The sequence below is a fragment of the Diadema antillarum genome, unplaced genomic scaffold, assembly GCF_040938485.1.
Source record: "Diadema antillarum isolate AM-2024a unplaced genomic scaffold, OU_Dant_1.0 seq00001523_RagTag, whole genome shotgun sequence".
Classification (NCBI taxonomy): Eukaryota; Metazoa; Echinodermata; class Echinoidea; order Diadematoida; family Diadematidae; genus Diadema; species Diadema antillarum.
This window is the reverse complement of record NW_027272255.1, coordinates 544,730-598,137: the sequence shown is the minus strand read 5'-3', so window position 1 is coordinate 598,137 and position 53,408 is coordinate 544,730. Positions and strand designations below refer to the sequence as shown.

General features: G+C 38.2%; 1 protein-coding gene across 1 annotated transcript; it reads right to left on the bottom strand.

Annotated features, from left to right (window-relative positions):
- Positions 1–9,327: 9,327 nt before the first annotated feature.
- On the bottom strand, positions 9,328–53,141 carry LOC139710348 (RNA polymerase I-specific transcription initiation factor RRN3-like). The gene is made up of 15 exons (XM_071622272.1): positions 53,133–53,141; positions 52,578–52,667; positions 51,213–51,360; positions 50,059–50,164; positions 49,459–49,528; positions 48,619–48,717; positions 46,693–46,776; positions 44,929–45,070; positions 44,210–44,340; positions 41,825–41,955; positions 40,887–41,016; positions 22,005–22,168; positions 13,579–13,734; positions 12,701–12,764; positions 9,328–9,465 (listed from the first exon to the last, which is right to left on the bottom strand). Exons 1-15 carry the CDS (start codon positions 53,139–53,141, stop codon positions 9,328–9,330), a joined length of 1,662 nt encoding a protein of 553 aa, XP_071478373.1.
- Between the last annotated feature and the right edge of the window lie 267 nt (positions 53,142–53,408).

Genomic DNA, 53,408 nt, shown 5'->3' with positions numbered 1-53,408 from the left:
GTGAAGGGGGAGGGGCGCCTTAACAAAATGAAAGGGGGCGCACGCGCCCCTCAAATTTTTCATTTTTATTTCTTTTATCTTAAGCAAGAATAAAAGGGGGCGCCCCCTGGATCCGCCTCTCCCAAAAAATAATGCAACATTGCCCAGCTACAGACTTGGGGATTTAGAATCGAACCCGGGTCACTACGAGTATTGGGAGGCAAACCTGCTATACCGACTGTGCCAAATTACAGCACTGATCGTAAATGCTAAAATAAGGGGGAATGGAAACACTGTGTTGGACAGGATTTACTTTATTTCCGCATGGGTAATGTCATTGGCAAACTATGTGTATATAAAGAACGGTTTACGGAATAGCATTTCAATACTGCCTATAATTTGGCAACACAATTCTATCCTGGAAAAACTGTTTCTTTATCCATTTGTAAATCATATAGCAGAATTAAAGTTTGACATTTTGTCATTAGCCCACCCCCCCCCCCCAAAAAAAAAAAAAACAACACACTTTACCACCACAACGATACAATTAATGTCCTCAAGTCTGGAGTTCCTATAATTGGTTCATAAGCATGTGCATGACGTTTAAAATGGAAGGGAAGCTGAAGTGATAAGAAGGGCTTGATGTGTTACGCATTCCCATCAAAGCAAAACTTGCAGGGCCTTTTCTATGGGAGGTAAGTGATTTGACTTAAAAGATCAAAAAGAAAGAGCTGGTTCTCAATAGTAATCACTTCTTCCAAAAATAAGAAAAAAAGAAGAAGAAAGAGTTACATCAGCTGTTTCCAAAATCATTTTGACCCAGATGAACCGCGTCATTACATGTAATTGTAGTAATGCTCCTAAATACAATGTCAACGTTGATGTCGTTATACACAAACACCCCGCATAAACCGCTGTATCATGATTTGCGTGAGAGATCTAAGTGCGTTTGTGTGCGTGTGTGTGTGTGACTGTGACTGAATCAGCTTGGATTCGTGATCTTTTCAATAGCACAACATAATCACAAAGGATATGATATGTTTCTCGAAAGGATTTGATTTTGTTGTAATCTCACGCACACCGCCGATATGTTGAGAGTGTTGTTATAGACACGGCTGCTATAAAAAAAAAAAAAAAAGCGAGTCTAATCATAGGCGTCCCCTTAGGGGCCTTAAAATACCCAAACGACACCCGAATGAGATTACATCTCTCCAAATAATTCGATCTCGATGATACCTTTTTTTTTTAAATCTCCCTTGAGAGAAATTCTCAATTTACTGTAGTAGTTACTTGCAACGACTACACATAAAGGGTCCTATACGCAAGGCAATGTAATACAGAAAACTTCATCGGTTGGAAGTGATCATAATAGCATAGGCCAAGCTTTCGTCCCCCTGTGGATTTTCTCTATAAGCCAAGTGATAGTTACATCGCAACACTCCATCATTCGGCTCCAGCCGAACACACCCTTAACACAGTACATAACATTGGCCAGGATTATGCCATGATACTAGCCATTGAAAGGAATTTAACGATTGGTCTAAAAAGATGAAAGAGTCCTTCTTGATAAAGAGGATTAATCATCGCACTCTTAAGTCACTCATTCTCGGTTCAGTGAACACACGATATTTAAACATCAAGGAGAAACGACGTGACTATCATTTGGTTTTGAGAAACTCCATACGAGTGGTCGAAAACTTGGTCAAAATATCGTTCAAGGTTGGTAGAATCCTAACTTCCAGTATACAGTTAAGTTCACCTGTAGATATAGACAGGATCTACATAAAGAGGGTGGTTGATAGGTGTCTTCCAAAAGGTAGCAGTGAAAATGAAATCTATGTTCGTAAAGGGTTCAATCCGGCGACGGTTATTCTAAAGGACGCCATACTCGGCTAAAAAGCGCCAATTTGGGGAAGCTATTTAAACAGTAAAGAGGTATAAAAGGAGACTCTACACATTAGTCATTTTCCAATTCCAACAATCGTTATCTAATTACACGACTCAGCATCAGGACTACTCTATTCAATCGCCATTCAAGCCCTAATAGGCAACGTTAAAGTATGGCATTTTTCAAATCATGAATTACTATGACAGCGCAGTCCACTCCATGTTTTGTGGTTAGTTGTATCAATGAGAAATATCTGGCGTTCCAGTAACACACATGTATTGCACGAAGCAATTATTATACTACAAAATACTACATACTACAGAATATGGGTTTATCTCGTCTGCTTTCCAGATGCATTTGTGACAAATATTACTAGAACTTTGAAAAAAATGTAGAACTTTCACATTCCATCTCCTCAGTCACGTCCGATTTTAACCCGTTGAGACCCGTTGAGACTTTCAGCATTCTGTTAAACCTTTTTCTTGCACTCAAATGATAAACACAAAATGGTTTTTCCTTTTTAAATAGGGGTCCGTAAAAATCGTCCTGACTCGCAGTTGCATCATTTTTTTTTTTTTTTTTTTTGGGGGGTTGTTTTTTGCTACTTGTATGTTTAAAAAAGTACCACTTCTTATTTTTCATTTCACTTTATTATTGTAAATGTTATCATTTTTTTTTTTTTTTGGGGGGGGGGGGGGTTGTCATTAAGATGTTTTCAAGCTTCGTTGTCGCTGGAGCATGACACAGAGATTGATAACAATGATAACAAATATGCGATGAATTTCTTGCATGGTCGTTGAAAGCGTGTCGACAACAAAAAATGGAAGGATGTTTTTTGGTTGCTTGACCACGCAGAACCTTTGTACAGCATTGGCGTAATTTTTTTTTCCTCTGCGAAGTACCGAAATACAATCTGCACCTTCAAATTTCACCCTATTTATCATTGTTTGCGCACATTAGCTGAATGGGCTAGTCATTAACTTTTTTCCCCTTCTCTCCTCATTAGAGATAGATATGTAAGCTAACTTCGAGGATGAGCTCATAGTTAAAGGGACTGCACAGTACTGATTGAGGTGGAGATTCAAGTTTATAACATTCCTAAGGGAGATAATGAGAAACCTCTTATGAAATATGAAAGAGCATGTAATTCTAAGAAGGATTCAACATTTGATGAAAATTGGTTTTCAAATGGCTGAGATATCCAAAAAAATGATACTTGTAATAATAAAAGGCGACAAGCCACGCCTTTTATTAGGATCTCTTTGTTTCTCGGCCATTTCAAAACTGATTTTCATCAAATAAACTTTTGATACCCCTTAGGGTTGCATGCTCTTGGACATCTCATAGAGTGGTTTCTGAATATCTTGCAAAACGTTAAAAGCTAAATCTTCACCTCAACCAGACATGAACAGTCCCTTTAAGTATGGGGTGCCAAGTGTCGCATGGTCTCTTTCATTGCGAATTCAGTTATTTCGTGATTTTTTTTTTGTTGAAAAAAAAAACAATGCCAAATTCGTCTGACGAAATGGTCAATGAAATTGTCATTTCATTGACAAAATTGCTATTTCATTGACAAAATGTTCATTTTGTGATAAAATTGATGTTTTCACTTGCCAACGATAAAACAATTTTGCTACGAAAGACGAAATGACCAATTTTGCATCGAAAGAGACCATGCAACACTTGGCGCCCCATACTCAACTATGAGCTTATCCTCGCAGTTGAGGATCACCGTCCAAACATAAGGATTGAAAGTCATGATGTATAGAATAACAAACCCAAAAATAACAAGGTAGAATGTAGAAACCTACACAAATTAGAATACAGGTACATGAACCCTAATGACTGATGTTACATGTTTTTATGCACTTATGCTAAGACGGATTGTCCTTTTCATTTAAAAAAAAAAAAAAAAAAAAAATTGCCACTATTTCCGGACTACTTGCACAGTGAAAATGTGTTTTACAAAGTCCATATAACACCACATACTTACCAGAGCAAATTTGTTACACTTTGGTTCCAGGTGGCACAATTAATTCCTGTTGATTGTCCTGTCTTTGGCTAAATGTATAGTATGAAGAGTTTCTTTCCAAAATGTGCTGTATCTATTTTTCATCACATTTTTAGTAATCCCATACAGTAACCTCTTCAGAGTATCAATACTCTTGTGATAACTGTTAACGCTGATTTTGTTAATGTTATTGTGTTTTATAATCTATTTGTATGAGTAGCAAAGTGCGCTTAGAAACGTCAGTATGAAGCGCCATATAAATGCAATTATTATTATTATTATTATTATTATAAAATGGAGAAATCAGGCTATGAAAACTGAATTTTGTTCAAAATTTTGCTAAATTAATTTCCACTTTGTTCCAAAACGTGCTGTATACAGCAAGATCCAATCAGAAGCTTATATGCATGCTTGACCGCACTTTGACCCCAAGAGTAAGGTAAAGCTGGCTAGCTTTCTTGCCTCTGTACCTTTCTAGATGAACTGTTGTGAAATGTTTCATTTCTATATACACAAATATTCGTTGGATAGATTGAGGGGACGGGAGGAGAATGTGTAGAAATACCAAATCATCCCAGAAAAAGACACACAGTAACAGAAATTAGTCACTGAAACAATATTCATGCGCTGTAATTCACCGTGCTATAATACTTTTTCCAAAAGGTGCTGAATCCACAAAATGCAAATAATATATATACATATATATATATATATTTTTTTTTTTTTAATTGTTCTCTCAGTATCAACACTTGACAAAGAGCGAATTGCTTGAAAATTTGTGTGCCGAAATAAACTGTTGGTGAATATAGCATGAACTTGGTTTCAGTTTTGTTTTTGATATTATCACGCCAACATGTGGACAACTTACTCAATATATATATATATATATATATATATATATATATATATATATATACATTGTGTGTGTGTGTATATATATATATATATATATATATATATATATATATATATATATATATATACATATATACGTACACACACAAAAACATATAAATAACTCCTTAAAATCAGTGTAGAGATATAGATTTTCTGAGACACATTTACCCCATTATGGGATACTTTTATGGGACAAGAAGTTTACTGCATGGAAACACTGAAGAAGCATGTGTATTAAAAATTCTAGTTTTTCTTGTTACCATCAATATAGTGACTTTGGCACCCTTTTGGAAAGGAACTCTTCACATACATAACAACACACTTCATAAATTATCTGAATAACCCTGTTCCAAGGGCATATTTATTCCACATCTCCTGTGTATTACAGTGTCTTCTCCCAACACTCACTTCAGGATGACGTTGCCCTGTGTTTCAAGCCTCTTACAACACTCTTTGCTGATTGTATGGCTCCATGCTGCAAAATAGTATAGCTTTCACTGTCTAAATAAAGTTGGAGAAGCAAAATATATGAAATATATACTGGCATTCTTTCAGTGACATTGCACACGCAAATTTTCTCTGCACATACATGAATATGTTTACATATTTTTTTAACCATCTTAATTAGCTTCAATCTACTATCAAGAGCACATAAGCATCACCTTGCATCAGTTTGAGCACAACATACCAATTAGTAAAAGGAGTGCTCATAATATTAAGTAGTCAAACAGACAACTCTCAAACACATATGATCTCGTAAATAGATGAATGGGTCTACACATTTGTTATCCCCTCAAATACTCTTGATTGACAAATTTAAAAGGCTCTCCATGGCAGTATGATTTTACATTGTGTGCTCTCTGAAGTTCAACTCATCTGTAAGAGATGTACTGTACTTAACAATAAATAAATAAATAAATAAATAAAAAATAAATAAATAAATAAATAAATAAATAAATAAATAAATAAATAAATAAATAAATAAATGAATAAATAAATAAATAAATAAATAAATAAGAGTAATTGCCAGAGAACATGTCTCACAATAAGTCACAGGAATACAAGTCCTTGTGGTTCACACATATGCCCATCAAGAAAATAAGTATACATTGTATGTGCCTTCCCATACATTTCATTACCATTTACTCATGTATGGCAAGCCTCAGAGCTAGTCTATGACTCATTAGCTAGTTCAGCAGGTATTTACCAATAACAATATTAAAGGCAAATCTAAACTTAGCAGAAATCAATTGACTTCTGTGAAATGCCCATATGGCCTTACAGTTACACAGAAAGAAAATATACATTACGTGTAATTACTAAATATATAGTTCCTCAAAATAATAAACATAAAATAAGTTGTACATTAAATAATGATGATGATGTTGATGATAATAATATTAAATAATAAAGATTAAAAAAAATGATAATACATTTTAATTACAATGATAATGTTAATAATTCATAATATTCATAAAGAACTTATCACATAGAAATTCTCTATGCGCAAGATGAAAAGTACTACAATTTCTGTTTCATGAAGCATCATATTCAGCAACATATACACATATGTACATCATATGTACATACGGATGCAACGTAACATGATCCTGAAGTTACGATTACATAGTAGTATTCGGAGGAAATCACCCGTAAAAATATGTATGTGACATCGTGCAAGAAATACATGTATCACTACAGCACAGAATCTCCTCTTAAATTTCCATGACTTTCGTATCTCACAAACAAAAATAAATGATGCATGCTGGCTTCAATCACTGTGCACAGATGCGGGGGAAAATCATTAAAAAACTTAAAGAGCTCAATAGGTTGAGGGGCCAACACACCTACGCTTTATCTTTCGATTTATTTGCATTGCCTGATGGAGCAAACTTGAGTTTTTAAAATGTTGCAGATTTTAAAGCGTAAATACAAACCACCTGCACGCAATATTCTGCTTAAAGTCAACCAGTATAAGTACAACACGAGACACTTGCATGCTGGAATGCTTTGTTGTCAATCTTTGAATCGTAGAAATTGGGCACACTACACTCAAGACTATTTTATTTGGGGGAAAAAAAAGATCAGATGGACTGAACTTTGCACACGGATGATCTCTTTGAATGTTTTAAATTTGCTTAATACCCGTAACCCATTCAATTTGTAGATGCCATCATTCCAGTGGTCCATTCAGGCATAAATGCAGTGTGCATCTTTCAATACATGTTTCAGAGTCACTGCTGGTCAATATCCCCGACAGGTAAAAATACAAAAGAACAAACAAACAAACTAAAAATGTCAGTCTAGTGACTGCTATGCCTCCACTACAGCGCATTTTTCTCACATGAGGTCTACAGAACAGCTTGCCAATGAGCGTGTTTCTGTTGGACACCTCACTTCACCGCTAATTTTTCATACCTTTGAAATTACTCAGTATATACACTTATTCAAATTGGTATATTTATTATCTACTACAAAAGTGGATTTTTTTGTGTCTAATTTATTGCGCTCAGGTGGGAAAGAAAAGTTTCGCGTGTCTGTAAGTCCGCGAAATCAGGACATCAACTACTGCAATACATGGCAAGCAAAAATATTTGCGGGCTTTTATTTTCGCTCTGGTTTCTGGTCGAGTGAAATGCGCAAAAATTTCAACAATGTTTGAAAGTGTCCACTTTTACAGTTATTTCAAAGATATGGAGAAAATAGTGTGATTTCAACATTAATAGTGTAATTTAACCATTACAACCAGACCTTTGACCCCTGACCTCATGACCAAAACCCTGCAAGGAGAATCAATGCCAGGAAATACATGTATATGTATTAAGTTTCTTGAAGATACCTTGAGCCATTCTGAGACATGGAGGACAAAAGAGAAATTTTAGCTTTGACCCTTGAACTCATCACCCAAACCCTCCCAGCAGAATCAATGCCATGAAATACATGTTTTAAATTTCATGAAGATCACTTGAGCCATTGCTGAGACATGGAGGACAAAAGTGAAATTTTAGCAGAATAACCTGACCTTTGACCCTCGACCTCATGACAGAAACCTTCCCAGGAGAATCAATGCTAGAAAATACATGTATATGCAAAGTTTTATTAAGTTACTTTGAGCCATTTCCGACACATGGACTTCAGTGAAGTTTTAGCATTTTAACTTTGACCTTTGATCCCAGTGCTCAAAGCTTTCACTCAAGAATTTTCATTTGGTGATACATGTGTACAGTTTCTAGACATAACCGTCTTGCACTGTAGAGGTATAGGGGGATAAAGTGAAATTTTACAATTTGCCCTCAACATACGGCCACTGTGGCATGCACACCTACAAGTTAATAGCTGCAGCTTCATCCACTCATATATGCATATGCCAAATTTCCTTTAGATACCTCAAACGGTTGTTACATTTAATACGCTGTGCATAAAATTGATTATGGATGGATGGACAGACAACTCAAAAACATAAGACTAACATATGGCTTCTGGAAACACTCCTGGCTGAGGCATGAAAATACCATCCCATAAACAGGCAGAAAACATTCATGAAAGGAGAACATAGTGGTCACTGAAACATGGGCCACATGACTTCAACACAATTCATTATGATAGCACAAACGGCGCAGTTCCATCAGCAGATGTGCTATCAACATGCCCCTACATAGGGCTGCCTCTCGACAACTCCATCATGATGACCAAAAAACTTCCAAACTCTGAGTTTTCAATAACCACTAGCCTATCTGCCTGTGATAAAAAGACAGAGGAAAAAGAAAGAGAATGGTATATTGGTTAAAGTAATACTCTCTGGGGGATCTCTTAACACCTCAAAGTCCTTGTTGATGGAGTCCACACTTGCCTGATGCTACATCTCATTTTGATGCAACATCGCAAGTCCATGGTCTCACATATCAATCTCCTGCTCCTCTTCTTCAACCCTCCTCTTCCTTGTTCTCCACTCTTCTCTTGTTTGGCCACCATCATCATCATCATCATCATCCTCCTCCTGCTCTTTCTCTTCCTCCCTTTCACACACGTCCTGCTGAGTTTTTTCATTCTTTTTTTTTTTTTGTTCTTCATTTGCTTATCTTTCACTCCTTCCTCCAAAGTGCTTGTTCTTTCTATGTCTCCTTTTGCATGTCCTCCTCTGCCTCCTCCTCCTGTTGCCTTATCCTCCTCCTTCTCCTTCTGTTATTTCATCCTCCTTCCATTATTTCATCTTCCTTCCATCTTCCCTTTTCCTCTTCCAACTGCTTGTTCCTCCTCCATCTGCTCTTGTGTCTCTCCTCTGCCTCCTCCTCCTGTTGCCTTATCCTCCTCCTTCTCCTTCCGTTATTTCATCCTCTTCCTCCTCCCATTATTTCATCTTCCATCTTCCCTTTTCCTCCTCCTCCTCCAACTGTTTGCTCTTCCTCCATCTCCTCTTGCATATCTCTCCTCCCCTTCTCTCCTCCTCCTCTTTCCATTATTTCATCCTCCTTCCAATCTACCCTTTTCCTCCTCCTCGTCCTCCTCTATCTGCCATCTTATCCTCCTTCTCTTCTTCTGGTATCCACCATCATCACCTGCCGTAGGATGATGGGGATCGGAAGCCGGGGGAGACACACGCGATGCCAGTCGGGGTGAGGCCAAGGGGGAGGTCACGCTCCACTGACTCGTACTGCATGAACTCATCCTCCTCTTCTTCCACACCACCATCCTACATGTGACAGAGAGAAACATGATATATTGTACAGTATGTCCTAGAAAAATTACAATCGGATCTTCGCACTGCTAACTTCCAATATGATTTAACCGTCTAAATGCTACTTCAGGGTCCTAAAATATAACATGTCAGGGGTGTATCCAGGATTTTTTTCTGGGGGGGTTGTAACCAAAATTTTTGGACCTTTACCTTTGCGAGGGAGCGGAGCGACCGAGCGGGGGGAGGGTGTGGGAGGGGGGTGTCCCCCCTTCCACGGTAGGGAGTTTTTGAATTCTATATCTTAAAATGGGGCAATTTGGTGCATACAAAAGTGACTTTTTCGGCATGGCAGTGCAGCTTAGAAATAAGGTAAATTATGGCATACTAAAATTAAGTTACGAAATTTACGAGGTTTTTGACAATTTGCTGGAACACCACCTGGTCACTTTTTTTTTCCTGTTGTAGGCCTATATAGAGTAAAAAGCCCTCAAAAAAAAAATGTCTTTTACAAAAAGTGGACCTCTTGAAAATTTGGGGGGGGGGGGGTCGTACGACCCTCCCGACCCCCCCTTGCATACACCCATGCATGTTAGCTATATCATGCAGAAAACCCCATTCGATTTGGCTGAGTGGTCACAGAGATATGTGGATCATTGTAATGCATGTCATCTTCATAATAGGCACTTGGATGCTCTTGGAACTGCAAAGTGTGTAAACACAATGGACAGAACTTGGAGGGAAGGGATTCCTAACATGCTCTACAAAACTCCTCATTTCTCTTTGACTACTGAAGCAAATCAGATGGGGTTTCCTGTAAGATGTGGGTAATAAGTTACAGTTTGATATCCTGAAATTGTATTTAGATTGATTCACTATTTTTAGAGTTATCATTGTGGAGGGTCCCGTTGTAATTTCTTTGAGGACATACAGTATATGATATGCCATATCTTTCATGCTTTTTAAATTTCGTAAGTTGGGTGCTATTTCCCAAATTTCACAACGGACTAAAACATTGACTATGATCTCGACATGAATGTAACATGAAATCTTTGAAGGCTTCCGTGGCGGTAGAACATTGGGTGGTAAAAGGCTTAACGGTGCACCACGTATTCTTTCTTGGGCATGAATGTGGCCCTGATAATGAATACATGAGTTTATGAATTCGAATGAATGAATGAATGAATGAATCTGTTTCTTTTCTTTTTATGAATGGCAGTGGCATCAGTTTGAAGTTAAGAGAGCACAGTTGAGTGAATATGCATGAAATAGCCTCCAGCACCAACAGCTTATAAACTGCACTACTAAGCGACCGGCTGATATGGGTTCACTGATGACAGATTTGCATTTGCACGGCAAGGTATTTGCAGAACAGTCACGACTGACCGCAACCTTGAGTCTTTCCTAGGACCTGGGTGTCCTCAATTGTCCTTGGACTTGACTCACTCAGTGGAAACCATCTTTTGCCTATTTCCGGGTGGTTTCACTAGAAAAATCGCTAAACTTTCAACCATGATTGCACAAGCTACTAGTTCACAATGGAAGAAGCTACCATGTGTGCAGAAATGCATCCTCAGCTCACAGATACTACACTCATACTATCTAAAAGTCTATCCAGCTTTTCTTGTTTTTTTTTTTATCGGTGTGACTTTATATCCCATAACTCTACTCCAACACAGCCCCTACTTTTCTGACACCTGACAAATACTACACAGATCAGGCTGAGCACACTCAACTGTTCTCTGCACACTAACTTCTATCACTACTGGACATTTTAGCTCAAGAAATGGCTTGAAATGACAGCTTTTGGCAAGAACACAGTGATCTCTGCCACTGGTCTTTGACCTTTTGCTACCATCATTCCATGCTGATATCAGCCTCATTATTCCTATCTCTCTTACCAAATCATACTATTACTGTATGTTCCTGGATTAAGTTACAGCTAAAATATTGCATTGTGACCTTTGACCTTCTCAAATATTGCCCCCAAATCAAATCAGTACATGTATGCCTCTGCCAAGAAGCAAGAAAATTCATGTAGTTTTTCTTTTTTCCTCAATCACAACAAGATTCTGATATAGAAAGGATATAGAGATGGACAACCCGAAAACACAATGCCTCCAAAATGCTTCCGGCTCCCCCACAAGGGCAAGGGCATGGGCATAAAGTTGTGAACTTGAATCTCATACAAAGACCATAAGAAATATGAGGCGTTCTATCATCTTTCATTAATGCTCTCCAGTCTGAAGAGGCACTTTTGGTGTACACTTACACCACTCCAAAGCTGCAGTGCTAATTCTGCTGGCATCGTTCAATATAATGCTTGGCCACACTCTCCCTTGATTTCACAACTTGACTTGTGTGTAGCTATTAAGAATCACACAGATTCTGTGCTCAAAAGCGTTCAGGGCCATAACCCTTGATGCCGCTGGTTTGCTCTATTGTTTTAAGAGTTATAATCCTCCCATTTTATCACTGGAAAAAAGGATGATAGCAAGAATTGTTTCTGCCCACGCCCATCCTCCAGAATTTTGTTTCAGCTGCCTTGCAACATTTGTTGTTTTCGCAATCATCTTTGATGTCTTTTTCATTTTGTGATGTTTTCTTACATTTTGTGGGGTCAGACGTACGGTTCGAGTGTCAGATCAAAATATCCAATCACTTTTCTGTTAAACCATGCGTGTCAGACATCTGCTTGTCTGTTATCTTGTTGCAAGGCAAGGCACATTTCCCTAAATCAATAAGTCCTACCATTTTATTGATTATTTACATTTTCACTAATATCAATGACTCATACTGTATTTGGCTGGTATCAAAAGCACAGTAATATACTGCATTTATAATAGATATGCATTATATAGCACAGAATACATAATTGAACATTACATACATAAATGACATTTACACAGTAAGAGTATAAACAACAACAACAACAAAACCTGATATCTACACTTACTGCAAAATCAAAAGCTGTCTTTATCACAATGTCTTTATGTCTTCAAACACATAATATCACAACACATCAAGACTTTGCAGCATCATAAAAGTTGAGATCAGACAGAAGTTAGAAAAAAATTAAACGCAAGTCTCTAAATATTCAATTCTGATTGGCCGATTACGTGACTTAAGTTTGATCACATCTTTTTATGCAGCAAGGCCTAGCTTTCACAAGCAATAGCACAAGTTCTCACATATACTCAGACATCCAATCCACATAGCAGCATCTGTGCATAGTACGTACCGTCTGGGTGACGTCTTGCGTGTCCTGTGTAAAGCCTTCCCAGTGTCGGTACAGCTTCTCAATGGCTTCTCCAGACCTTAAAGATCCACCACACATCGGGGGAAATTAAAAAACAAACAGGGAAATAATGTCAAAATCTCTCACCTTGAGGTACATGTTGCCTCTTTTCTTCTCCTTTCATTCACTTTTATGATCTGCCTTTAGTTATTGAACATTCTAAAATGATCAAAGACATCAAAAGGAATCTCCACAGAAGGTATGTTAAAAATGAAAAAGTGTCATCGTGTCATCGCACCTGTCCCATATATAAGGTATTTTCTACGACAGTTGTTTCAATCTGCCATAGGGTTGACATTTAATTCCTTCGCTTACCTTTTGTCGTTCAGACAATAAGTCTACGTTGCATGCAAATTTACCTTAACATTAACACCTCATGTATGCGCTCATTCACCCGCAACAGAGTGCAACATTCCACGCATGACGCCATCAAAGCTGAGTGCCCCGTGCATGACTTTCTGGCAAATTGGCAAACGACAATTGTTTCTGCCTTTTGAGCACGGCGTATTGTGTCATAAATGTACATGTGACTGACCTCATTGTTGACACTGTCCTGCTTAATGATTTTTATTTGTCGCTTAACCCTCTAAGTGCCAGGGACTTTGGACAGTGTGTAAAACACTATGGAGTTTTCTGTGCCAATCAGCACTCAATGTACACAACGGGTTAAGATTTATTGTCAGAATACAAACAAAGTTGCACATTCCTCAGAGCATTTGATACATCCACTTCATGGACTGATGCAAAAAATTTGTCTTGCTAAAGCTGTAGAGTCGCAAATTTGCCCCAAAGTGGACGACTGGTCTGAAAAAGTGTCACGGATGTTTGCTCACCTTGGCAGCATGTAGGGGTCGAAGGGAAAGAAAGAGTCCAGCGGGTTGCTACTGGTTACAGCAGGAGCAGACCCCGAATCGTTCAGGCCCAACACAGGGAGCATGGACCGTGAATTGTGCTCCATCACAGTGTAGCAATAGGCAACTTGGAACTTTCTGAAGATGAGGAAGATATGAAAGACACAAGAAGAAATATTACGATCTGGTATTGATAAGCAGAGAGGGAACACAAGTTAAAGATAAAAGACACTTTTCCTCTTCTCCTTGATTAAGGAAAAAAAAAAACTCCAGATCAGTAAGAAGAAGAAAAAGTCATTCTAGCAAAGCATAAGCCACGGCATATGGGGGTGCTTGATATATTAGAATTCACAGAGCAGTAAACCAAGTACCAACTGTCTTTGAAAGCAAATGAATAAATAAAAACAATATCTGTCTGAAAACAGTGTTAAGCCTTCAAGACTAGGGTAATCTTGCTCCTGAAATTATATCATCCTTTGCCCATTAGATTGGCTACTCTGAAATTTACTGCAAAGCATGAAAAAGCAACAGCAACTCCTAGAATGTGTTGCCAATTGAAGAATCACACACAGATTTAGCAATAAAAAGGCTTTTGAAAAATTGTGCAACCAAAGCAACCAATTACATATGAACAACAAGTGACTAAAAAGAAAGAGTTTCTTTTCTTTACCTTATAAAACAATAACAGTAAAAACCTAGAAATAAAAGATACCACCAAACTACATAAATGTGCAAAAGAAATTGGGCTTCTGCCAACCTCCAGCATTTTGTGGGCAAGCTTTCGTCCTCTCCTGTGGACATGCTTACATAATGTGGATACCAAGCATTGACCACAGACAAAGGCAAAGAGCAAAGGACAGATTATAAGAAGAACAAAGACCCACAAAAGGATAAAACAAAACCCAACATCTGGGTTGTTTTTTACTTCTGTTGACAGTTTAGCCTCTTGCTTGAAAGAAACATTCCCGACGAGGCTATTAGTGTAGCCTTCATGAGTCTAATTAAAGCACACTTACAAAAGCAGGTTGGTTAATCCAACAAAAACAGTTGAAAGGCATTGCGAACAAGGTATTACATGCACAGACTGTTCCGACTGATCTATTGGGGAAACAGGCAGAACTCTCAATGATCAACTTAATCCTTGGAGGCATTATTTACCTTTTTCAGATGAAACAAAAACCCAGCTTTAGAGCTTCAGGGACACACACATACCCTAGAAAGAATACGGGGTACACCGTTAAGCCTTCTACCACCCAACGTTCTACCGCCACGGAAGCCTTCAAAGATTTTAGAGCTTCAAGATACATGTAGGTCCAAAATATGAGTTACAGATAGAAACAATCAATATAAAAATTTTAATCAATTTAATCAATAGTATTGTTAAATATACCAAATGTGCACAATAGTAATAACAAAATTGTATCTAGAATAAACTGTCTATTGTTATGTTTATCTTTTTTTTTATAGTGATATCTCCTAAATATTTTAGGCTGTATTCTATTTTTATATGGTAAGATGTTTTGTGAGACAACTGACCAACACATATACTTTTAATATAAATAACTCAAACATTTTTATATCACTGCTCCCAATGGTAAAAAGTACCGGTACCTTTACAAACTCTGTAATGAGGAGCAGACAAATTTGGTATCAAAAATTGAGCAAAACTCTAGAGAAAAAAGTAATTAAACTACAAGGCAAAATCTTTGAGCATCACAAAATAGTAATCACAGGCTATGTCAAAGGGGGTTCCAGTCTTTTTAGGGTTAAGGAGCACAACAGAGCCCTTACATTTAATGATTAATTCTTTTTAGCTTTAGCCAGACACACTCTAGACACAGGACGTAACACCTGGATGGCGACACAAAGCTTTGAAAGGAATTATTGGGCAAGAATGGTGAAAGAGTCTATCTAGATAAGCAGGATTAATCCTTTCCTCAACAGGGACTAGGGTTAAAGGAATGGTACAGTATTGGTGGAGATGAGAATTGGGCAGTCAACTTTTGTGAGATACCAAGAAAACACTGATGAAAAAGTACAGGGCATACCTTTTAAAGAGGAATTCAAAGTTTATTTGATGAAAATCGGGTTTGGAATGACCGAAACATCTAAAAACAAAGTTAAACACAGCAATTGTAATAAAATGCTTTATTAGAATCGCTCTGTTTTGAATATCTCAGCCATTTCAAAACCAATTTTCATCAAATAAACGTTCATTTCCACATGGAATTACATGCTCTTTCATATTTCATAAGAGGTTTCTCATTTTCTCACCAAAAAAAGTTAGAAACCGGAAATTAGGTCTCAACCAAAACTATACGATCCCTTTAAGGCTTTTGTCAACTGCCAACTGCATTCGGTCTAGTGAGCGCAAAACCAAGCAGACGGCAACAGAGACATGGCACGACCATTTCTTGCTTTGAGAAAGTCCACAGGAGTGGATGAAAGTTTGCCCACAAACTTTGAAAGTGTACCAACACCCTGAGAATTATGTTTGCTATATTTGTAGAATATACTTGAGGTATGCCCTCTGCAAGATACATATATATATATATATATATATATACTTTTTTTTTTGGGGGGGGGAGGGGGGGGGGTCTCTCCAATTTTTATCTACTGGAGTTAAATGTAAATTTTATATACAAAAACATAAATGACTTGAAATAGACTAGTTAATCACCTGATTCTTTCACTCAAACAATCACACTAGCGATATCTCATTCCAAATATGTCTAGAATGATAGTGATATGCAATGTGCATGTACTTTGAATGATACATGCACCTCGCTAAATGGTCGACATGAAATCTCTATATTACTTGTAAAAATGAACCTGTATAGCTACATTATAGAATGGGTAGCGAGAATGCTGCGATCTGATTGGTCGAGAGCTGTGTGTTCATTTTTACTGGCCGCACGCTGAGTCACAGTGGTAAACATGTTATCGCGCACTTAGCAAGAGTACGCGTACTTGTAACAAAGGTTCGCGCACTAAAGCAAGCGTTCGCGCACTCGGCTTGGCCATGCATCCAGTAAAAACTTATGCATGGCTGGCCATGCATCCAGTAAAAACGGTAAGTACGGGTATGCATGCCCTTTACGGAAAGCCAAAAGGAAATGCATCCAGTAATTTTGTCATCGGGTAACACGATAGAAAACTGGGTTTTTGACAAGAAAATTACCCATTCTATAAATCAAATGACGCACATGTCTTTTCGTGCGTCAGTCGGAATATATTGTGCATGCGGTAACTATGGAATTTAGCCTAAACCCACTCGGCTTCGCCTCGTGGGTTAAGCATTCCATAGTTACCTTATGCACACAATTCCGACTGACGCACTCAGACCTGTGCGTCATTTGTATATTGTAGATCATGCATATAGTGTACATCAGTACCGACGCTCATGGAGCAGAACTGAAACACGTGGAGCACAAGTGCCAAATTATTATAGAGATACAGTCAAACCTGTCTATAGCGGCCACCCAAGGGAGACGGAAAAAGTGGCCGTTATAGACAGGTGGCCGCTATAGACAGGTAATCCAACTTTGTGTGCATTGCTTACATGTACATGTATCATCGGTGTATCCTTACATGTTCATGTATGTGTGTACGTATGCACACACTGTGTGTTTCGTGCATTCAACCATGCCGGTGTATATGAAATTGTTACACAGTAGTATGTGTATTGTCGTGAAGAAAGCTTAACACCAGTGCATTATTATGACTGAATGGGGGATGAATGCAGCGGTGGCGGTCACTGAACGTTGCCTGCACGGCTACAAAACAGAAAAACACCCTGAATTATCGGCTCGGCTGCGGCTCCATTGGGTTTTTTGCCGCTATACACAGGTTAAAATCTACCAAGGGAAACAAAATTTGTGGCCGCTGACCGCGTTAGACAGGTGGCCGCTATACACAGGGTCTTTAACAGGGCTTTTCTCTCGGGGGGATTTTTCAGTGGCCGCAATAGACAGGTGGCCGCTAAGGCAGGTTTGACTGTATATGATTTATTGAAATATGCATGCTTTCAGGGGCTAACACAGGTGAACTGTGGCTGATTATTGTGTATTCTTGCTGTACACAAATTTGATTTCTAGGGTGTTGGTACACTTTTAAGGTTGGTAGAAGCCTAAATTCTTTTGTGCATGATTCCCCCAAACTAGAGAAAGTTTCTGTATATGTTGTGTATGTGACTATGCATCACAAAACCAACAAAAAGTTGCACCCCTTGATTTTACATGAGGACTCAAAAAAGGTGAAATGGGTCAACCAAGTCAATCCTGAGTTTTTTGTGTTTTCTGAATGAGCTATTCTTCTACATTACCCCAAAGTTTTGAGATCATGAAATGAATTAGAAAGTGTGTTTTCAGCAGTTTTTCTACAACCCTTTTTTATGCAGAGTAATGTGATCAGGCATGTCTTACACATCCCTTTTCATTTCTTGAAAATCCTTTGCACACGCTTCACTTTCAACTCTAATAACTTTTGAACGGATAACGATACTGCTTTGAAAGTTGACAGTAATCATGGATAGAATGTGTTGATAGAGCATACTTAATTTTCATTTAAACTGATAATCCCTTCATTGTTATTGCTCCAATGGTTTACATCTTTTCTTCTTTTTTTTTTCTATTCATCGCACAGCCAGAATGGCTCGGCAAAGATTAAGTGCTTGAATAAACTCATCACTTTGGAGCCTCTTTTCGCAGTTCACACTTTTCCAGAGTATGTGCTTTCTTTCCGATATTTAGATAGGCTAGGAGAGTCCATTTGAATTGAGTTATACATCATTTCAAAGCTTATACTCCACTCTTTCAGAATTCGTCCTTGACTAAAAATCAATGTCTGCTGACTTTTTGTTGGTTTTTGTGATGCAGGGTCACACATGAAGAAATGCGGTTTCTAGGACCATGATGGATTTAAATGACCCTGTAGTTTTGGGAGACCATGTGATACCAAGCTGGCTCGACTTCAGTTTATTCAGAAATCCCTGTAACAATCTGTGAACAGGTTTATCACTGATCCCCACATAAGTGCACATACAGAATCTCAACTGGAGTCCACCATTACAGATGAGCTTCTTTTTTTTTTCACCTCCGCCAAGGGGGGAGGTAATGTTTTCGTTACCGTTGGTTTGTTAGTTAGTTAGTTAGTTAGTTAGTTAGTTAGTTAATTAGTTAATTAGTTTGTCCGTGTGCAAAATAACTAAAAAAGTAGTTAACGGATTGGGATGAAACTTGCAGGAAAGGTTGAGAATGACACAAGTAACAAATGATTAACTTTTGGTAGTGATCCGAAAATTTTGGGGGAATTTATGAAGGATTTGTTTATATTTTGGCAGGTAGGGTCAATGAACTTGGGAGTTCAGGCTGCGCGTATTTGAGGTTTGCATGTGCGCACTAAAGTGCGTGCTCTAGTTTCTGCTAGGGCGAGGCGCGCCGTGCAGCTGAGGGTTTATGACGTAACAAAGGCTTCTATAATGGGAAATCGGGCTACTTTCAGCACACTATAAACACTTTCAGCATGGTAGTTGGGCAGATATGTGAAAAAGATGCTCACATCCGGCGGAAAGTATGAAATTTTGCATATAGGGGTATTTTGAGGCGCTGATTTCAAAAATTGCCGGATCCAAGAGATCTGATCACGGGGTCGGCGGCCATTTTGAATTCCAATATGGCCACCGTCAAAGATCCCTATCTTCAGTTCTGAATGACATTAGCCATTGGAATTTGATATATAAAAGCATGAAGATATGATGACTTCAATAACAGACTTATTTGATGTGTCTGACAAGCTGCACGGCAGCCAATTTGAATTTAATACATATTTGCCATGTTGGAGTGTTGAAAATCTCTATCTCGGGTTTGTAAATTAGGCTACCTGATTGAGCGCGCGTTTGTAACTGATAGAGTGCGCGCTGATGTATTTACATTGTGACGTCAGTGAAAGATGCATTATGCTTCCTTTTTGCTGCACTTTTTGACATGCCCGTGAATGTTAGTCGTGATGTTTGTCTTCGTAGCCACATTGGAATTCAAAATAGCAAGCATTGCGTTTGTCAGACATATCACATCAGTTAATATTTTAACTCAGTATATTAAAATACTTGTTTACACCTAATTTCAGGGTCACTCACCACTTAGAAATCGAGATAGGGATTTTGAATATTTCGTCGAGGCGACCATATTGGAATTCAAAATGGCGGCCATTCGATGTTTGTCAGACACTCCGAATCAATCTGTCATCAAATTCAATGTGTCAAAACGCTCATGTGTACCAAATTTTGGTACCACAGGTCATTCAGAACTGAAGATAGGGATCTTTGAATTTGTTTTGTGATGGCGGCCATATTGGAATTCAAAATGGCGGCCGACCCCGTGGTCAGATCTCTTGGATCCGGCAATATTTGAAATCAGTGCCCCAAAATAACCCTATATGCAAAATTTCATACTTTCCGCCGGATGTGAACATTTCGACCAATTTTTGTTACATATCTGCCCTACTATGGTGCCTAAGGACGTATTGGTGGAAATCACTGATATCTCTATGGAAGAACAAGATCAGTGGTGAAAATGAGCAGCATGCTTGGCGGAGGTCTGCGCTCTCAGAGTGCTTCTCTAGTATTTTAATGCACCCAGTGGCAGCAAATGAGGATGAATTCAATCAAGCAAACCTTCTATCTGCAAGCTATATACTGCATGTCCCCCCAAAAAATTACAACAGGACCCTTTGCGATGATAACTTTAAAAATAGTGAATCAATCCAAACAAGGAAAAGTAGAAATTACGCGGTGCGTAACATATGTCCCCGCCGGAAGTAGCATTTTGTAACAAAATGTGCAATATAGGTAAAAAATCAAGGTCAAAGGTCAAAGAAGTCAAAGGTTAAAATTCTGTGTAGAAGTTTTGAAGCCCTCACCTAGTGCCATCACATAAAGCAAATGGAATCGAAATTGGGTTAGAAATGGCGAAGGAGTAGCATTTTGTAGCCAATGTACAATATAGGTCAAAAATCAAGGTCAAAGGTCAACGAAGACAAAGGTCAAAATTCTGTGTAGAAGTTTTGAAGCCCTCACCTAGTGCTATCACATAAAGCAAACGGAATCGAAATCGGGTTAGAAATGGCGAAGGAGTAGCATTTTGTAGCAAAATGCACAATATAGGTCAAAAATCAAGGTCAAAGGTCAAAGAAGTCAAAGGTCAAAATTCTGTGTAGAAGTTTTGAAGCCCTCACCTAGTGCCATCACATAAAGCAAACGGAATCGAAATCGGGTTAGAAATGGCGAAGGAGTAGCATTTTGTAGCAAAATGTACAATATAGGTCAAAAAATCAAGGTCAAAGGTCAAAGAAGTCAAAGGTCAAAATTCTGTGTAGAAGTTTTGAAGCCCTCACCTAGTGCCATCACATAAAGCAAACGGAATCGAAATCGGGTTAGAAATGGCGAAGGAGTAGCATTTTGTAGCAAAATGTACAATATAGGTCAAAGGTCAAGGTCAAAGGTCATGACTGAAATTCTGTGTAGAAGTTTCAAAGCTCCCATGTAGTGCTATCATATAAAGCAAACAGAATCAAAATTGGCTCATAAATGACAGAGAAGTAGCAAATTGAAGATTTTGATCACACACGGACGCACACACGGACACACGGACACACGGACGGACGGACGGACACACGGACACACACACGTACGGAGCCCGTTTCATAGTCCCCTGCTCGAACTCGTTCGGCGGGGACAATAAAATTTCAGGGTATGAAACTACAACTTATTACCCACATCTTAAAATAAACCCCATCCAATTTGCTTCAGTGGTCAAAGAGAAATAGGAGCTTTGTAGAGCGTGTCATGAATCCCTTCCCTCCAAGTTCTGTCCATTGTGTTCACACATAAATGCAGTTCCAAGAGCATCCAAGTGCTAAACTTGGACGAATAAGACGCATGACATGCTTCAGAACGATTCACATTTCTCTGTGACCACTTGGTCAAATTGAATGGGCTTTTCTGCACAACATAGCTAAGATGTTATATTTTAAGACCTTAAAGTAGCATACAGACAGTTTAATCATATTGCTATCAATGCGAAAATCCGGTTGTAATTTTTTATTTATTTATTTATTTATTTATTATTATTATTTTTTTTTTTTTTTGGGGGGGGGGGCACACTGTACAGTGCATCTTTAAGGAGGGTGTTATCGGAGCAAGAGAGGTATGGCTTTTGAATGCCACAGTAAATTTTAATGAGGGTATTCCTTCTGGGGGAGGGGGAGTGGGCTGGGGATAGGCCAGGCAAGCCGGTGAGGTGTGAGCAAGCAAAGCAAGAGGTAAAGTTAGGTGGGGCAGGGGGCACCTCCGGCCGCAAACTGACCACGCCTCTAGAGAGCCCCTGCAGGGTCAACCAAGAGTCCCCTACCTGGCGAGAGTCGCAAAGATGTTGACGATGGACGGGAGACAGACTCTGAGGGGGTTGAGACGGCAGGTCACGATCCTCTCCAGGTTCAGACCCATGACGTAGTGTAAGCCCTTGTTGTTCTCAAACAGCTGCTGGTGCCGATACACAAAGATGTAGAACACAGCCTGGGTTGAGGCAGAAAGTGAAGAGAGTGAGGTACACAGTTAGGTATATTGCCACTTGGTCTAAAATCAGATGGTCTACTTCCCAGTACATTGAACACCATTATGGCAACATTCATTTGGTCTACTATCAATTTCGTCTAATGCCCGTTTGGTCTAATCCTTACTTGGTCTAATGCCCAGTTTGGCTAATTATCGTTTCTTCTAATGACCAGATGGTCTTATTGCAATTTTGTGTCCTTGGATATTTTCCCTCTTTGCCTAATGAACTGTGGGTAGGAGACGAAATGGACATAACCCATCTTGAATAGACGAATTGGTAATGAGACTCTATGTAAGTGGTCATTGGACTAAATGGCCATTAGATGATCTGGTTGCAGACGAAACGGGATTAGACCATGTGGGTTGAGACTGAATGGCTATCAGACGAAGTGGGAGTAGTCGAGTGATAGATCTCCAACAGTTAAACATTTGAGTGTTCCTTTCGCAACCCTGAAAATGAGATTCCTTTCATAAGCTGGTACACTGTATAGGTCATACATTTCACAGGGTTTTTATTTTCACAAATTTTGCTAGTTTGGTGCTATTTGTGAATTGGTGCCGTATCTTTTTATTGTGATGATTAATCTTTGTATTATGATTTCTAATGTTCATTGTTTCATAATGCAGAGCAGGAAAAAATCTTTTAATCATAAGCCTCTAGTTGTTTATACATAACTATGTTTCAGTTTCAGACATTTCAATTGCTAAATCAATAATTGATTTGTAAAATTGGCAACACACTTTAGAAGATTACATTCCTGCAGCTCACTGAAAATGGCATTTACTCATTAATTTTCTATCTGATTTAGTGCAGATTTAACGATATTAACTGGTTCCTTCAAATCTTTCTCCGATATCAGATATGACATGAAATTCAGCATTGCCATTTTAACAATGATAAGACAATAATTTCTGCAACAGAGTTTTACCTGGGACTTAATTGGTTAACATATGCAGACCTCCCAACCTTTCTGCATGAAAAACAGGGATGATTTGGCTCAAAAGTAGGAAAGAAGAAACAGCAGTTGTCATAGGAGTGCATAATAAAAGTCATCAAGAAAAAACAGGAAACTCCTCTTGTAACAAAGAGCTGGGAATGGTCAAAATTCAGATTCTTCAAAATTCAGAGTGGTTGGGAGGTCCGGGAATGGTACATAAAATATGGAAGAAAATTCTTATCCCTTCATAAGCATAACAAGAGAATAACAGCAATGATAAAAACAATAATTCTAATGATAGAGAGAAAGGGACAAAGAGACAAAGAGACAGACAAGGCAGACAGACAGACAGACAGACAGAGACAATTCAAGGTAAACTCACTGAAATACATCCACAATAGTGTGGGTACAATTATTTTGTCTTTACAACCCATTTCCAAGATGGAGACTGTATCCTTTTTACCTCCGCAAAGGAAGGAGGTAATGTTTTCATGACCGTTGGTTTGTTAGTTAGTTAGTTAGTTAGTTCGTTAGTTTGTCTGTGTGCAAAATAACTCAAAAAGTAGTTAACGGATTGGAATGAAACTTGCAGGAAAGGTTGAGAATGACACAAGTAACAAACAATTAACTTTTGGTAGTGATCCGAGAATTTTTTGGGAATTTATGAAGGATTTTTGATATTTTGGCAGGTAGGGTCAATGAACTTGGGAGTTCAGGCTGCGCGTATTTGAGGTTTGCATGCGCGCACTAAAGTGCGTGCTCTAGTTTCTGCTAGGGCAAGGTGCGTCGTGCAGCTGAGGGTTTATGACGTAACAAAGGCTTCTATATTGGGAAATCGGGCAATTTTTCAGCATGTAGACCTATGGGTGGAAATCACTGATCTCTATATAAGAGCCCAAAAAGCTTTTCCCCAGTGGTAGAGAGGAGAAAAAATATCTTTGGGAAGAGCAAGATCATGGGTGGAAAGTAACTGCTTGGCAGAGGTCTGCGCTCTCAGAGTGCTTTTCTAGTCTTATGAAAGCATCATTTCATATACTCACAAGGATCTCATAAAAAGATAAATGAGCTGCTTGCACATTATGTATATATTTTTTTCCAACCTCAATACAACGTATGTGTCAAGGTATTACCATTATTATTTTTTTTTTACCGGTATCAAAGATGGAAACTGTATCCTTTGCCCTTGAAAGCATCATTTTATATTCCCACAAGCATTTCATAAAATGATGAGCTGTTTGCACATTCAGTATATATATATTTTTCCCATCCCCCCCCCCCCAAACCCAAGCATGTGTCGGAGAGTATTTCTACTGGTATCACTGGTATTGTCTTATGTTGCGTTTGCCCCTTTAAAGTGAAAACATAGTTCTGGTAAGGGTTTGAGAACCCGTCTGGCACCATTTCATATTTACTTGCAATATATCGAAAGTGTCTGCCAAGAAACTTGTGTGGCTGACGCGATTTGCCAGGATAATGAGTTGTTTCGGAGTATTTTGAGATCAAAAGTAAAAGTCAGTATACTGACTTTCATTCCAGAAGGATCCAGGTTAACTTGGCCCTACATTTGTATTTCTGACAATTTATACGCAGTTTGTGATCGCCATATTCTATAGACCGATTCGGGTTCGTTGAGGGCAGCAGACAATTTGTGGCACTGGGTGCAGCCATAAGCTCATTTTGCGGTGTCCCAGCCTACCCCCCCTCTCCCCCACCCCACGGGCAACATGTTTATCGCGCACTTGTAACAAAAGTTCGCGCACTCAGTACGAGACACCCATTGGCTAAAACAACCATGCATCAGTTTTTCATTCCGTGCGCGTGAGAGGGGTGGGGAGAGAGGAGGGGGGGTCAGCTGAGACACCGCAGTAATGGCGCTGCCCATGCCAAAAATACACATAGCGCGTCACAGAATCAGTCTATACATAGGCACTTGATAGGCGTTCATTAATTTTGCATGCGCGCCAAAGAGGTTCTTTGATGTGCGCATTGTTTCAACTCGGCAAATAACTGTGACCATCCAGAATGAGAAGCGCTCCCATAGTACAACACTGTATAATCCAGAAGGACAACTTGGCCCCGCCGTCAAAACGAGGCCGAGCTGTCCGCGAGTCCCGAGTTAGCCTGACCCCTATCGGGGAAGTTCTGAGATGCGAACATTTTTGGTAATATTTCGCATTTTAGTCGTTACCCAACGAATATCTTGCCATTAGAGTGTTATTCCACACATTTCTTAGGTATACATTTGGGGGCGAAATTTGACAATTTTGCAGGCGTACTGAACTATGTTTTGGCTTTAGGTATCCCTACTGTAGATAGAACTGGGAATTAAGTGAATGCACACAATCAGTCACACACATGAGTGTTATTTTTCAATTTTTTGATTCAAAAGCTATGATCAAAAGTATTGGCTGAATTCATATGGGCCACAACCTCCTGATGGGCACTCAACCAAAGTTTGTGATGCCAGCATAGTACAGTATGTCCCCCCCCCCCCAAAAAAAAAAAAAAAAAAAAAAAAAAAAATCAGATTTTTGCATTGATAACACCCAATATGATTACACTCTGACTAAATGCTACTTCAGAGTCTTGAAATATAACATTTTAGCTCTATTTTGCAGAAAACCCCATTTGATTTGGTTGAGCGGTCACAGAGAAATGTGGATTGTTGTAAAGCATGTCATGAGTCTGATTCTTCCAAGTTTAGCACTTCGATGCTCTTGTGTGTGAATACAATAGACAGAACTTGGAGGGAAGAGATTCCCGACATCCACTACAAAATTCCTCATTTCTCTTTGACCACTGAAGCAAATCGAACGGGGTTTTCTGTAAGACGTAGGCAATGAGTTATGGTTTCATACACTGAATTTGTATTTAGATTGATTTAATATTTTTAAAGATATCAGTGTGGAGGGTCCCATTGTAATTTTTTTGGGGGATCACGGTACAGCGACATCAAGGAATTCTTACAAGACTTTCTCAACGTTTATAAGTTGGCATGAAAAACAAACGTCCACATTACTTGTTCCTACGCGTACATCAAAGTTACAAAATAATTTTACACACTTTCTGAAGGAGCAAAGCCAAATTGCATTCTGTGAAATTCTTTACTTCATCCAGTTCAGACCAAATAATCTTTGACTGAGAATTTTCACAATACAATAAATCTTGTTAAAATGGATGCACATAGGTTGCGACACAAATACACACAGGTAGGACTACAAACTGTCACTACATATTAAGTCTCAATTGCAGATGAGATCTTCCTCTTTTTGGAAAATGTTTGTGCAAGAGAGTGTATTATAGAATGGGTAGCGAGAATCCTGCGATCTGATTGGTCGAGAGCTATGTGTTCATTTTTACTGGCCGCACGCTGAGTCACAGTGGTAAACATGTTATCGCGCACTTAGCAAGAGTACGCGTACTTGTAACAAAGGTTCGCGCACTAAAGCAAGCGTTCGCGCACTCAGCTTGGCCATGCATCCAGTAAAAACTTATGCATGGCTGGCCATGCATCCAGTAAAAACGGTAAGTACGGGTATGCATGCCCTTTACGGAAAGCCAAAAGGAAATGCATCCAGTAATTTTGTCATCGGGTAACACGATAGAAAACTGGGTTTTTGACATGAAAATTACCCATTCTATAAATCAAATGACGCACATGTCTTTTCGTGCGTCAGTCGGAATATAGTGTGCATGCGGTAACTATGGAATTTAGCCTAAACCCACTCGGCTTCGCCTCGTGGGTTAAGCATTCCATAGTTACCTTATGCACACAATTCCGACTGACGCACTCAGAACTGTGCGTCATTTGTATACTGAATAGTGATTCTGTAAACAGCCACATCTGTTTATATGGTACTTGTATATCTATCCTCATTTTGTTTTTATTATAAATATTCGGATTACTTGTGGGTTTACAAGTGTAAACATCTCTTGGAGAACTATTTGCATTTCAACCATCTTTTTTGTTTTATCATAGATATTCAAATTACTTGTGGGTTTACACATGTAAACTTTGCATTTCTACCCTCCTTTTGTTTTTATCATAAATATTCAATCTACTTGTGGGTTTACAAGTGTAAACATCTCTCCGGAGAGATACACTTTGCATTTCTACCACCCTTTTTAAAAAAAGTCATAAATATTCAATTTACTTGTGAGTTTACAAGTGTAAACATCTTGCGGAGAGGGAAAGCATTCTGCTCACTTTTTAGGGAAAGACAGACCAACTGACATGTAGCACAACAACTGAAGACAAAGCAACATTAACCCTAAAAAGGCCAGGGGGGGGGGGGGGGGGGGGGGGTTGAATACCCCCCTCGACATTTTTCGTGACTATTCCTCCGCACGAAATTTTTTGACCGCGCCGTTCGCTGACTTTTTACTTTTAAGTATCGCGCATCTTTTGACACCATTTTCGTGAAAATCGCGCATACTGTTAAGACGCTGCACGACCTTTTATACATGCCTGTCAGATCGAAAATGGCTCAAAAACGTGATTCTGTGTGTAAAGTCTATGCAAATGAAGTTTCCTCACCTTATTCATAAAGATGTGATTATTTTCAATTTCATAGGCTGAAATCAATTAATTTTAGCATAATTATGCTTGGAAAGGTTCTGTCATAAATTTTGCAAATAAAAAAAATGATAAAACAAAAGTTCGAAAAACAAAGAAATACATAAGAAATTCATAACACTGTAAAATACATAAAAAATTAAGTTTGATACCGGATTTTTTTTTTCCAGTACATTCTTAGGAATGCTACAAAGAATGATATCACCAAAAATTAGGATTCTAGGAGCTTTACTTTCTGATTTGGAGTAAAATGTATGATTACATAGCATAATTACTTAGCATAATGAAAATTTCCATTTCTTTTTGTATAATTTAGTAGATTACGCCACAGGTAATGCATGTGCCAATTTTCATGGCGATTGCGCGATCGACGACCGAGATCTGGGGGGGGGGGGTTTGAATCAGCCCCCCCTCAGCCACAGAACACCCCAAAAAGCCCGGCCTGGATAGGGTTAAAGAGAGAAGAGAGAGAAAGACAGAAAACAGAGAAAGAAGGGGGTGGAGGGGGGAGACAGTGAGACACTTGAAGGGATGGTACCAGGTATATTTTTGGTTGAGATGGGGCTTCAAGTTTCCTACTTTTTTTTTTTGTGTGAGATAATGAGAAATCAATTATGAAATATGGAAGAGCATACAATTCTAAGAGGAATTAAAAGTTTCTTTGATGAAAATTGGTTCTGAAAGGCTGAGATACCCCAAAACAAAGAGGTCCCAATAAAAACTAGGACCAACCTTTTATTAGGATCACTCTGCTTTACCCTGTGGATATCTCAACCATTTCAGAACTGCTTTTCATTAAAAAAAAAAAAAAAAAAAAAAAAAAAAAAAAAAAAAAAAAAAAAAAAAAAAAAACATCAACAACTTAAATTCCTCTTGGAATTGTATACTCTTTCATATTTCATGTAAGTGGTTTCTAATAATCTAGTAAATAGTTAATGTCTGAATAAGTGAATCCCTCATCTCAACCAAAACTACACCATCCCTTTAAAGTAATAGACTGATGATGAACTGTCAGACACACACTTGATATTAGCCAGATAAACACAGACAAAGACCCTACATCCCTCTAGCTACAATTTATGAAAATACGATATACACGTGGAAATAAGTACACAAATGAAAATTGAAATACATGAAGGACTGCTACCATTCTACACTACTGCTACTATCATATAGCATCTGTAATTGAAAATGGAGGGCCCATTCAAAGATTTCACATACATACAGTGTATATAGTTTGAGTGGACAACTCCTTCTTTTTGCAGAATATAGAAGTGTGCATGTGTCTGTGTCTGTGTGTGTGCGTGTGTGTGTGTGTGTGTGTTTAACTTGATTATAGACATGAACACACTAATATTTTTGCTTTTTGTGAATCAAATCAAATGCATGTCTAATTTGAATCATTACATTTTAAATTGTGACCCTGCACCATAACACTTACAGTCACCAGACATGTATTTTTAGTTAAAGGACAAGTCCACCTTCATATACATAAGGATTGAGAGAATGCAGCAATATTAGTAGAACACATCAGTGAAAGTTTGAGGAAAATTGGACAATCCGTTCAAAAGTTACGAATATTTTAAGTATCTGCGCAGTCACTGCTGGATGAGAAGACTACTACTGTGCAGTGCATGATGTCACATGCGTACAACTATACAAGGAAAATAAAAAGAGAATTTCACAAAACTTTACTTTTTGAATAAAGTGCACATTTCTTCGACTTGCTACTGATGTATGTTAAGGGTAATATTATTCCCCCTGCCTTCTGAAAGAGAGAAGTCGAGTGTTCTTTCGTTATGCGAGAAAAATGGAAATATGTTGAATTTTCTTTATTCTTTCTTTATATCGTTGTACTCATGTGACATCACAAGCTATAGTAGTCTTTTCATCCAGCCGAGACTGAGAAGAAACTTAAAAAAATCATAACTTTTTAACGGATTGTCCGATTTTGCTCAAACTCTCACTGATGTGTTCCACTAATATTGCTGCATTCACTCAACCCACATGTCTATGAAGGTGAACTTGTCCTTTAAGGACAACTTGTCCTTTAAGGACAGACTCTGAAAGAGCAGACTATAAGCTTTAAAATGATGTATAACCCAATTCAAATGGACTCCCCTTACCTTATAAAGTCTCTAAATAATGGAAAGAAAGTACACACTCTAGAAGAGTGTTTACTGAGAAATGAGGCCCTAAAGTAGGGCCTACTCAAGTGCCTAATCTTTATACCAAGCTGTGCATGCAGTGCAATGAACGGGACAAAAAACAGGATGTGAACCTCCCCAGCATACACAATGAAGGGATTATGAATCAGATTAAGCTGAAATTGATCATGCTTTATGAACACATTCTATCCATGACTAATTCAAACTTTCAAAGCAGTAGCACTATCATTTCAAAAGTTATTGGAGTTGAAAATGAAGAAAGTGTATTTACTAGGGTTTTTTTTTAAAGTAATGAAAGGGGGACTCTAAGACTCCCCTAATCACATTTTTCTAAGGATACAAAAAAAAAAAAATTCCAGAAAAAAAAAAACTGCTAAAAACACACTCTCCCATTTGTTTGAAGAAATGGAAAGAAGACTCTCAAGCCCGAGACTCACCTACGCACACTATTCTACATAAAAGAAGGTGTTCTAGAAAAACTGCCAACAATACAATTTCCCATTTGTTTTATGATCCCAAACTTTACCACCATGAAGATGAAGTTTGTTCTTCCAAAAATATGAAAAACTTAAGATTTACTAGCTTGATCCATCTCATATACTTTGAGTACTGACACAAAATCAATGTGTGTAGCATTTTGTGGGTTTTGTGATGCACACTCACAATTGTTGAAAAAATGACAAGAGTATGATTTGAATTACTACTACTACTACTACTACAACTACTACTACTAATACTACTACTACTACTAAATTACTACAACTACTAACTACTACTACTACTACCACTACTACTACTACTACACCACTATTACCACTACTACTACTACTACCACTACTACTAATACTACCACCACCACTACTACTACTACTACTACTACTACTATTACTACTACTACTGCTGCTGCTGCTACTACTACTACGACTAACACTACTTCTACCACAACAGTTACTATTACTGCCATAATGTCTTTGAAATTGATAAAGAACAGAGAGAAATGATACAGTCCTGACATGACACTTAACAAACTAGAAATGTCGCTATGGCGACTGATGCCTCCGCCATAATGCATGATTCTCCCAATAGGTGTATGGTACAATGTCTTCACAATGTGTGATGACTGGCAAAATATTCAAATGACAGGTTTGTCAGAAATATCTTGAATGTTTAAGAGTGCAGGTACATGTATTTGGGGAATTGAGGACTTTTACTTGACTTCTGACTGACCCTTTTAAAAGTTTCTGCATTGAGTAATTTTCAAGGTATGAAGAAAGAGTGTAATTACAGTATACAATAGATTTTTTTTTTTTTTTTTTTTTTTTTTGCATTTAAACCTGGCCTTTGACCTTTAACCTTTGACTTTCTGGCTGGAAATTTCCTAGAGAATCTCCATTAGGTAATACACATATATATCAAGTTTAAAAAATAATAATGCAAGCATTGCATATATACTAGTATATGAGGGAAATAGTAATTTTTTTGAGGAGTTGACCTTGACCTTTGACCCCCTGACTATTGACCCATGACCACTACATTCCCTAGATAATCCCTGCTAGTCAGTACATGCATATGTACCAACTTCCATGAAGATATATTGAACCATTTGCAAGAAAGTGAAATTGTAACATTTTCACCTACCTTTGACCTTTGACCTTTGGACATGAAACTCTCTCTGGAGAATCTTTATGCAGTAGTACATGTCTACACTAAGTTTCAAGAAAATACTTTTGGACATTGCATGGATATGGGGAAATAGCAACATTTTTGGCATTTGACCTTGACATTTTGACCTTTGACCTCTTGCTAATGTCATTAAAATTTACTCAACTAATTGCCCCATCATACATCATCCTTGGACCAAGTTTGGGGAAAGCTGCTTCATCCAGTTTTGAGTTATCACATTAACAGATAAATTTTAGGATTTGACCTTGATCTTTGACCTTTGACCTCTGTCCAATTTCACTCAAAAACGAATCAAGTAATTGTCCCATCATACAGCATCCTTGGACAAAGTTTGGTGAAATTTGTTTCATCCAGTCATGAGTTATCGCGTAAACAGATACAATTTCATGATTTGACCTTGACACTTGACCTTTGACCTTTAGCCAATTTCACCCAAAATCTGATCAAGTAATTGCCCCATCACACTTTATACTTGGACCAAGTTTGGTAAAATTTCAGTGGATATTACTCAAGTTATCGTGTAAAGCGGACAGACGTACAGACGGACAACCCGAAAAACATAATGCCTCCGGCACCACTTCGTGGCGGAGGCATAAAAAAAGGGGGCAGCAATGAGATCACCCCAGAAGTGATATGATACAGAGACATAGGACAACAATGGTCTCTGCCATGTATCAACCTTCTCTCCTGGATAATTTTTCATCTTTTATGACGAAAACTATAATTCAACTACCAGCAGGAAGGGAAGGATTACCTGGACAGTTTTAAGAGTTCTTGGTGTGGCTGCTTTCACAGGGATATCACTGACAACTGCCGCAACATCAAACTGAAGTCCTCATTTGTAGTTTCCTGATTACTCCTTTTTCATTTTATTCTTTACAGTAGTTTGTTACTAACTCACCTGGTGTGAATTTCTCCTTTCATAAAGTGGCCAAGGACATACCAAAATGAGCAAATGTATACATGTATGCATGCATGTATGTATGTATACACATACACACACATACACATACACATACACATACACATACACATACACATACACTACTAACTTCAGTCTGCCTGTTGGTATTGTTGTTGTTGTTGTTATTATTATCATTATCATTATTATTATCTTTATTATTATCATTATTATTATTATTATTATTATCATCATCATCATCATCATTATCATTATTATTATCATTATCATTATTACTATTACTAATTTTAATTCTCATTAATCTAATAAAATACAGGCGGCCATAAAGTACAAACAGAAAATCATATTACATGATATCAAGATTGTGATGATTCTAAGTGCATATACTTTAGTATATATATATATATATATGTAAGAAACAATTAACAGAACTTTGGAATACTTCTACATCTGTGATTGCATGCAGTTACATTCTCTTGGATGCAGATGGCGCACCAATAAGAGTTCTGCTCAAAATGTCATCACAAAATTTCCGCGACTCGACCTACTATGGAAGAACTTGCGGTGAGGAGATATACCCGGTATTTATGTCTGACACGGCATACAGAGTATACCCAAAGCAGCGTGGGCATACGTGGATATACCATGGCAGTTATTGATATCTGTGCCGTACACAAAGTTTGGGTCGTGGGTGAGCAGCGACACCAAACCAAATACCAGCACATTTCACATCTTTTACAAGGGCAAAACAGAGCATCTACAGTGGACAGGGGAATGGTTACAGTCATTGAGAGTTCATAATGCAACTGAAAAAAAAAGAAAGAAAAGAAAGTGAGGCAAAGGATATCCAAGCTGCAGCTGGTTAATGGACCGGAAATTATGCTCGCATCAAGGTGAATAGCTGTCACGTTCATAAGTAAGCCATCAGTTCAGAATGCATACATACCATTGTCTTTAAAGTTCAAACTACCAGTCTCTGCTCTATCTCTCGCACAACTTCACATAATCATCCCTCACTGACAACACATTCATCTTCTGAAATGTTCCATGATAAGATAAATACCCCTCAAAATAAGTTCTGCAATTCAAGTTTGATATACAGTCAAACCTGCCTTAGCGGCCACCTGTCTATAGCCGGCACCTGTCTATAGCAGCCACTGAAAAATCCCCTCTGAGATAAAAGCCCTGTTAAAGACCCTGTGTATAGCGGCCACCTGTCTAACGCGGCCAGCGGCCACAAATTTTGTTTCCTGCGGTAGATTTTAACCTGTCTATAGCGGCCACATAGCTGGTAATTCAGCGTGTTTTTCTGATTTGTGGCCGTGCCAGTCATTATTCATGGGCAACGTTAAGTGATCGCCACCGCTGCATTCATCACTTATTCAGTCATAGTAATGCCCTAGTGTTAAGCTTTCTTCACGACTGTACAACATGTTACAGTGCAACAATTTCATAAACACATGTATTGTTCAATGCATGAAACACACGTGTGCATACCTACGCATGGACATGTACACTTAGTACTTATAGATGTATACAACGATGATACATGTACGTGTACATGTATTGACCGATTCAGGTTCGTTGAGGGCAGCAGACAATTTGTGGCACTGGGCGCAGCCATGAGTTCATTTTGCGGTGTCCCAGCCGACCCCCCCTCTTCTCCCCCACCCCCCAGGCAACATGTTTATCATGCACTTGTAACAAAGGTTCACGTACTAAGCAAGCATTCGCGCACTCAGTACGACACGCCCATTGGCTAAAACAACCATGCATCAGTTTTTCATTCCGTGCAAGGAAGGGGGTGGGGGAGAGGGGGGGGGGGGGGTCGCCTGAGACACCGCGTAATGGCGCTGCCCATGCCAAAAATACACATAGCGCGTCACAGAATCGGTCAATAGGCAATTCACACATGTTGTTGGATAACCTGTCTATAGTGGCCACCTGTCTATAACGGTCACTTTTTTCGTTTCCCTTGGATGGCCGCTACAGACAGGTTTGACTGTATCATGTCTCTCTTACACCTGCATTATCTTCATTAAATATGACATCATATGAAAGTCAGATTAATCATCTTTTAAATGACACCTCACTTGCTATGATTCTATGTTCCTGGAATGTGCAAAACAGCCAAGTATGGGGACAGTTCAAAAGTGAGAAGTCATAACAATTCTGCTATTGATATTAAATGTACAGTTTCAATGAAAAAAAAAGGCCACTGCAATAAGCAATGCTGAAATGTGAAATTACACGATTGTTTGGTCAACCCTAATATCTAATTTTAATCTGCTGATACTACTGCAGTTTTCAATTCATGGATGAAGCCTGGAATCTATTGATAATCTCACAATACATTCTTTTCAAGCACAAATACCTTCCCTGAAAAGACAAAACAATTGGGAATTATACTGTTTGACATACACGTTTGCTTCATTTTGCAATACAACCCTGGCATCTCCAGAATATTGTAACAATTCACATACTTGAAGATCTACCACCCCACGGCTGTGTTCTCTAACCTTGGCCGAGTGGCGACATTCCAATACTGTTACAGTGGACATTTTCACGTGAGTAATTTTTCACGCTCGGTCTGGTACGGCAAATTTCTCATGTTTTTAATTCTGTGGAATAGCGCAACTATACTAAAAATCAAATCAATTTTTTTTTTCGCACTAGTTTCATGTGTGGGGATTAGAAGAATATATACGAATATGTGACAATACATCAAAAACAACAGCAAATGTCTCCATGTGCAAGGGTAATAGTACATTTATGTTAGCATCAGCATCAATTCGTGAAAACATCTTGCAAAAATGTTATGACCTCCTCATTCACGGAGATATCTGTACGCGAAAATAATAGCGTAAACAGTATGGCAAGTTGTGAGGGGATGACATCAACACTTCATTATTTGTATAATTGACTGTTCAAGAACTGTTTCATGGAAAAAATAGTGAAACTTCAAAATGTCATAACTTCCTTATTTTTCAGAGGATTTTGATCAAATTTTCATGGTTGTATTTTGTCAGATTTTACTTTTTCTTATCACACTAACTTTAAAAGCTGGACTGAAATTCCCCTAGGGACTGTTTACCATTACGAGCAGTGATTTAAAAAATGTTTTGAGTAATCACATTTGATGCATATAATCTGTAGGTCAGTTGCATCACAAAACATGCTACCATATAAAATTTTTGCAATAAAGCCTAAAATATCAAGAGATATCACTTATTTTCATACTCAATAAACTCTAACTGTAGGCGGTTTAATCTAAAAACAATCTAATAACTATTGTTCACATTTTGTATATCTAATGATACTTACCATTGATTATACTGATTAACATTTTTACATTGATTGTTTGGGGGCTTGCCGATCATGTGATTACCATCTGCTTGTTTCTTTTGCAATTACTACAGAGCCAGAGTGGCTTGGACAAAGGCTAAACAAAGATTTGAAACAAAAGCAGGGGCCCCAGAAGAGCTTGCCATAGATCCTCACAGTACAAGCATACATGCGATGCAATCTTATATTCCCTGAGGGGTATTAACTCAATCTGTAAGGGCAAAACTCTGTGTCAGGTGACTCAATAAACGTTATGAGAACCTGGATCTCTCACATGCATTGTCCAAACAAACCGAGAAGACTGGTATCACAAAATGCATGAAATAACAAGTTATTTGTTTTTGTAACCCAAATTTGAAGGCTGGAGGCTATCAAATGAGGTACGTATTAACTGGCGACAAGTTTACATGCTGGTAGAAAATTTTCAGTAGTGTGCGAGAAGAGCATTTGATAACAATTGAGTAAAGAGAGTCAACCATCAAGTTTATGAAACAACTTTTGAAACATAATATTATATCCCGAGGTGTCTTGTGGGGAGAGTGGTCATATTTGTTCATGTTTACTGCCCCATGGGGGAAAATGGTTGTAAAACAAGATAAACCTTAAGAAAAGAAAATATCAATGGACAATATCATTAAATACCAATCTTCATAGCAATGAACTGCTTTTGGGTCTCTTGTGAGCAATAAATGTAGGTTAAGGCAGGGCGTTCCCGATGTTTACATGAACTCTGCATGACTGGCGGGGGGGGGGGGGGGGGGGGGGGGGGGGTGTATCTCTGTGCTCATTAATCCTTTCTGTGCTGCAGACTTTGCACAGTATGTACAATACTACAGGGATTTCTGAGCCAACTTGCACTTAGAGCACACACAGGGTTAAAGGGAAGCAGTCCTGAGATTTTCACTGTACTGATAATTAAGAAGAGTAAAAAATATAAACTTTCACCAATTTATACGCTTGGACATCAAAAATTGTCTCCGTACGCGATTTTTGAAAAATAATTCCTGCAAGCGATCGTGAAAGAGCCGGCAAAAAGATGCTACGTAGTGCATGCCCTACTCACAAAGTTGACAGCCGTGCCTCTAAAAACCAATTTAAGTGTTCAAATGATTAGTTGCAATTTTATCATATAATGTGAAAGTTTGTGGTTTTATAATTTCAAACAAAATATTTCAAGCTTAGATACATATAATTTACGAAAAATTAATATTGTAAACATAAATTTATATGTATTTTTAAACCAAATATACCATGAACTTGACATCAAATAGGCACGGTCGTTTTCTAGCTTCCGTCCGTGTTGCATACTTCTTAGCGTAGAAACCACTCTCGCGCGCAAATCCTTACCATACCAATGTGTATACATGCACAGTACACTCGACTCCGTCCAGTCGATTTTGGCATTCAAACCGAAGATAACCTGTGCATGAGAGAGTCGAATACTTCAAAGAAAATATTGTTTGCATCTCAATATTTCTGTAAGTAGTCAGATAATCGCCTTTCCTCGAAAAAAAAAATATGACGTGAGCCGGGAAGGGTAAACACAGGGGGTCGTAGGGATATGATTTCGCTCCACTTTGCCGTGCATGTCCAGTCGGCACTGGCAGCAGCTAGCTCAGTGGCACTGTACTGCAGTCCAACCCCGGCTGCAGGCCCATGGTAAATTAAACATAGCTAGCCACTTTCCTTACCTCTCTTCGCTTTTTTCCCTCGGTTCTCTTCGAAGTCGATGCTCGAGGTGTTTCTGTTTTATAACTCATGTGAGCAAATGGTCAGGATTGCATCTGGTTTCAGGAGTTTTCTCGGTTTATAACCGAGGGCCACAGCCTGCCGGTCCACGTAAAAACATCGCTTCACAAATTGTCCACGCACAGGTAGGTCACAACACGATTTCGAGATTTTGTAGGTAGGCCCTAAGTTTCTTATGTTTGGCATCGTTGTACCGATATTTCCCAGCCATACAGCTCACCTTTCACGATACTTTTGTTGGTCTGGGACGGAAAAAAGGATTTTCCTGGGAAATTTTCTGCACGATTCGAGCAAAACTACTGATGTAAGATAGCCTGACCAGACGACGCTGAATGCGGTCGCCCCTGTAGTGTACTAGCAGGCCTGTGTAGAATCGTTTCTACCTACAAATATGTACACTCTGTACGTACTACTATAGAACATGCATGAGCGGCGACAGGTAGGGCTGCAGCTGCGCTTGAGACTGGAAAAGTGCGAAGGGCAAACCGCGTACGGGGTGCGTACGCGTATCTACCGTAGATCTATCATCTAGTACTGTTGTACCGTCCACACGTGCGAATATAATACACAATATATACACACACACAAACACACACACACACACACACAACGTAGAAACAATGTCAAATACGAGTCGGAGTAGCCACCGACGTCTTCATGCATCCGGGTAAACTAGGGAGTGTACGGATAACGAGCAGAACACGGCTGGGAAGAGTTGTGCATCGACGACGTATGACTCTCCGCCAAGACTTGCTCATTAGCATATTCACCATGCAGAGTCACACTTTTTCAACCAAAATGTACGAGCTTATTTGGTGATTTTAAAGTTTGTTTTTGGTGAAAGTAGTTCATTGGAGGTACCAACAACAACATATTTTTTTAAATTTCGTGAGGACTGTGTCCCTTTAAACAGAAAACGAGGTGAGGTAAGGATGATCAAAAACAGGCTAAAGGTTTCAGGTTACATCTCAGGTTTGATCGCGTGGAAATATTAAAAACAGCTGCGTTACACAAAGTATGTGTGTATGTATGTGTGTACGTGTATATGTATGCATGTATGCAGACGGTACATATACATGCATGTGTGTATAGGTGTGTATACGTGTGCATGTGTGCATGCATGCTTTCATGCACATGTATGCATGTCTACTCCACATACATTATGAGAAAGAGGACAGAAGCTTACAACAAAACTGACATACAAGGTACATGGATTCCCTTTATCTCAAAGACAAGGCAGACTGATTCAGTACAATAGCTGTAAAATAACCTTGAATAATATATTGTTTACTCATGATTTATCCAGCGATCCACGTCCCACAAGCTTTGCTTTTTTAATAGTGGATCGCTATTTTCCATAATTGAAGTTATTTTCCGAACGCTCATGAAGTATACACGCATTGTTCCTTGTAATTATTGTACATATGTTGTTGTATATAATTTATTTCGTATACTACATGAATATTTTGGAAACGTTTGGACAATATCATTTCATGACATGTATACTTTGTATTACGTTTTGATTTTCGTTGATTGGAAATAAACTATGATTGAAGTGTTAAAAAAAAATTGATTTTAAACCTATTTTAACTGGGGGGGCCTCGACAACTCAAAGATTTTGGCGGGTCGTTTCATGATTTTTTTTTCATTAAAGTCTCCCGCATATTTTGAGACCAAATTTGCGATGTCCGGGTACACCGTTCTGAAGTTACGTAATGTTTTGTATATTACACAATGCATGTCAACCCCAAAACAGCTCAAATTCATGATATCATGTGCAAATCCAATGCAAATTGTGGGGGTTTTTTTTTGGTTAAATTGATATAAATTAGATTATTTCAACTTTTATTCATTAAAATTAATCAATTCTAATGTAGATAAGCTTGAAAAAGTGCATGCAAAAATTTTTGGCAAAGAAACAATAGAAAATAAAAGGTCGAAAAAACGATAAAATACATAAGAAATTAACAAAACAATAAAAAACATAAGAAATTGATTTTGATTGTACTAATCTTTTTACAAGCAAATTGCTTGAGGTGTCTTGAGGAATTCTGACACAAAAAATTACTAGCAGTCCTTCAGTCTTTTTTAATGGAGTTACAGGTGAAATTATGATTTTTATGCATAAATTTGCATAATTTACTAAAAATAGAAAGTCAATATTTTTCTATTGTATGACCATGTAATCTTGTAGTTGACATCCAGCTCTATCTTCAGGCAAAATTTTGCGGCGATCACGCAATCGGTGGCTGAGATCAGAAGTGGGGGGGGGGGGGGGGGGGGGGGGGGGGTTAAAAACTTGGTCTAAAATAGCCCAGTTAGAATAGGGTTAAGCCAGTTCCCTTTCAGTCAAATAAAATGTCATATTTTCTTTCGATGATGTATAATCTGCAGTTTGGGGCCATACTCATTATTTTCCTCTCAATCAAAATTATTTACTTTAAACAATACAAATGGAAACCAAAACACAAAATTTCACAAACAGAGCAAAAGACCAGAAACTGTCTGATCATCATGTGGTCATATTAACATGTTGCCTTAACCCTAAAAGGGCTGGGGGATCCGCCCTTTGACGTTCCGCGCAATAAATCTGCAACGCGAAAAGACCTTATCGCGAGGCTTCTTGACCTTTTTTTCCAAGTCTCGTGCCAACTTTTGAGACCAAATTTGCGATATCTGCATGTACTGTCATGAAGGCAGACCTATTTTCATACTGGCATGCCACCCCAAAATCAGCGCAATTTTGTGATTTGGTGTACATTTCCTATGGAAACAGTGCTTTGTCTTGTAACTCATAAGAACCTGACTATTTTTACTATTCATCGCTTTTGATCGATTAATTTTATGGTAATAATGGTAGAAAAAAGCGGGGTGGAATCAGAATGTTATTTTATTTCGTTCTGAATTCATAATGATATGTGAGCTTGACCACCTGATCGACGAAGAGATGGACAACCCAAAAACATGCTGCCTCCCAGCAAAGTCAGGGGCGGAGACATAAAAACCTTAAAGTAGAAGACACAGAAGAAAACAGGGGTAACTGTTCATTGATACATCGACTAAAACGGTTCCATGACATTTGCTCCTGCGACAATTGCTCCTATGAAATATCTGCACGCTAAGCCAAACAAAATTCTACCGTCAAACATAACCCTCACCCTAATCCTAATCCTCACATCAAACTAAACCTAAAACCCTATCACAACCCTAACCTTACGCCCTTGGAGTAAATAAGACTGGAGCAATTATTGCAGGAGCAAATGTCGTGTCACCGACTTACACACATTTGGATGTTTACCTGGCAGAGAGAGTAGAAAGGCCCGTGAATGCGAATGTTCATCTCATGGGTAAAGCGCGTTGACCCCTCCTGGTTGTCAATGTAGCAGTGGATCCAGCCAACGATGAGGTCGAGACAAGCGGTCACCGAACTTTACAACGGGAGAGGATGAGTGAGAAAAGAATCATTACACTACAATGAAATCTACACACTGGTATTCTCACTTCAAAATGAAAACTGGTCCAATGATATTTAAACACACAGTTTAAAGGCACATGGTTAATCGCTTACATATCTGTCTTTTCCCATAGGGATTCCTAGAGCTATATGCTGGAGCAGATTTTTTATTTCAAACATGTCCAAAATCTCCAGTATATCTCTGCAAATTCCTACAAATAGCTAATGGAGAATGTTGACCATGTTATAAACTATTCTAGCACAAGCAAAGGATGAAAACATATCTTCAAATTTTCGAATTCATTGGGCATTCATTGAGCATTCGCTCTAGTGTGATGGAGCCCCATTAGCAGTTAAAGGTCCTCTTTACCTTCAGGAGCAGTGATTTAAAAAATGCTCAAGATATCACTTTTGATGCATATGTGTAGGTCAGTTGTATCACAAAGCATCCTACCATATGGATCTTTAGCAATAAAGCCTAAAATATAAGGAGGTATCTTTATTTTTCTCATTATGTTAAAAAACCATAACTGTTGACGGTTTAGTCTGGAAATATTTTTATTGTAACTATTGTTCACATTTTGTATATTTATAATATTTAACATCGATTATATTGGATACAATTTTTAAATTGGTTGTTTCTATCCCTAACTCACATTTTAGAACTATTTTGAAGCACTACTGCTGGGTTTCTGTTTCATCTGCAAATGGTAAATTTTGCCTTTAAAGTGTTTTAAAACTGAATAGGTCTATACGAGCGGTAATAGTGGAAGCTGACGTACCTGTGTGGAAGATATTCAGCCCGGGATACAAATGAGGCGATATACGAAGCGGCCGTCTGTCTCACCACTGCTGGAGTGTTGGGGTTCACAAACTTTCTCCAAAGTGCATCCAGAAAGCTGTCTACGATGCCCTAGACATTCATGATTGTAAGAAGCAAGAAGTCCAATTACACAGGGTTCATATGAGTGGTTTTGTCTTTACTATCACTGAGAGACACAAAATGTCATGGAACTGGAACACCTTGCCCCATTGGAAGGTTAGTATACAAATATCGACTGCTGCAGAGGGAGATGGTAAAACTATTTGCACCGAGGTGATGTCTCAACAGTGCTATGTCCCGAGACGAAGTCGAGGGACATGGCACTGTTGAGACATCACCGAGGTCAAATAGTTTTACCATGGCCCGAAAGAAAGCAGTCGATATTTGTTTTATATCCCTCTCGAGCATTTTACTAGAGTAATGACGGTTCCCTTTTGGAAAAGTGTGCATGTTTCGTGAACGATAAATCTAACGTTAGGCTGTAGCAGTGCAGCAGCAGTGCGTGCAGCGCGTAGCGAACGACACCGCTGCGCTGTTGTTGATTCCTACACACGAGCTACACTACAGCGTGCAAAACTCCGAAAGATCGAGGTCCAGGACTACGTTAGAAGTAGGCCTAAAGCGGCTTCGTTACCCAGATCATCTTCAAAATCGGTTTTAGTTTATTCCTAATTCGTACCTGATATGGTGTCCTCCTGCGATCATTCTTCCGTTACTGGAAGCAGTCACTTTGTCAATTGAGCTGAATGCATTGATCACGTATCACACGTCCACACGTTACACACCGACCGCGGTACCGGCCACGCCATCGCACCACACAGATTTCTGTAATGCTGTCGCACATCACACCGCGCGCTCTCTTAGCGCTAGCTAGCTAGCTACAAGCCACCGCAGGACTGTCGCTCAAAAGTATCGCTACTACGCGCACTGCGTACATTCTTAAGTGAGAAATGTAGATATCGATCACACGATCACGATGGGTGCAAATCGTGGATTCCCAAAAGTACTATATCACGCTGGCTAGTAACCAATTGCACCGCATCCAGCTGCTCGTAGCTAGCTGGTAAAACTACACCATGTTCGTGCTCTGTACAATCCTATGGCAAGAAGCTTTACATGAGGGATATAATAGCAATTTGACATTTCTGGCTCTCACACTTTACCCCCAAGATTTGAGGTCATAGAAATGTTGATACACTGAAGAGAGATTTAGATTTGAAAAAGAAAAAAAATAGGTTGAATTCATTTCATATATATATATATATATATATATATATATATATATATTTATATATATATATATATATATATATATATATATATATATATATATATATAGATATAGATATATATATATTTATATATATATATATATATGCAGGTCACATCGCGTGACGTTGCACTATCGCCTTATCATGTACTGTCTGTACACACAGCATGCACACAAATTTCATGCAAGATGGAATTTGGAAGGTATCTGCCATTGATCTGAGAGGCAATTGGTTTTCATGACAACAAAAGTACAAGAGAGTACACACAGGCTGGTGAGGTTTTACTTTCAAAGCTCCTCTTGAAATTGTTCACAGTGGCTCAAACTTTGGACTCAAGTTTAATTCTTTTCCGTACCAGGGCTTTGGACAGTTTGTACAATGATATATGGTTTTCTGTGCCAGTCTGCACTCAAGGCACATAAAGGGTTAGGTGGGGCCATCCAGTATTTTCAAGATTAAAAAAAAAAAAAATTCTTTATCTTATTTTGATTACAATGATGATGATGATGATGGTGGTGGTGGTGGTGGTGGTGATGATAGTGGTGATGATGATAATAATAACAATAATAATGCTGCTGCTGATAATAATAATAATAATAATAATAATAATAATAATAATAATAATAATAATAATAATAATAATAATAATAATAATAATAATAATGTTATCATCATTATTTCATACCTGCCAACCCTGAGACTGAATAAATCTGAACAAAGAAAAATTATTTAAAAATCTGAACTTTTATAAATTTCATATACTTTACTATTAATAGATAGTTCTAAATATCAGAACACACTGAAATTAATGCATTTTTTCCCGTGAAATATCTGAACAGTTAGCAGGTAAGTTATTATTATCATTCTTATTCTTCTTATTATTATCATTATTATTACTACTACAACTACTTTTATTATTACTATCAGCACCACCTTCATTCACTGTCATTCATTTTATTTAATCACAGTACTAACATTAGCTACAGCTGTTCTTCAGTTAGTCTGTGCATCATCATTATTATTATTATCATTATCATTACTTCTATTTCAATTATAATCATTGTTGTTATTACCTGTCTAAAGCTGCAGAAGTAGAAGAGGAGGAACTGTGTGTGGTTGGAGGCGTGGGTGGGGAGGATGACCCTCTCAAACACCTGCAGGAGATGGCGGTGCAACACTTTGGCCTCTTCAAACAGGAACTCACCTGCAGGGGGCGCCAAACACCGGCACACATGATATTATTGTCATTATTATTCCTTTTCTGCTCGTAGCTGGACTGTGAATGGGAACTTGTACAACCTCGTTAAAATTGAACTCAAATATCAATGTGAAATCTAGTAAATACAGCAGTGAATACTTCGGGACTGATTGTAACTTGAGAAAGATTTATATACGAGACATCTACCAGGATTTTGCAAATTCAATCCTGTAAACCTCAAGAATCAGCATAAACCTTATTTCCTGACACCTTTCTCTCTCAGATGAATCAACTAACTGACAAGACATCCCTTATTAAATCCTCTATCCGCTATCGTAAATGCACTATCACCCCAGCGCATGGCAACATTTTTGTGTGTTTTTAAATTCACAATCCAACTGTGATTTGCGAAATTCACGAAAATTAAACCCCAGCAAAAAATAACGGCTTATACAGCACCCCCCAAAATTGCCATAAAAGCCCTTCTGATTCTCAGGTGATGACATGTTGACTCACTCTGACCCATCATACAGTAGTGCTCCGCAGCAGAACTTCTCGGAGCATGCAAAGAACTAAACTTTTTTGGCCACTCACCATTACGGAAGCTAGTGTCCTTGAGGTATTCCATCACAACGGTCATCAGCGAGTCCAGTTTCCCTCCTGTTTCGGACAGTCTCATATTCTCATCATCCTCCTCGCCAACACCGACATTGTCTTTCTTTTCGTGGTCTTCATCCTTCAGGAAGGGGAATGAAATGGTTCTTTTTTAAACTCATCAAGAATGGGTCAATTATAATCTTTTCACTGGCAACTCAGAGTTTTACTGCACAACTTTTATTAAAGAAAGTCTAGATGGGACTGGTTGAATCTGTTAAAGTCTGCACAAAGTCAGAAAGTAATTTACAAGAAATGACCAATTTCAAAGAGAGAATTACAATGATTTAAATCTTAAAAGAATGTGTTGCCAATTTAAAGATGAGTTATCAATTGAGAAATAAAACGGCCATTGAAAAAATTCCTGCAACCAAAACAAACAGGTTTATGTGCACATTAAAGGGTCAAATGATAGAGAATCTTTTTTTTTTTCTTTCTGCTTTTTAAACCTTTTTTTTTTCTTTCTGCTTTTTAAACCTTTTTTTTTCTTGAACATCAATAATGAACAACAAGTTAAAATAAAAAGATAATTATCAAATGACAAAAATGTAATCTCTAGGACTTGCTGGATTAAGGAAACTGTTTAAGATTGCTGGGGCTGAATTTGAAAAACAAAAAATTGTCACGTTGCTGACAGAGCTGTGTAATAATGATCAAATGAATGAAGACACAATCAAGCATACAACGTTTCATAAAATCAAGCTCTCACTAGCAAGATATATAGTATACAAATATACTTGGCCTTGAGAGTTTCTTGTTAAAACTATGGGCAGAGGTGACTCCAAACTAGTACTATTCACTGAGGGGCGCAGCCCCGAAGTGAATAGTACTAGTTTGGAGTCACCTAGGCCAATAGTTTTAACAAGAAACTCAAAACTAGGCAAAGTATATTTGTTTTATATTTTGGATCAAAAATTTGAATAAAAAGTGAAAATCATTTTATATAGGCCCTAGCCTTAGCCGCACTGCGGCGGCAGCGCAGCGCCTGCAATACGCAACAGTGCGAGAGATCGGAAATTGAAAAACGTAGTAGCCGTGGCACCGCCAGAGTTGCCCGTCGCATGTATCCAAGCGCTCGTATGGCCGCTGCAAACCTGAACACTAGAATTCGGGACCGGACGCGGACAGGTACACTTGATTGTAAAGAAGGGTGATTGTGACATCATTTCGCAAATAGTATACTATTTGCAAAATGTCGTCATAAAAGTGATGTCATTTTGCAAATAGTACTTCATGGAGTGTCAAACACACCAACACTCTAAAATAGTTCAAAATACCTATAATCACGTGAAGCTCTTTTAACCAATCAATGGAAGACAAATTTTTGATCCAAAATATAAAAATAAATATCACATGAACATCAACCATTTCCAGTTGGTTTGCCCTAACACTATTGTCCATGGGAACTGTTGAGTATGGCAAGTTAATGTCACTCACAAGCTTTCACCTCCTTAATGCATTAATGATCATTTTCAAACCCACTTTTTATTTCCTTTATAGTTTCATTTTAACATAATACCAGAGACAAAGGTAGCATGGATGAAGAACCAAGCTGCTTACATTCTTTAGAACATAGCATTGTTAAAACAATGCTTTTAAAGTCATCATCATTCTTAGGGATAGATGAGTTAAAGAAGGGGTTCTAGATACCTGTGACATCGACTCTGGTAAATAAATGAAAAATTTAATTTTACTGCTGGTTACCATGGCAAACTGGGTGGCCTCCGAGGCGTCACCATCTTGGTTCTGGTCCTTTGGTTCCCAGATGTCATCCTTTGGTAAGCTCACCTGTTTTGTTTTGTTTTGAAATGGAAGTGAATCATTTTGAAATATGAGAAAAAACACACATCTTCAAACTTGGACACCGGAATGCAAGTTTTAGTAACCAAAACATGCAACAGAGATAATAACATCAATCAATAACATAATAACATAGATGGTGACAACAGCAAAGTGTCATAAAACACAGAAGCAGAAGTTAATTACGTTTACACTTAATACTTCCAAATGGATCCCTTCTCTCCGAAAATGTAAAAGATAATACCTTTTTACTTTGACCTGTGATATTTTTGATATGGCTCTATCCTACCCTCTACAGAACATTCTTCAGTATATTTAACATGTTATCACTGCATTTTCTTATCTGATCATCTGAGCTATTAGCAAAATAAGGGCCCAAATATGTAAAACATGAATGCCATAAAAGATGAATGCCATCCCGTACTCAAAATAGCCCCCCCCCCAAAAAAAAAAAGAGAAAAAGAAAAAAAGAAGGCATCAGCAATTCCAATTTACCACCCCATCCCATAAAGAAAGGAAAGAATGTATCAATTTCACTCACTCCTTACAAAATTATTGAACAACATGCTACATCTGCTATGCCTGTTCTCATCAACGTCAACACATGAATCTTTCCCCAAAACACACACACACACTCACTCACTCAAAATACAAAAAGAAAAAAAAAAACAATCCAGTAACATAAATATGTTAATATCATCATCACAAATGTCGAATTAGACCAAAAGGGAAACTAGATATATCGCTACGGCGACTGATATGCCTCCGCCATAATGCATGGTTCTCCTAATAGGTCTATAGTACAATGTCTTGACAATGTGTGATGACAGTTTCACACAATTGGCAAAATATTAAAATGACAGGTTTGCCACAAATGTGCTGAATGTTCACTTTCCTAGAACTAGGTTCAATTGGATGAATGATTAAAATATCAGAGTGCAGGTATTTGGGGAACTGATGATTTTTACTTGACTTTTGACCCTTTTATAAGTTTATGCATTGAGTAATTTTCAAGGTATTGAGAAAAAGTATAATTTCAGTATCAAATGGGAAAATAGCATTAATTATCTAAACCTGGCCTTTGACCTTTGACCTCACAGTTCAAAAGAGAATCACTGTTAGGTTGAACATGCATAAATATGTAAGTTTCATGACGATACCTTGAGTTACTTTTGAGATATGGAGGAAAAAGTGCAATTCAGCACTTTCACTTGACCTTTGACCTTTTGACCTTTGACCTTTTTGGCAAGAAACCTCCCACAGAATATATATTGGGTAATACATGAATACATCAAGTTAAAAAAAAAAAAAACCTTCAGGCATTGCATAAATATAAGGAAAGTAGTGATATTTTGAGGAGTTGAACTTGACCTTTGACCCCCTGACCTTTGAACCATGACCCCCAACTTCCCTAGATAATCACTGCCCATTGGAACAAGCATATATACTAAGTTCCATGAAGATACCTTGAACCATTTGCGAGATATGGAGAAAAACATGAATTTTCAACCTTTTTTTTCGCAAAATAACCTGTGACCTTTGACCTTTGACCCCGTGACCCTTAAATCCAAGCAAAGTATTATCCCCCCAGGATATACCCTCATACCAAGTTTGATGTAAAACCACCACACGGTTCTTGAGATATCGACAAAAACAAAACGGGACGGACATACGTACAGACGTACGTACGGACGTACGGACGGACGTATGGACGGACGGACGGATGGACGGACGACCCGAAAACATAATGCCTCCGGCCACTTCGTTGGCGGAGGCATAAAAAAAAGGGGGGGCAGGTATCATCAATTTAAAGATGGGAGAAAAACTCACATCAATCTCCAGGAGGCGGTGGACAACAATCTCCAGGATACTGCAGCAGAGCTCTGGCTGGTACCTGCTGAGCTGGAGCAGGTTCCTCACGTACCATTCCTGAGAGCAACCAGGGGGCATCGATTAATCAACCCAACAAGGTCCCATAACCAAATTTCTGTGGATTGGTGGTGATATCATGATTTATGATGTTCATTGTTTGTGTTCCAAACGGTAGAGTAAAATTCTATCTTTCATTGAAGTCCTTGTTGTTCATATATATAACTATATGTTTTAATTGCAGAAATTTCCCAAAAGCCCTTCGATTGCTAAATTCATTATTCCTAAGTTGGCAACATTCTTAGAGGTACAATTGTGTTCTTGCATTAATTTGCCAACTTTTGATAACTTTCCTTCTCATTTTTTGTAGACTTAATTAAATGGATGTAACCAGTTCCAACAAACTCTCTCTGATATGAGATGCTGTACAAGTGGAAATTTTTGCGGAGTTGAAATTTTTGCGCAACTACATAGAAACCAGCACGAAAATAAAAGCATGCAAATATTTTTGCTTGCTATATGTTCCAGTAGTTCATGTCTTGATTCTGCGGAATTTAAAACACGCGGAACTCATCTTACTTGGCCAAGCACGAAAAATTACTCCAGCAAAAATTTTCACTTTTACAGAATACAATGAAAGTTGGAGTTGCCAATTTAATAAAATAGTTATACTGTCTGCAGCAAATTCCACTATGACTTAATGGCCTAGGCATGCTCAATTACTTATCTCTCATTGGGTCTATGAATGATCAAGAGTCAATGCACAGATTGGGCCACCCACCGAAACTGGTGGAAACTTACCTGAATGTACCCCGAATGTCTCGCAAGCGGGAACTGCTCGGACAGCACGGACAGGAGATACTTTGGAAGTCTGGAAAAGCAAAGCCATTACAGAAGAGAGGCCTTTATACTAGGGTCAGTGCTACAAATCACAGGCATTAATCTCCACGGTACTCTTCTCTTGGTTTTCTCAAATATAATACCTAATATGACAGTACAAACAATTTGGAAACTAGTCATCTAATCTCACTGTCACAGACATACTGATAATTTCTTTTGCAGACTGAATCTATACGTCTAATTTATCCAAAAAAAAAAAGAAGAAAAAAGTAGTGTTATGTGTGATAACTAGTTTATACAGGCAAACAGTACTAAATTTTTAAGCTCTGAAAATGAAAGACATTATTTCTATGTGGGGAAAAAAAAAGCTACCCAAATTGTTTGTATTGTCTCTAAGAAAGCAAAGAATTCCTTTTAAGGAGCATCTTTTTCCATTTAAGTGAGTCTAATATTTCATTTGCTATCAGAGGGAAACAAAATATGAACTGATTATCAGCCTTTCATCATTCAATTAAAATTTATTTTCTCTTGTCCTATATGTCCACGTGACCACATACTCACAGGGGAACGATCTTCTGCAACTCCTGCAGAGTCTCGTGGACAAAGCTGAATTTCTCCAACTGTGCCCGGTGGTGCGCAGAATCCTCGCTCACGCAAGTGTCAGCAGCTACCAAAAAATAACGGATAGAGGAGAAATGGATGAATGACATTTCAAGGAAACCAGGGCCCCATTGTATGAAAAATGAGATTAAAAAATATGTAAAAAACCTCAGTCATACATCTCTAAATATTCAGTTCTGATTGGTTGATACCTGACTTATATTTGATTTTCTGACTTGTGTTTGATAGCATCTTTTTAAAGGTAGGGAATCCCATTTGCATGCCTCAAATGAAGAGTTGTATAAATACAGTGGTATGTTGAAGAGAGTATCATTTTAGAAACTCCCATAAAGTATTGAAAGTGGAAGGTAGCATTTAGTACATTTTTATTGACCGTTAGATTTTGAATTGAATTTTTTTCGGGGCTCACCGTAAATTCCAGTACAATACTAGGCTAGCTTTGTAGACCCATGCACTGCATGTGTGTCCATCATGAATATTTTGTGAAGAAAGTTCATCAAAACTTACAAACATTTCTATACACATTCTTGCCACACACTCTATATGTTATTACATCAGCTCTCATACTTTTAGATTTGTGTTTATAGATAAAAAATACAGAAGACTGCAACAAAAAGGCTGAAGTGTGGCTGACACATAGAACTACTGAGTAGTTGAGTTTGTGCATTATTCAAATTGTAGATAACTGTTGACTTCCAAATTTCTCAGCAATGGCCTAAACAAGCCCCCTGAGGTTCATATTTAATGTTTTGCTGCATTTTGGGAGGTCTGTAAAAGGTATCCCCTACCTTTAAACAACAGGGCCCAGAAAGTAGAAAGGCACTTACGGAAGCATACAAAGAAACAAGAAGATACTTTTGGAGTGAACATTAGGAAGCGTCTCTCGTGTCAGCATACCAATGATTCAGAGAACGTGGATGCACAGTAGAAAAGATTTTTGAATATCAAACTCATATTTTCCTTAAAAACAGAAAAAATGCACATACTAAGCATGCTATATGAAAGGTAAAAAACAAATAGATCATTGTTAAAACACATTTTCTTCCTTCAATGTCGAAAAAACATACAAAATATGGCAAGAACAAGAAACATACCAGTTGACGGATCTGTCTCTGGGGCAAAGTGCCGAACGAGAGTGGTCAGTACTCTGGTCAAGTAGATGGGCTGTGCCGAGACCAGGTTCACGAGGAGAGCCTGGTACTGACCTTTGACCTCCCCATCATAGCTGAACCAATTGACACGCTGTGTGTAAGGGATTGTACAGGAATTTGTCACACACATTTTGACATTATCAAAAAATGAATTTGTTGCATCAATGTGTGACTGTCCTACTAACTGTAGTAATACTGGAACAAGTACTCAGTTGTGATCACTGTAGCTTGTCAAACTTCATATGATGATCAAATTCATTCACTTGTTCACGGGATGTCCTTCATTGATTTTTTTTTTCAGTAACATAATCATACAGAAATAATCATAAACATTTTTCAAGCAATTCATAAGTGATTCCACTCCATGATTTTTTTCTTGATCAATGCATGAATAAAACATTCACTAAAAAAGAAAGAAAAAAACAACAACAACAACAACAAAACACACACACACACATTCATACACACACACAACTGATTGACAATGACCATATTTGATCAAATCTGTTTGGTAAAAATAAGAATGGCTTGATGTGTATAAGTAGGTTTGAAATGTTTCAAATGCTGATTATGTGACGTCAAAACTGGGCAGAATATCTGCACTGCCTCTTTCATGCTTTTGTTGCAATTTCAACTGCTTTTTGAGAAAAGTTCTTGGCAGATGGAAAAAATGCTCAGTAGCTTGTAATTCTCTTTAGAGTTTAAAGGGACGGTACAGTTTTGGTGGAGATGGCGCTTTGGGTTTCAAACTTTTTGTGAGATAATGAGAAATCTCTTATGAAATACAAATGAGCTAGGAATTCTAAGAGGAATTCAAAGTTTATTTGATGAAAATTGGTTTTGAAATGGCTGAGATGTTCAAAAATAAAGTAAAACAAGGTGGTCTTAATAAAGGTGGGACCCACCTTTTATTAGGACCACTCTGTTTTTGTGTTTGTATCGGCCACTTCAAAACTACTTTTCATTGAATAAACTTTTGAATTCCTCTCACAATTGTATGCTCCTTAATATTTTCATATGTGGCTTCTAATCATCTTGCAAAAAGTTAAAACCTGAAACCCCCATCTCAACCACAACTATATCCTCCCTTTAAACCCTCATACTCACATCATCTCATCCATTTCTATTCCCGCACGGATGTAAAAGTTTGGAGGCATTCATTTTTTTTTTTCATAACTGACTTGATTACTGACACAAAAACTTGGATGTGACATGGTCATAAAGCCCACAGAGGGCATAGGGTTAAAGAATAGAGTGATGGGTAGAAAACAGAAATGAAAGGTTGGGCAGAGATGTTGGCATCCTCACCAGAATGGCCCTGACGAGGGCTTCATATTCATTGACAAGCAGAGACACGCAACCCTGGAACTGCTTCAACCAGTACAACAACTCTGGTCCCTGAAGAGAGAGAGAGAGAGAGAGAGAGAGAAAGTGAGGAAAACAAAAAGAAGAAGAGAAGGAATGAAGAGACATAAAAGGTCACCTCAAGAGCAAAATTTCTGCAATCTTTGGTGATTAAAAAGGAGACCTTTTTATCAGGCCACCTCACTTTCATAAGTACTAAAGACAACCAAAAAAATTATACAATTACAGTTCACTTCAATTGAAGTATCGTTTCAACAGCCACTATTTAAACAAATACCCTTGCCCAAATGAACAATACTTACAAGGAGTATTTTCAGAGTCTGGGGAAATCATTTTCTGTTTTCTTTTTTCTTTTTCAAGAAAGAAGTAACTTCATCCCCTTCCCATGAAAGGGGGCATCCTCTTTTAAAATGCTCTCCAGACAGAAATTGGCATTGGCGAAGAGTGTGTTAAACTTTATGTCCACCTATAGGCTGGTCTAGCAGTAAGGTAACAGACCACTCCCATTTCTTTAAGGTCATTTCTATCATGTATTACAAATCATGGATATTTCTTTCCCTATGTTCTTGTAATGGAGTATTTCATTCACCTGCTCCCTCCGCTTAAGCTCCTCAGGCAGAAATTCAATTAGTTTTTGCTAGGTAGGGCAAGCCTACAGCAAGCTTTGTGGTTGTTCAGGGTAACTTTTGTGAACAAAGCATGCATAGAATTTAAACACATTATTGAAACGATCTCATGTGTGAGTACCATAATGGCAAAGAATCAACCAGACAA

What these genes read in the sequence shown, in the direction of transcription:
- LOC139710348 (XM_071622272.1), bottom strand. An exon ending in AGGCCACCCAGTTTGCCATG is followed by an intron (nt 45,071 to 46,692) that starts GTAACCAGCAGT and finishes CCCTTCCTGAAG; the next exon opens with GATGAAGACCACGAAAAGAA. An exon ending in GACCCCTACATGCTGCCAAG is followed by an intron (nt 12,765 to 13,578) that starts GTGAGCAAACAT and finishes TGGATCTTTAAG; the next exon opens with GTCTGGAGAAGCCATTGAGA.